This window comes from Chenopodium album, chromosome 22 (genome assembly GCF_948465745.1).
Source record: "Chenopodium album chromosome 22, dcCheAlbu1.1, whole genome shotgun sequence".
In the NCBI taxonomy this organism is placed as follows: Eukaryota; Viridiplantae; Streptophyta; class Magnoliopsida; order Caryophyllales; family Amaranthaceae; genus Chenopodium; species Chenopodium album.
The window spans coordinates 8251834-8315670 of NC_137855.1; the positions used below are offsets into that span (position 1 = coordinate 8251834).

At 32.6% G+C, this 63837-nt stretch overlaps 8 protein-coding genes across 8 annotated transcripts; 3 read left to right on the forward strand and 5 right to left on the reverse strand.

The window, feature by feature from the left end:
• Nucleotides 1-10351: 10351 nt before the first annotated feature.
• LOC145605816 (uncharacterized) lies at nt 10352-12891 on the reverse strand. Its single transcript, XM_081661879.1, has 2 exons — nt 12751-12891; nt 10352-11445 (listed from the first exon to the last, which is right to left on the reverse strand). Exon 2 carries the CDS (start codon nt 11238-11240, stop codon nt 10521-10523), a length of 720 nt encoding a protein of 239 aa, XP_081518005.1. The 5' UTR covers nt 11241-11445; nt 12751-12891; the 3' UTR covers nt 10352-10520.
• Nucleotides 12892-19966: 7075 nt separating this feature from the next.
• On the forward strand, nt 19967-21418 carry LOC145604900 (E3 ubiquitin-protein ligase ATL6-like). Its single transcript, XM_081660888.1, has one exon. It carries the CDS (start codon nt 20066-20068, stop codon nt 21248-21250), a length of 1185 nt encoding a protein of 394 aa, XP_081517014.1. The 5' UTR covers nt 19967-20065; the 3' UTR covers nt 21251-21418.
• A 6009-nt stretch (nt 21419-27427) lies between these two features.
• LOC145603865 (E3 ubiquitin-protein ligase ATL31-like) lies at nt 27428-27976 on the forward strand. Its single transcript, XM_081659839.1, has one exon. The coding sequence runs from the start codon at nt 27428-27430 to the stop codon at nt 27974-27976; it is 549 nt and encodes a 182-aa protein (XP_081515965.1).
• Nucleotides 27977-31852: 3876 nt separating this feature from the next.
• Nucleotides 31853-33896, reverse strand: LOC145603866 (cytokinin dehydrogenase 1-like). Its single transcript, XM_081659840.1, has 5 exons — nt 33272-33896; nt 32949-33076; nt 32626-32874; nt 32266-32528; nt 31853-32174 (listed from the first exon to the last, which is right to left on the reverse strand). Exons 1-5 carry the CDS (start codon nt 33894-33896, stop codon nt 31853-31855), a joined length of 1587 nt encoding a protein of 528 aa, XP_081515966.1.
• A 1081-nt stretch (nt 33897-34977) lies between these two features.
• Nucleotides 34978-36054, forward strand: LOC145603867 (E3 ubiquitin-protein ligase ATL6-like). The gene has a single exon (XM_081659841.1). The coding sequence runs from the start codon at nt 34978-34980 to the stop codon at nt 36052-36054; it is 1077 nt and encodes a 358-aa protein (XP_081515967.1).
• Nucleotides 36055-40986: 4932 nt separating this feature from the next.
• Nucleotides 40987-41493, reverse strand: LOC145603868 (RING-H2 finger protein ATL39-like). Its single transcript, XM_081659842.1, has one exon. The coding sequence runs from the start codon at nt 41491-41493 to the stop codon at nt 40987-40989; it is 507 nt and encodes a 168-aa protein (XP_081515968.1).
• Nucleotides 41494-43740: 2247 nt separating this feature from the next.
• On the reverse strand, nt 43741-44247 carry LOC145603869 (RING-H2 finger protein ATL39-like). Its single transcript, XM_081659843.1, has one exon. It carries the CDS (start codon nt 44245-44247, stop codon nt 43741-43743), a length of 507 nt encoding a protein of 168 aa, XP_081515969.1.
• A 13497-nt stretch (nt 44248-57744) lies between these two features.
• Nucleotides 57745-60659, reverse strand: LOC145605979 (uncharacterized). Its single transcript, XM_081662049.1, has 3 exons — nt 60505-60659; nt 58347-58561; nt 57745-58266 (listed from the first exon to the last, which is right to left on the reverse strand). Exons 1-3 carry the CDS (start codon nt 60589-60591, stop codon nt 57975-57977), a joined length of 594 nt encoding a protein of 197 aa, XP_081518175.1. The 5' UTR covers nt 60592-60659; the 3' UTR covers nt 57745-57974.
• Nucleotides 60660-63837: the final 3178 nt, after the last annotated feature.

Genomic DNA, 63837 nt, shown 5'->3' on the forward strand with positions numbered 1-63837 from the left:
GTTGCAACACACCTTTTATCACGCTTTTCAAGGAGGTGATTAGGTTAGGTAAACGAATTAATTATGCTATGAAATTTTAACCGTAGCAACTTATCCATTTCTTCTTATCAGTGGTAAAAATTTGTGATTTAATTTATCCGTTTACCAAGTCTAATATCTCCCTTAAAATGCGTGCCAAAGAGGTGTGTTGCAAGTAAATAAAAACGGAGGAAGTATTTGATTGTATTTAACTGGTATATATATATGCAACTAGGATCATATCATGTTACCCTATATCTCATCTCCCTGCTGCTTAATGTAAGGACTTGCTTATTTCAACTTATTGTCTTATTTTTATATTGAAACTCAGTAATTTCTTATTAAATCTTATCACTTTACTATGATACATGTTATGTAGTTTTTGAAGTCCGAAATCAATTAGTGCGAGTTCACAAATTTAGAAAATTTTACAACATGACATATACAGGATTACCCTTACGTCTATCCCATGAATCGGACCCCCTTACGTCCATTTTTTATAAATGATCATTAATTAGAAAACTATGTTGCAATAATGACCGAACTTTTTATATTTGGAAGAACTTGTTAATTAACGGCAAAGAATCCTCAATGTTGTACAAAAATCTGGTTATCAACCATTCAAAAGCTTATTACCAACCTTAAGTTACCCCACAAAAACATGCACTTTTATATTAATAATTTCTTGTAGTTAGTCAATCAAACCACCAACAGGAATGAAAAGCATATTCATACGAGAATTGTGTTGAGGGATGAGCCCACGACCGTTGTTTTGAAAGGTCTTTGATTAATACTCACTAGGGGGGCTACTTAACCTTCCGGATTTGGCTTGACTAATAATTCTTCGATTGGGATGGATGTTAATTATTGAATCATAGAATTGAAATCCATGTCAATTTTAGTCATAAGATGTTGAATAATAATACTCCTCTAGTTGTTTGTACACTTTTTCATTAATGGGCGAGTTGTGCGTACATAGATTGATTACATTTCTTGATGGTTGAATTAATCTTTTTTTCCCGATCAAGATATATGTATATATGCCACACTCCGCAGGACCACAGACGAACACATTTAATCCTGCAAATGGCATAATAGGTTGTTATTGATTAAAATTAGGTATGTTATGATTTCTAAACCGAATTAGGGTTATTAAATTAGGCCATCTTATGTATACCCTAGCCTTGTGGATCGATCTCCATTAAGTGGTATTGAGTATGCAATTATAGAACACTAAGCTGATTTTTATTTTTTTTTGTAAACCCTAAAACTAAAATCAAATTAGATATTAGATCAGGGCTCTTTGAAAACTCCTTTGGCACCAGGTTTGCTCTTTGTGCAAGTGCCCGATCATCGTGATTTCCCCATATCAGCATTCTAACTACATGTATATCACACGGTCACAACAATTACTGTATAGTTTGAGCCACTTGTTTCAGATGTAAGTTTACTCAAAACATATACTCGGTAATTATGCAAGACAATTACAAAGTCTCATGTTACTACTTGTATAGTTGTATGTATACTTTCTTTTACGATCAATAGTGTTTTAATTTTTTTTTTTTTTAAATTTGATTATGTATTTTGACCACATAAAACGTGTGACTAATTGTAACAGTAAGAAATTAAATTGAGCTGGAAGCCAGTTGGCAACTAATGTAAGTACACGTGGCAAAAAGATAAAGAAAGAAAGATTTGATGGGGGCACAATAGTACGGCTGCCCCTCGTGCAGGTACATAAATACACTATTAAAATGGTAGGTGGGATCGAACATATTTTTGGTATCACGTATTAGTCCATTATCTTTTTTGTTTTTTGTTTTTCGTCGTCAAAAATCAAAAAACAGCGGCGGCATTCCGAAACCGCTTATGTGTTGTGTCACATTAGCTGTTGTTGCTTCCTTTTACGGTGATAACACGGCAATTACTATCTAATGTGCGTGATTAACATGCGCTCCAACGGTTAATTCCACCAAATACAGTAGCTTTTTATAAATTTAACATTGATCATGTACTAATAAGGTGTTGATTTGGATGTTAATTTCTAACATACGAAGTATGTAGTAGTGTAGACGTGTAGTACTATATAAGTATGATAAGTTACAAGTTCAAATTCGATACTATAAAATATATAGAAATATAGATTATAGGAGCTTAGCTTGGACTTTAATTTGTTCTGATTGCTTTATCTATCATACTACAGAAGCTTGATCTCCTTCAAGCCATTCAATGTAAAGAAAATTCAATAATCAAGCTATGGGTTTGAATCTTTTCAATATCATGCTTGATTTCTAATCATTTTTTTATAAAAATGCAAAAGAGGGGCTCATTCGAATGTTTAAATGTTGTTTGCCTATTGGAAGAGTAATTACATGATTGAATGTGGTCAAAGTATACATTTTTAGATATACTTACGAAAGTGGAAGAAAAATAAAATATAGCTCACATAATTAATAAGTGTACAAGTTGCTACCGTCCCACCAATAAAAACATTAATAAAGTTTGATTTTGGAAAAGGGATAGTAGATTAGTAGTTACATATATATTGAAAAAATGCATATTAAATAAAAGACAATTACAAGAGTATTTAAAATTGAAGGATGTATATAACACATGAAGTAATATGATAATATATTAAGTATAAATTCAATTAGGAAGATTGTATGTCACTAAAGTAAAATGTTATGTCATGTCGCGTCATGCTTATTAGTGCAATTTGTAGTTTAGATACTATCCACAACCCAACATGTTAGATGCTAACTTGATGCCGGTTTTGACTTGCTTTTGGCTAGCAAACCCTAATAAAATCTACATACGCCACCACTAATATCACCCTTGCCCACTTCCAACAACCAACATGGTCACATTGTCTTTAACACCACCATAGCTAGTAGAGCAGAGATCCACAACTCTCGCTCCATCATCTCCAAACCACCTTCATCATATCATATATGCATGCATATATGTCCTTTGAACCTCTCTGCCCTCAATCCCTAGATCCGCCATTGCATGATTGCAACCACCATTAATTGGGTGTACGCCATTGCACTCGAGAGTTGAGAATACTCACCTTTAACTTCTATAAACCACATTTATCATGTGTTTGCCCTTAAAAAACATTGGAATATCTGGCCAGGATTATTACTATAAAGCACTTTAACTTAATCAAACACTTGGAAACTTTTTATTACATGTATATTTACAACTTGCACTTAACAAATTATTAAGAAGCTAGTTTTATTAAGTACTTTATACAATCTATCATTGTCATAATCATTTGAACTCATTTCTTTAGATAAACTATAAATAGCCAGGAAGGAATACCACGCCAAAGCATAACCTATTACACCTCTACAAAAACCCTTTAATTTGCTCATAATGGTTTAGTATATAAAATGTGTGGTTATAGAAAATTATACACATATTTGTCGGAAAGATCAATGTTCATTCCCATATTAATATGTTAGTCTACCCCAAATCATCTGCTTCACATATTTTCATAATCATAAATTCATAGATTATGATATTAGGTGGTAATGAACATGGATGAGGAAAACACAAGCTTGGGGGTTATATTGCATTGGGATTATAATGCATACTTTGCATTGGATCACTAGGATGCTACTTTGCTTGCCAGCTTACACTTCAATTCATTCTCATTATCACTATTTATAACTACGTATATACTATACTCCCTCCGGCCCTAAGTTACATTCCTACTTCTAGCATTTATTCCTCACATAATAGAGAAAAGTAGGAATGTAATTTATTCCTATCACGCACAATACTATACCAGGTCATACCTGGCATGCCCGTGCCATACTTCTTGATGAAGATATGGTGACCTTACTAACATTATAGCTACCAATATTGAATAGCGAGGTAATTTATCATTTGTTGCACCTTCACTTGTTGTCAAATTACTATAGAATATATATGTAAATAAATGTATGCTAGTTCTAATTTAGAAGAATCATCATTCAATCTTGTGCCACCTACATACAAGCATAAAAACAATCTCTATATGGAGCAAGAAAACCATAGTCATGTCATTTAAATTGATGTGATTCTAGAATAATAAACAGAATATCATTGTCACAATTTTCCACTACCTAACATATATAATCCATTTAAAATACAATAGTAAAATTAATTGTTAGGTTTAAATGAAGAAATAGGATTCGACAGACGGTGCAACATAAGTAGACTTTCTAATGTGTAAGATTAATATGAACACACATTAATTAGTAAAATTAGGTTTAATATACATTCATTGAACTAAGATATTTAGAATGCATAATTATGTCTAAGAGTAATATGTTAATTGTAGTTTAGTAAGAAATATAAATCTTATAGTTGTACTGCATTAACGATTAAGGACACGAGGAAGATACTAATCAATATAATTAAGGACACAAAACGGTCCGTAATTATTTATGGAGAGACTAGGTCTAATCATATCTCATACTGTTTGACAATGAATCACAAAGAACATGCCTTAACTCATAGGGTATGTTAAGCTAATTAGCTGGTAAACAATATGCACATCGAATTTAACTGTTAAGTCAATGGTATAATTCATCCCCCCTCCTCAATTAAGACAATGTTGTTAGTTGAAGGTTATATAATTAATTAGATTCTGGATTATTACAGCTAATTTAGTGAAGCAAATTAGTAGGGAGCTAGTAGACCACATTAATTGCGTGAGTACATTATCATTGACTATGAGGCAGTCTCCTAGGTATTGTGTAGGTAACTATATGGTTATGGTGTATAGTTTGTGGCTTGTGGGAAATTAAAATTGCATGCTTCTGCAAATACATGCATGGTGTATTTGGGTGCAACGGTGCATATGCATATTACACGTTTTTTATCAAACAAGAACTAATAACTGACCTATCTAGTGGAAAAGTTTGTATCTTACAAATCATAAGGTTGTGGAATCGAATCTCACAAGAGGCCTTTAGGGGTTGTGATATCTCCCACCCCTGCCCCTATGACATGAGTAATGTTATATTATGTGCTTATTATGCACATATTGACATATTATGTGGTTTACAAACCTGTTAGCTCCCATAATAGATTTAAGGCATATTGTAATACTTCGTAGTTCAACTATCTACACTTTATATAAAACAATATAAGGTTATTCTTATTGCAAAAATTTTAAATAAGAGATTGGACTAGGACATCAATTATCATATCAAACTATTACAGTCTTACAGACAGTAACACTTAACATTTTTATTGACAATCTCTTAAACATTTTAACACTTCCATCTTATCTCATATTCGGCAAAGGAAAAATACACTTTAATAATCCCAACTATGGGCGATTTCCCTACAATTATCCCAACTATTGTTTATTCTACAATAATCCTAACTATTAGGTGAGTTTTCCTCCGGCAGTCCCAAAAACCGGTTACCTGCTGAAAGGGTAAACTTTTTTTTTTGTTTCTTAAATGACACATGTCATTACATGAGTGGCCTAAAATTTAAAAAAAAAAGAAAAAAAAAACAAAAACCATCCCAGCCACCCCTAGCCCACCGGAAACCGCCACCAACCCTTAGCCAAATCTCCAGACCACCGGAAAATGGTCGGCGAACCCGCAGAGCACCGGAAAACAGACGGCGGGCCCTCCCAATCCCCAACAGCACCAACCACGATCCACCCCAACCCCAATTGCTCCTCCCGCACGGCCAGCGACGCCAATTACTCCGACCCTCCCGCACGACCAGCGACGCCTACGCAACCACGACCCCTCCTCACCGCCTGCTCGCTGCCAGATCGCCGCTAGCTTGCCGCAACAGCAGGCGAACAAACCCAGTCACGACCAATCGCAAAACCAAATCTACCGCCACCGCGCTATCCTCCGCCTCCAAAACTTACCTTAATAGCCACCTTCTCCACCCCAAACGCCACCTCCACCTCTTGCCTCAAGCCCCAAACCCCACCTTCTTCGATTTCAGACGAATTTATGTCGATTATTTAGGTGCGATTTCGGGCAACGCTGGTGGTTTCTCGGGCAAGGGTTAGGTGATTTTGCCGGTTTCGGGGGTGCGGTTGGTCGTGGGAGTCATTTCCGGCTTGGGTGGCTGGTGAAGGTGGTGTTTTAGGGTTGTGGCAGGAGGTGGAGGTGGTGGTTATGGCTGGAATGGTGGCTGCCATAATTTCTTTTTTGGTTTTCTTTTTTTTTTTTGTTTTTTTTTTAAATTTTTTTTGGAACCACTCACACACTGACACGTGTCTAACAACCTACAATAATAGGTTGTTGACTTTTGTTGACCGGTTTGGGACTGCTTGAGGAAAACTGACCTAATAGTTGGGATTATTGTAGAATAAATGATAGTTGGGATTATTGTAGGTAAATCGCCCATAGTTGGGATTATTAAAGTGTATTTTTCCTTCGGCAAACTCCTTGACTATTTCCCCTCTCTTATCCCACAAATTTTGATCATTTTCACTTATTTTATCTTACTGTATATAATTTTTCTTATAACTCTTTTTACGCCTTTTCTTTTACTTTTATCATATTTTTCTTACACACTCAACATATTAATTTAAAATCATATTTTCAAATTCCATAATTTGTGTGCAAATAGTATATAATGTACGTTAATATCTTTCGAAAACAGGTGGTAGCACTAACTTAATTACACTTAACTCATACATCGCAATATCGCATGAGAAGATATTATTTATATCAGTAACACTCTAGCACATTTATATCAGTAACACTCTAGCACATACGCTCTGATTTACAATACTAGCTTTGATAGTTGTTATACGCAAGCAACAATTATTATTCGTAGTATGCATGGCTGCATGGGGATCTGAGCACCAAACTATAACAGCAAGAATGTACCTTAGATAACTTAAAGTATAACAATAGATTAGATAATAATCATACTTCCACTAATTGCAACAAAGTTGATTAAACCTAGAAGTTATGACTACGTGCTTTTTTATGAACCAAAAAGTGCAAGAAAGATTCGCCGATGATTATGTTTTAGTTTTACCAATTAAGCAATATAATTATTATCATATATATGCTAACGTTTCATACACTATCAATGTGACATGATTGCCATTAAATTACGATTTTATAGGCCCTAGTAATAACGAGATGTTACTATAAAGATTAATGTGCCACATTTTTCAAAGGTCTAATTATCTTTTTACATGGACCCTCGATCAAATTGAAGTTGACATTACAAAGAGAAGGGGGCCTTATTTTTACCACTATGATCTCATAAAGTGAAAAAATGATAAAGATGTAACTATTTATTATTGTTTTTATTGGCTAGGCTTCCCCTATATATTTATTTATTAATAAATTATATTAAATAATTAATAACGGTATGTTATATAGAAGAAATTTTACATTCGTATTCACATTCGAGTATATAATGTCTTATCAAAACAAATTCAAATGGACAATATAATTGTTGCGACGAAATTAAAAACAGTATCTTCTTATACATCAATCAAACCTTTACATTTCACTCAAAACTAGCACCTAACAAGGCTAATAATAGTAATTAGAATCTTTGAAACCAACACATCGTATCGATCTCAACTCCATTCACATAACATACGTCTAAGCAAAGAAAACTATAAATACCTCAGACTTAACTACACTTAGTAATCATTGTGTTAATAGATGCAATGCCTTTATAGATATAATTAGTACTTCAATTGTTAAGACATCAATCACCGCTCCAAAGATTTGTGTGCACAAAGTTTTAGCTTACCATACACATGATTGTACCTAACTATCTACATTGAAGGTTTTTTGTTTTAATTTGCTTATATGTGGAGATCAAATAAGTAGAAAATAGCATTCCATATTAGGGATGAGAAATCTATTACAAATTCTAATATTGATTTGGAATTGGATATCCGATCCACAAATTTTAAGTGCCAGTTACCAGTTTGAGCATATCTCATCAGTTTTGCGTATGTTTGAGATATCAGATAAGAAATATCTAACCAAATATATTTGATTTTATGTTTTTTAAAAACATATTTAAAAACTGAGGGTTTGTATGACATTGTTTTTTGTTTTCAGTTTCCAGTTTTTTTGTTTAAACAAAAAACCAAAAACATGAAACAAGAAAAAGGTGTTTTCACTTTTCAGTTGTCAGTTTTCATATTTATCATGGTTTTAATAAGTTTGACTATTTTTTGATTCATTATGTGACATAAATCAAATGATTTTAAAAACCAAAAAACAAAAAACCATAATGATATCAAACGAATCCTAAAATATTTAAAATCTCTATGTTAAAGTGTTGAGAGGTGTTAGACCTAGGATAAATTCACGTCTACATGACGAAAAAAAAATCTACTCTTCAGAAAAATGTGTATAAAGATTATACATGTATGTATTTTTATGTTAACGTAGACAATATTTAAAAATTTAATTAAAAAAATACACTACTATAATCTTACAATTTAATACAAAAATTGTAAATATCCAAACATTATAATCGAATATCCAAAGTTTTTCGAATCGAATATATATTGCTAATTTTGATTATTTGACCAAAAATAAGTTTCATCATTTAGGATATTTGATGTGTTTACCCCAAAGATATGTTAGCCATCTTAGAATCTGTTCACTTCAGCTTAATTTCAGTTCAATTCAATTTAGCTCCAATCAGTTCAGTTCAGTTCAACTCCAATCAGTTCATTTCATTTTAACTTCAATTAGTTCAGTTCAGCTCAGATCAACTCCTAATTTCCTTCTCTCATAACATATTCATTTCAACTCTATTAAATTCAGTTCAGTTCAGCTCTAATTAGTTAAGTTCACTTCAGTTTAGCTCCAATCAGTTCAGTTCAATTCAGCTTAGTTTAGTTCAGTAAATGTGAACGGATTTTTAGTATATATATATACACAAATAAAAATTTAAATGCTTTATGTGCATTGTTAGCCTTCATAATAGCTTTGTATTCCATATGAAAATATGGTCATCCTTAAAAAGTCAATGGTATCAAGTTTCTAACTTATCCTTCAAACCTTAATTTCCTCCTCTCAATCGGCAATCTCTCTCACCGACGACAAGGACATCCTTCGCTAAGACCACCTCCTCTCCTCACCGCATTAGCTGTCTCCACCGTGTTTCACCTTGCTTTAAATGTGTTGCTTCTTCAGCTACTACTGTTGTGCCTCTAAGTAGAAGTTGAGTAAGAAATTAAAGTGGAAGCGACTTTACGATGGAGATTGACTTGGGCTATGTTACTACAAACATTTTCTACAATTTGACTTTTACACTTGCTAAAGCATCAGTTTAAACATGAAATCATCAATATCCTTTTATTTGCAATTCATGAGAATTATAATATGCTTATTGAGAATTTATATTGTAATGAATTTAACATGACCCCATTTGGCTACGACTTTCATTATGTACAAGTATATTATTTGCAACGATTAAACATTTTCCCTCTCTACTTTATGTCAAATCGTTGCAAATAATATGTAACGGAGGTAATATAAATAATGTAAAAGTATAAAACATGTGTGTAGATTAAAAAAGAACAATGGTTATATGGATTAGTAACTAAAACCGGATGGAGAAAATAAATTATTGTTAGAGACTATTATGATTTTAAGACTTTAAGTTTTGGTCATGAAATTTCCTCAAAAAAAAAAAAAAAAAAAAAAAACAACGAAAGTTTTGATCATGAAATTGCTTAATGAGTCCATATCATAATCAAAAAAATTATACTCCATAAACAGGGAAGGGGGGGTGGCCAACCTTTAGCAATATATGATCAATAAAGCATTAAAGCACAAAGATTATAATTAGTATGTACCAATATAAAGCATGAAATGTTCATGGATCGATCAGGCATCTTCACCTTAAGGCATTTTCTGGAAATAGCTTTTTTAGATAATGATTAGCATATTGACCTTGCCAAATTTCAACTAAACTTTGAAAAAAATCAGATTATCAGCTTTGTCCAATAAGGTAGTAATGTTTTAAGGTTGCAAAGTTAATAGTATTTTAAAACTAGCTTTACTTTATAAATAGCATTTTCTGTCCCCATTTAATTCATATCTACATCCTTATTGTCATTAAATTATAGGATATCAAAATAAAAGGGTTGAAATTTATAAGACTAGATAAGCATCTGAAAAAGCTGCCCATTAAATAAGGTATACGCCAACTACAACATAAAACCAACTTTATTAATCCACAAAGTTCAATGTACATATGATGAACAAAAACATGGTAAAATCTGAAAAAATGAAAAAAAATATTTGTATAAACATGAGAAATAACAAAATTTCAGAATATGAAGCAAAGAAAAGGCTGGATCTCAGTTCAATATATATGCAAATTTCTAGGCCATCAATAAATACTCAAGATTGGGATGGGGGGTAATATACAAGTTCTTTCATGTACATAGCTAAATTTCATACAAGAAGAATAAACTGAGAGTTGAAATACAAATTGAAACAATCAGCATAGCATACTTAATAATGCGATCAATATTTTGTAGAATTTGTAATCCGCACAACAATTCTAGTCGTTTTTGATCCAGTGAATGTCAAATTATCCGCACCAACTAACACTCCTCTCTTAAACAACCTTTCTATTTGTCTTAGCTCTTCATTGGTACATTCCTCCACAAGCAAAAGACAAAAACCCCCAACCCTAACTGTCCTTTCCATCTCAGCAATAAACCGGGAGGGAAACAGAGCAACATCAAATTGTGCAGAGAATGCAAAATCAAAAGCATCATCAAAGAAAGGCAAATAGTAAGGGTCAGCACGACTAACAAGTGGAGGGGAGTCAACAAGATCAATGGCTGTAACATCAGACACTCCGATTTGTTGAAGAGCCATTACTTCCTGTCCAGCACCAGCTAAGAGGCAGAGGGCCTTGGAAGAGTTGGAGAGGATAGAAAATTTGTGAGAAGGGTTATTTTTCTGGGCATCAATGAACACACGAGAAAATGACTTAACTTTGTTCAGCCATGCAGAAGTGGACCAGAGGCGATGGTTCTTCTTCTCAAGGGTGGAGAAAGGGCGGGGATGATGATGAGAATCACAAGTGGAGCGAGGAAATTTGAGAGGGTTGTGAGGAGACAAATGGGGATTACAAGTTTCTGGTGGATGGAAGAGAATGGAAAAAAGGATGACGGTGGCAATAGTAGAAACAATCAGAGATATTTTGTTTAGGAAGGCTTGGATATGGAGCTCCATCTGGATTTCTCCTGATTTTCCCTCAAGTCTGGAAAATTTCTGAATGAAGAAACTTTTGCGTATCTATCAGAAATATGTCATTACTTTCTCATCTGATCATATCTTCCAGGGATATCCATTGCTCAGCAGCCAATTGTTTTGTCTTTCATACTGTAATCTTGTGTCTTTCTTTCCAATTGCAAGATTCCTTCGGATATAGAAGCACCTGCATGTACACTCAAAATCTTAACTTCAAAATTGAATACGAGTATAAACAAATTCCTGCCTGAAAATGGTCACATTTTACTAAAAGATCCGTAAAAATACTTCCCATCACTCAATTTTAGAGGCATCTTAGGCAGCTCAAGCATAAACCATGACCATTTAATATAAAGTAACAAAACATTCAAGACATCCTAAAACAGTTTGCGACTATTATTTCCATATAGAGCGAGTTTATAAAATCAATTAAAAACCCAATATATCTGATACAGATTATATTCCCCTGATTTAATCAATCTTCAGAGAAGTAACAGTTTGCATGATGAGCTTTTAACATCAAGACAATCCTTCCCCCTTCAACTTGTGGATAAGCTCAAACTACATTCAGTGATCAAAGCTCGACTAAGAAGTTGATTCTAAACATCTAACAAACAGTCTCTCTAAACAGCCTCTTAACAAATGAAAAAATAGTACGGAGTAACTTTCATCTTTAATAGTAGTAGTTTTAAACTCTAAACACTCTCAATACTTTTGTAGTTGATAGAGATATGTTTACAACAAAAATAATGCAACAACGCCAATAATGCATCCCATTAAAGGCAATGTCTTGGTGGATAGAATATTTTGCTTATAAATCTCAAAATACTGATTCTAACCACCCAAAAAAAGGTTACTTTGAAACATACAGAAATCACATAGTTGGTATTTCTCCTTAATATCAGTCCATCAGTTTCTTGATTGAATTACTACTCAGTAACCTTATATAACTTGTAAACCAATGCAAGTATAAGTTATACTAGTATCAAATTATCATTTATAGCCACCCTGAAGAGTACATTTCTTCCAAATTCACGCGATCACGGCATCACGCCTTGCATTTTATTGGCAAGCCCCAATTCAATCCAATGATTCATATAAATGGAGCAATAGATTTCCATCCAAATAATACTGAAACTAACAGAATTATGATCAAAATTTTATGAAAAAATACAGAAACATGATATTGATCCATTGTTCATCATCCATTCATCCCCAAGTAAGGGCAAATTCAGCGTAATCTACTGCAATTACAATCATCCTCAATTACTCTTTCTACACTCAAATTAATCCCAAAATATTCCAACTTTTAGCTTAAACCCTAATCCAACATCAAACTAATAAATAATGTGCGCAAATCTAAATTAATCAATGATTAACAATTCATAATTAAAATTTAACAGATGATATAGGATTAAAACAAAACCCTAAAATAATAAAATTTGCGAATCCAATTAAATAAATAAACTCAGAAAAGACAAATTAGCATTACCTGGATTCGGAAAGAACACAGCACGGCGGCGATGACGGTGGTGATGGCCGTAGGTGGGCCCTTCAACACGGCTAAGATCCAAGCTAGCGAAATTATCTAATTTTTTTTTAAAATTTTTATTTTTGGAAAATCGGATGGCATAAATTTGATGAGTGTAGAAATGGATTTCAATATTAGACCCATGAAATGATGATTTGATGGACCAATTGTATTGGAAATCCGGCCCATTTTAGAATCGTATAAGTGGGCCGTTGGTAGTTAAATAATTTGTGTTTTGTTGGAAAAGACTTATACTACCTCCGGTCCAATTTACTCACAACAAAGGGGTATTATTTGTGAGATATAAAATATTCCTTTGTTACGAGTAAATTGGACCGGAGGTAGTATATACTTTACAAATACGAAGTATCTAATTAGTAATTTTTTTTTTGAAAGATCTAATTAGTAATTACTTATGGACTAATTCACTAAATTTAGAAAACTTTAGTATATGGAGTAAATATGAGTTTTATTATTGTTTGGTCCAGTGAAATACTTTAAGCCTAAATGAAATTTGTAAGAAATTGAATTCAAATTTTGGATTGAATTGAATTAATTTGAACCTATTTGAGGTCAATTGAGCTATATCTAGTACTTTGTACATAACACATCCAATACCTCTTAAATGTTTGATTCCATATGAAATAGCTCAAAAATGTTGATCGAGCTTGATTGGACTATATCTAATACTTCGTACTCATAAATTATGTCCAAGATACGTATGACCCTAATCTTATACATTCATAATCCAAATACTCTGAGCCGGAATTAGAGAAATTAACCACAAGGATCATAATTGACTATGTGTAATTTTTATTTTCAATTTATATATTTTAGTTTCTTTTCAATTCATTGGTAGGTTAGATTGATGATGTCACTAACTATACATCAATTGAATGCATTTTTTTTCCTTGTGCTAGATACTTTGATGGACGTCCAATCAAAGGGTATGTATGATTTTACCACATTTTTTTTTCTATTTTGAGAAAAATAATATATTAATTTAAGACCATCTAGTCTATATGATGTGTGCGTTTCACTAAAAATGAAATTTGATGACACCTCTATATTGTTTCACCAACCTTATACTGTGAACAAATTTGCAACATAACTAACCATTGAATACAAGTGAGAAAGGGAGACAAGGAAAGACCGAAAGACAATAGACGACCTTAAATATTGTAACCGAAATACTACGCAATAAGTAATTGAAAATCATAACATCTTATTTACATGGTGCTACACCAGGATATCCACATAGGCAAACACGAGCAGAATCAACACTCCAAATGTCAATAACCAAGCTAAGCTTTATTGTAGGGTGCTAAATATCATCTTTAGGTACACCATAACCATACGGATGGCTTAGTTAAACCTTTAAACATCAAAACTATAATAGCACTAATTTAACGGTATTTAATTGGAAAGGTACACTAATCTAGCTAGTAGTTCCCCTATCTTAGACTACTATAACCCGTTATTAAACGTTTCTTACCATTGTAACGCAAGTATTGAAATCGAACTCGTAATCATTACCAGCCACATTAGTCCCCTTAAGTTTATCTTGCCTTGTCTAGCTATATGAAAATTTTGTCCTTTTTTTTAAAAAAAATAAAAAATTAATAAATAGTGGATAAAGTATGAGTGAAAAGTTATAAATAACACAAAGTCTTATATATAGCTGGCCACACGGTATGGCCATCCATTATAAGGGTTACTTTATTAGTGTTATAGAGGTTACTCATTCAGTTTTTCAGGGGTTAATTCATCAGTGTTATAGGGGTTACTTGGTCTATATTATAAGGGTTACTGGATCAGTGTTAGAGGAGTTACTGTATTTTTTTTAATAAGTGGTCACATGGTGTGGCCAACTGCACACAAAAACACACTGAAATGTAATCAGATGAGTAAGATGGATCGAACATTTTAAAACATCCCAAAACGAAATTTAAGTCAAACGCTGATTAAAAACAGGTTACTTAGAATATGCTCTATGGACAAAACCCAAATAAAACCAATGTCTAGATCAGAACATATACGAAAGTTTTACAATTTGGTCACTCGATTATTATTATAATACCTTTTCACCTTAGTTTGCTGTAGTTTGTTTGACGTTGAATATCAAATCCCGGATATGTCTTCCTTGCCCATTATTATAAAGAAATCTTAGGTTATCAGCTTATCACTTTCGAATAATAATTAGTGTTGCCATTATTAATTTGGTAGGGCTAAGTCTTCCATTGTGGCATAATGGCATATGTCATAGAATTAAAATAACCAGATTCTTTATTTCGCTTCTAATATTTGACTTGAATAATTGATGAGCAAGAAGATATAGAAGATTCATTCTTTGGTAGCAACACTATTAAATTTGTGTGCTTATTAAATAGGTTAGAAACCATAAGATATACTAATTTAGATTAAAACTTATTCAATGTTTGACTGCGATCCCAAATGAGATACTTGAATTGATGGATAACAAATTCATATATAAATGTTACGAGTATCTTTTAAAGACGATTTCACTCCTCAAATTATTTGAAAGAGTGAACCCTAACTAAATGAACAATATTATTAGATGGTATGTATGTCAAGATAGGATCATGTAATTTCAGATTATACTAGATAAGACCCGGTCTTAATACTAACTCCATACTAATTATAGGTCCCTTAAATTTCAACCATGGACACAAATAAAGATTAATTATGAGTTTATGACCCATTCAAAATCTTGAAATTTAAATTATTTGTTTAATCATCTAATTCAAGTCAACTTGAAAGCCGTACCTATCACTAAGGGAGAGTTTATTTCATAAATTCAAAGGTGGTTCTACTCAAAATCATATGGCGATGAGGGAGTAGCCATTAGTTTTATAAAGTGGAAACAACTTTCTTGTTTTTTTAGTGTAGGATACATTTCCTAACATTTTTATACTCTTTCAATTCTATGTGGGACACTTTCACTCATATGTGGGTTTCTTTATAAGCTCAACATATTTTTTTTTAGTGTCTTTTATCTTTCACTTCTTAAATTTACCAATTTATTAGTGAAGAACAAACAATTCAAACGCTCTTTACTTGTAACTATCATTTCGCAATTATTTAATAATGTAATGAACTCCTCTAAACATTATTATCTAAATTTATTACAATTTAGTAAAATTAACTAGTACTTTAAAACTGTGATTTTGGGTTCAGTTCACATGATTTAATGTGATCTGAAAATTTTCTAATCTAATATCTAGATCTGACCAAAGAATTTAAACTTTTTTTAAGACAAAATTTAACCTAATTCTTTGTACACTATCTGTAAGACTGTAAGACAAATAATTAGTTGTCAAATGAGATGTCATTTGATTAATATGCACTTTTCATGGAGAATGAGGTATAGTTTAAGTGGTTAAATTAAAATTTCTTCTTGATTTCAGGTGATCGTGGGATCGATTTTCATCACTTGTATTTGTGGCTCTCTAAACACCATTAAAATAAAGAAATAAAAAAAAGTACTTATGATCAATATCTTATAAGTTAGAACCGAACTCATAAATAGTAAATTTACAAGACTACAACATTATGCTGAACTCACCTGCTTAAACAAGAGCGTGACAAATAGTATGAACCAAAAAGGAGCAGTAATAAGTTGTTGATGCCTAAATCTTTGCCGCCTAAACTTATCCATTAAATGAAGAAGATAACTAGATATTAATCTCTCACTCTCACCAACCTACAAATTAAAATCTTAACATCAACATCTCGATGAGTTTTCAGAAAATTGTACGTAATATTGAATTATACTCCGTATTATTTTGTACACATATATATAGCTTAATTTGACAAATTGAATTTAGAAAATGGTCCTTATCATACGGTAGTGGTCCTTGACTGCAACCATACTGAATACCAAGAAATCGGAACAAAGTATATTATATGATATTATAATATATGGTTCAAAAATTAAAAGTAACGCTACAATAAACTGATAAAGTCATGTGAATACAATACATAAAATACAAATTAAAGTAGCTTAGAATTTGTAGTGTAAGATTCTATTATCAACAATATCTCTTTTGGTAAGTCATTCAATTATTTAAGACTAAAGTTTTTTGCAATTATTCGAGTATGGACATTTGAAAAAGAGAATGAGGTTCTTCTAGAAATTCTTCAAGCTAAGCTACGCGGAACATATTGCACGATATTCTTTGCTAATAAGTTCCTGAAATAATTGTTACACCCAACTACTTTTAATCTATTTTTAGCATTATTTTATGGAATAATTATTTTCACGTTTTCTTTTACTAGTAAAAGGTGACTTTGATCATTTACCGTCCCAAACTCCTAATATTTATTACAACTACACTTGTTTTAAGCTCAAATTTTTCAACTTTCTAGCCTACTTTATTGCCTTCTAGTAGTACTTATTAGAGCTCTTTTCACTTAGCTCTAATTTATTCATCTGTCGAATTTATGCATAAAATTTTACTTCGTATGTATATATGTAGTATTCATGTCATTCATATAAGTTTCGTCATGTATACATAGTTTTAATTAACTAATTAATCTATCTACTTTTGTTTTGAATCATATAAGACATATGACTATGTTTATTATTATATTCTAGTCACATAAACAGTTTTTATAAGAATATTGACAAATTACATTTTTATCATTTTGAAAAATTTATACATTAAATATATGAATTGAATATGTTAATGAAGTGAGATTTTTTTCTATCGTAAAAACTCCATATTAAACAGTAAAATAAAGTGGACATTAGTGTATAAATGACTCCATATCTTACAAATAAAACTACAATAAAGCTCATTCCGGATGAACTACTTGTAGATAGAAAATAAGTCTTTCAAAAATAGTCAATTATTGAAGAGTTTAGTATAATTTGTTTATGAATTTCCTACCACTTAGCTTACTTAAATTATGAGCAAGAAAGCAATTATTTTTTGTAGCAAGATTCCATAAATCAATTAATAATTAATTGAAGTTGTTTCATAGGAATGAAGTAATATAGATCATAGCACAAGGACAACGTGAAAGATTGATTAATTTTTTTATTTTATTGTTTTGACAACCAAAGATTGATTTAATTTATTATGGAGTTGTTTCATAGGAAGCAAATTGCCAACAAGTAAGAAGCCGTCTCTTAAAAGAAAGGCAAATAGATACAGCAGCCACAACACGCCACGTGGCACACCAATTATGACCACTCTTTTTTCCTAACTCTTGTCCAATCATAATTTTGTGCTTCTATTTCACTAATGATTGATTTTTTCATCATGATAATTTATTTTGGCAAAAGAAGAAAAAGGTGCATAAATTCCGTTCATAAACTTTTGAAAGGTTTATGCCAAGAATTTCATTGATTGCATGAAAGTTCATGTAAAAGCATAGAGTGGTACGATATTTGTAAGACCATCTCCAATGGTAAGACTAAACTTTGAGTATTAAACTACAAAATGAGTTGTTTTTTACCTCCAATGGTAATACCCAACCCATTTCTCAAATTAGTAACTCATATGAAGTCTAATTTCCCAATGGTGAGACTTTAAAGTATACTAATGCCACTTTCAATTTATAGCCCACCAAATCATATTATAAGTTTTTTTTACAAAAATTAAAATTAAAACTTAGATAATTACAAAACATATTATAAATTGAAAAGGGTCCACACTTTTTGTCAAATGAGACTCAAAGTTGAGTATCAAACTTAGCAACTTTCTTTTGGAGTTGCTAAGTTTCGATACCAACTTATTGGTATCCTTTGCAAAAAATACTCTCTCTTTTTAAGAAACTTTCTCAAGTCTCACCATTGGAGAGGGTCTAAAAGCCAAAAAATTTCAAAATTGATAACACTAGTAAAAAAAATTAATTAAAATATTACCAAAATATATTGTTTAATTTATGGTGCTTTAAAAATAACGAGAAAGAAATTGTTATCGAATTTAAGCCTTTTTCTTTGATCATTGATATGGTGATGGTGCTAAAAGAGTTCTAGTGAGTAAGTGAAAGTAATTAAAGAAAGATGATGATTTTTTTCTGTCGTTGATGAGGTTGTTCTTATTAGGCTAGGTACTAGAAAATTGTACTGTGGCCCTATCTCGTTTTGATTTTTTGCATAATTGATCTTCAATTATTCACTTATTCTAGAATGGTTTGTTAATATATGTAAGTTTTCCATGGAAAATATAGCAATCAAAAGAAATTTCAATAACATGCACCTACATTTCCTAATTTGATTAATACATCACATATCACGTTCAACATATTAATCTACTTTAACAAATGGCAAAAAGTCAATTCATATCACCTTCAATCTATTGATTGGAAAAAAATTAAAATTTGGAATTTTAGTACTATGTTGGTAAATCAGAATAGTCATTACAACCTATTGTAATTCTAATTTTATAAATCTTTAATTTAAGTGTGTATGTAGAGCAATATTAATAATAAGACAATATCAAGGATTATAGCAGCATTGCATTAAATATAACACGGTCGAAGTAATGCTTTCAGATCATCTTATTTGAAGGGTGTGGATGGTTAGAGATTTAGAGTTATCAAATGTTTGAATCAATCCATGGAAAATGATTTCTGGGCGAGTGACAATGTGTTCATCATCTAATCAAGTTAAATTTTAGCAATCACATTGTAAAGAAGGGGTCTTCAAAAAAAAAAAAAAAAAAAAAAAAAAAAAAAAAAAAAAAAATTGTAAAGAAGGGTTAAAAAGAAGACGTAATACCAATGAATGGTACTCATACAGTCATACTCGTCAATCGGGCAATTTTGTTTCCAAGTAGCACATAAGGAGTATAAATGTATAATGCATTCTAGAAATAGTTATTAAAAAAATAAAACTATCAAACAAATATATGCACTAGTTAGTAAAAAGAGGTAAAGTGGATATTTAATTTAAAATACCACTAATGACATAAAAAATTGACATTAACAAAATTCAAAAGACAGAGCAAAAAGTCTCAAATGGACTGCATACAAAAATCCACAATAACCAACAAAAAAAGTCACAACTTTGACTAATTCCCATCTAAACTCAACTACACGACACTATACCATTCATTCTCTCTCTTTCCTCTCTCTCACCTTCTTCCACTTATATATAACCTTCTTCATTCTACTCTCTTTTATTTCCTTTTCTTCTTCTCTTTATTCTCTCTTCTCAAATGCCATTTCCGGCGCTTTTAAATTTTAACCCACTACACTATCTCAAATATTTAAATTTTTACTGTTTTGATCAGTAATTTTTATAATGATAAACTACAATTACTCAATCATACCCATCCTTTTGTTACTCCTTACGAGTAATCTCGCCGTTGCGCAACAGAGCCCACCCGGGTCGGTCCCGGATGGGCTCTACAACGACGGGAAATTCAGCCCGTCTATGGGGGTTATCATTATTGTCCTAATAGCCGCTCTCTTTTTTATGGGTTTTTTCTCTATCTATATTCGCCACTGCTCCGACAGCTCCTCCACACACGGTACCGTTGTGGGTCGGGGGATAGGCTCGATACGACGATCGCGTCGAGCCCCACGCGGGCTCGACCCGGAAGTCATCGAGAGCTTCCCCACTTTCGACTACGCGGCTGTTAAGTCCGCGAAGTTCGGAAAAGGCGCGCTTGAATGCGCGGTTTGTCTTACTGAGTTCGAGGATGATGATGTTTTGCGACTCATACCTAAGTGTGACCACGTGTTTCATCCTGATTGCATAGATGCTTGGCTTGTGGGCCATACTACTTGCCCCGTTTGTCGTTGCAACCTAGCTGATGTGACCGACATTAGAGATGATCAAGTTCAGGAAAACCCGAACGACGTCGTTGTAGAGGTAGTAGACGAAGTAATAAGGGATGAAGATCACAATGAAAACAATAATAACGAAGGAAATGAATCAATGGAGCAGCCCTTACATGGGAGAATTGGTAGGAGCCGTACGATGAGGAACGTCTCATTTGGACGGCCAAGATGGTTGGGAAGATTTGCGCGGTCATTCTCAACAGGACACGTGGCGGTAAAACAGTGGGAGGATATGGAGAGGTTTACGCTAAGATTACCGGCAGAAGTACGGAAGCAAATAGTGAGTGGTAAGCTAGAGAGGACCACTAGTTTGTTAGTCCTCCCTAGAGAAACAAGCTCTAGACGAGGGTACCGAACCGGGTTCGGTGAAGGGAGTAGTAGGGGCCGGTTCGGTAGTGTCCGTTCAGACCGACCAGTACTTGGTCGGTCTGACCGGTGGGTATTTACTTTAGCGCCGCCCTTTTTTACTAGGGCGGCGTCCGTAAAATCTCCTAGAGGTGTGGGTACTACACCTACAAGTCGAGGTGGTTCTTTGCGTGGTTCTGTTCGAGAGAATGTAACAACAACAACTACTACTACTACAAGTCGAGAAGGCTCTTTGCGTGGTGCTATGCAAGCTGAGTTGACTCAATTACCCGTCTAAGTTAACAATATTTTACCTGTAAATTATAATATTATCTACTTAATAGTTAATTAGTGTTACATGCTTTTTAATTTATTTATTTTTACTACTTTGGTGGAGTTAACAATATTATTCACCATATTTGAAACTTAATTGGGGGAAAATGTGAGCAATTTTTGTTTTGGTTGATTTTGGTAGAGATGTAAATTATTCTATTATACACTTGGTTTATGTAAGAATTATGTACTAAGATGATGGTGAAGTGCGTGAGTGAAACATTTGCACGCCACACATTGTCTACACGTATGTATGTTTGGATGTATAATTGGTAAAAAATATGTTGGCCAAATTCCTATGAAAAAGATCAATATTGTACAAAGGTAAAAGGTTGGATGAATAGATTGACAAGTCAAAATTAGAAACAAGTTGGATGCTTCTTCTTCAAGAGTCTGCTCTTGTGCTTGATTATTTTTTTGTACGATTGCAAATATAGTTGTTTGCTCTTTCTTTACACATAGTGATAAATTGGTCATTTGGTAATTGTAAGGATGAGGCCATTGATATTTAATTCATATGTTTTAGCTTTAACAATAAGTTACATCTACTAATTTATAATCAAACTGTACAATAAATTATATGAAGGAAGTGGTGTTGGTTTAAAGGTGGTCTAGTGATGATTTTGCCTTTTATCTCCAAGGTCAGAGATACAACTATAAACACAGTAGTATCTCTACATGTTATAAAATGTTTATAGTTTTGAATGCATTGTAACAATTGATGTTTACTTGTATTAAAATTCAATTTTGTATTTTTGTCATTCAAATTGAATAGCATGGGGTTGTTATTATATTGTATCATTGTCAAAGTAGATCATTGAATTGCCTAGTTCACATTGACAATTCAAATAAACATGGCGGACAACATGATCAAATTGTTTATAAAATTCTTTGGTTACCTATAATTGGTCAGATCATAGATGGCCTTAATTAATCGCAGAAAGAGGAATATAGCCGGTCCAAATCAATCCATCTTTTTCACTTTGCAAATTCCTTTTTGATTCGTTGTTCATTTGTTCTAATGCTACGACCGTTGGCCAAGCATCATACTTTACTTTTAAGAATAATGAAATTTTATGTGTATGTCACATGGGCGGTCTAGAATGAGACTTAATAATTTGAAGATTATGAACAAAGTAATTAGGGATTACTGGCAAATAATCTATATCTATACTTATATATTAAAAAGCGTTCCTAAAAGCGTTCATGTGTCACAATAATCAGCACCACATTGCGCCACATCATCTTTTAGCTATCATTATGCCATGTCACGTAACTAGTATTGCAACATTTATTCCATGTCATTATTAATAAGAAAAAAAAATCCCTCAAGGTTTGAACATTGTATCTCATGGTTACAAGATCACACACCTTACCATCTTAGCCAAGGCCAATTTATGCTCTTTATATACACATAAATAAATATATGTATAAGTAAGCACAAAAAAAAAAAAAATATGTAGCTAGCCTGGAAAAAATTAAATAAATATGTAGTCTGAAAAAAAAATATATATAAAGAGGAATAGCCTCAATAATTCCTAAACAATGGAAATATAATATCTTCAACAATGGGATTTTGGGTAACATTTTGTTTGAAAGTAACCCGGTGCAACGCCCGGGATACACACTAGTTGTAGTAATGATAAATAATGCAAAATATCAATCATTAACATAATACTAAAACAGACACCAAGAACGACACGTGTCACTTTTTGGTGCTGTTTTTTCTCTTCAAAACTGTTTTTATTCCTTATTCACTTCTTAAAAAAATTCACTTTTTATATAATTGTGATTGTGATTCAATTCCTTAAAAAAATATTCATCAAATCATATAATTGTAATATTCACTTCCTTTAAAAATATTTACACATTTTCCATATTTTTTTATTTTATAAAAAACTATTTTAGATTTTTTTACTTTTATATTCGAAACTCAATTTTGGATATAAATTAAGATTCAGGCTTTTTCAATTTCATTTATTTAAAAATACGAGGATTATATTTTGGTAGATTTTGAATAAACATTATAATTCGTTATAAAATTTTGTAAAAATCGTACGTGCACGGGACTTAATCTAGTTTCTGCATATAATACGAAGAGTGTGAACAACTAAATTAGGGATTAGCAAATTGGAAAATAATTGTAGTAATGATAGATAATGCTAAATATTCCTGCATATGATAAATGATGTTAAATAATACTACTAAATATCAACATGGTATGGATCTAACTCAAACAAAACAACAAAACCCGAAGCTCAATTCTCTCCCGGCCTTTTTCATTTTCTATGACAAAATGTAAATTATTCTAACTCAAAAAGTAGTACGATTTTAGTTGAATATAGATTTACAAACATTTTCTCTTGAGCAATTGGAGCAGATTTTAGCATAGTAGACAAGGAGTAAGCAAATTATTAAAAGTTAGTAGAGCAGAGTAGATTTTAGCAATCAGAAAAGACCACAACAGCTCAAAAAAATAACAGGCTTTATCTTAGAGGTGATCAAAGTTAGCCTGCGCCGGTTTTGGACAGAATTTTTTGGCCCGAAACCAGGTCAAGCCCGGCTCGATTTTTTTGGACGGATTTAGAAATGCGTTTTTATACATATTTAGTTGATTTTTAGGCCGGCCTGAAAATGGCCCAAAAGCCCTCCCGGCCCAACCATTTCGGAGGGTTTGTGCCTAGAAATGGGCTTATTTTTTTTTTGCCTTTGGCCTGACCCGGCCAATGATCACCTCTAGCTTATCTGTAATTAAGAAGCCACATAACCCAATTAGTCTAAGGTGCACCCTTGTGCACCTTAGATAGGTGTAACAGCAGCCCATAAATCAAAAAAAGCCCAGAAGCCAAAAAAAAGCCCTAAAACTAACTTTAAAACACGGTAACTACAATACACCCACCCACACCCAATGTAACGTCACTTCCAAACTCAGAAATTACTATTCTTCTTCTTATGATTTTCTCTCTCCTCTATTTCACTTTCTCTTTCCTCCATTTCATTTTCTCTCACTAAAAAGTGCAAAAACATCAATGGACATTAGAAAAGAGATGCTAAATCAACAGGATCCTTCCTAAAAAAAGGCAATTTTATGTAAATTTCACTTAATTTTGTTTGAATTTATATGATTATCACTTAATTTTGTTTGAATATTGTTCGAAATTATTTATTGGAATTGTCAAAAAAAATTAGTGAAATCAAACAGATACCTTATGTTCACATTCCGAAATTCATACGTTCATATTTTGAATTCTTATGTTCATATTTTGAATCCTTTTGAAAACTTTCTAAAATGCTTATATTCACTTTCTAAATTCACTTGTTCATATTTTTTATGCATTTGTTCACCTTCTAAAATGGTTAATTATGTTCATACACATTCAGAAATGAACCAATGCATATGTGCATATTTTGAATGCATATGTTCATATTATTAATACTTATGATGCATATGTTTCATAATCATATTATTTTTTATTTCTTCAATTTTTTATGTTCATAATTACATGCCTTATATTCATAATAATATTTTATATGTTCATAATGTAAATATTCATAGTAAATATTTGTTGTTCATAAATATTCTCATTAAGTCTTTTTATGCATATGTTCTCTTTGTTAAATGCATATGTTCACATTTTTTACGCATATGTTCATCTTTTAAATGGTTATATTCACTTTAAGGAAACCAATGCTTACGTTCATATTTTGAATTGTTATGTTTACTTTCTGAAATGCATATGTTCATATGTTTTATGCCTATGTTCACTTTCTGAAAAGCTAATGTTCATATTTAAGGGAACCTATGCATATGTTCATATTTTGCATGATTATGTTCATTGATAAAAAAAAATGCAGAAAAGTAGATGAAATTCATACTTAGATGAAATTGATTGAAGCTAAAAAAAATCAATTCATATGAATTCAAAACATCAGATAAACAACCAATTCCACATTGTAAGGAACAAATTCAATCGTTAAATAAAAAAAAACGAGAAAAATAGAAAAAAAAAAAAATAAAAGAGGAAAAGGGAATAAAAGAAGGAAGGATAAAAACAGAGTATAATTTGTGAATTCAAAGATTCATATAAATCTTAATCAATCGAAATTAAAGCACAAAAAATCATACTTAATAACTAATTTTATGTTGTAAGAAACAAATTCAATCAAAAAAGTATAAAAAAGGGGGAAAAATAATATAAAAAAAAATAGAGGAGAGAGAAAATAAAAAAACGAAGGAGAATAATAGAGGAGAAGAAAGCTAATGTTCATTTTCTGAAAAAGCTAATGTTCATATTGTGATATTGTTACACCTATTTCTAGGTGCATGAGTGTGCACCTAAGAATATGTGCACATAACCAACCCATCTGCGTCAAAACCATTGAAGTGTAATTTGGACCAGAGGCCCAATTCTCAAATGGGAAACCCATTTATATAACTCGAGTGGGCTGGAAACACATTGCTTAACACATGGCCTTTATTCTTAGTATCCAGTTGTGACCCAACCTTAAGACCAAGCCCAAATTTATAGGCTAATGAGCCATAAAAAATACCAATTATAGGCCAGGTGACTCAAGTGCACAACCATAAAGTCGAGTAATACACTTGCATAGTTGCATTGGTGCAAATTTTTCTAGCATAATATGACATCCGGTGGTCAATTTTTATTAGATTTGAGTTATTAAATCATTATTTTTTTAATCATTTACCTTAATTTCAAGAGTATTAATGATAAAGGTAGTCCTTAGAATTACATCTAAGCATTTTATACCGTTTGTAAATTGTTACTAATTTGAAATTGTATTATAAATCACATGTCGTCGGACATTGCAATTGTTTGTAATATTCACTTAATGTTTCTACATTCGGCTCCTTGAATAAATCTCTAACGACTTAAATAGAGGTACAAAATTAATAAAATAAAATAAAAACTTTATAAGTCCAATGGAAATTTCGATCACTGGTTTTTTTAATTTGCATCATTGGTTCACTTATAGTTTATAGTTGGTGTTGCTAATTAACGCATCCGACCTATAGTTGGTGTTCTTCCAACAACTGATTTTGCCCCCTCTTTGTTATTTTAGTGATCCGACCTTATAAGGTTGTGCTCTACTTTGACTTAGAGCTTAATTAAACCTTCAGAATTATTCTAATCAGAGTATTCTGACTTTATTTGTATTGTATCTTTTGGTTGTTGCATTGTGGCCTGTGGGTGGGCAGCCTGCTCTTTTCATTGTCCTCATCCTTATATTTTATTACTAACTATGTGTTTAATAATGGAACCCCATTCATGCCAAAATATTTTGCAATTTCTAAAAGCAACTAGGATGTTGATGTTTTTTAAAAGTAAGGAAAAGACCTTCGGATCGTGTGTGTATGTATATATTTTGAAGGTAAAACCTCCACAGAGCCTAACCTCCTAACTCAGATTGTGTTGACTTATACGACTTATGTCTGATGGCCTGGTGGGACCCTTCTTCTTATCTACAATTATAAAAAAAAAATAATAATAATACCAAAAAAAAAAAAAAAAAAAAAATGAAGCTATACTTTGTATAGTATTGTATTATTATCACCCAAACTCGATCAAGTTCCAAAGTCAAGCTACAATAATCGTTTCTTACACCTAAATTTCCCATTTTATTCTCTGATCATAAGAACTATAACTTAAATGCTTTCATCCAAATGTTTCCTTTCTCCTATTTATGCGATTTCCCTCAAATATAAGCCGTTGACTATCAATCATGAAAAAAAACCTTCACCATTTTCATCTTCTTCATCCTCATCCTCCTCCTAAGTCCACGTGTTCGAGCCCAGTCTAGTCCGCCTGGGCTCGAACTAGACTCACACAATCACGAAAACTCTAGGCACCCCAAGGGGATCATCATCGTCGCTGTTGTCTCCATCATCTTGTTTATCGCGTTTTATTGCATTTATCTTTGTTGTTGCATAGATGACCATTTAGTCAACATTGGCAATTGGAGTCGATGGACACCTATAAACTTCGTAGAATCGTTTAGGCATTCGGCTAAGGTCTCGTATAGACTCGATCCCGACTTTGTCAAGAGCTTCCCAACGTTCGAGTACGAGGCAGTAAAGTCGAAATTGATCGGAAAAAACACGCTAGAATGCGCAGTTTGCCTAATGGAATACAACGATATAGACGTGTTACGTTTAATTCCTAAATGTGACCATGTTTTTCATGCCGAATGTGTTGATGATTGGCTAGTAAGTCACGCCACTTGCCCCATTTGCCGGTTCAACCTCACAAATGCCGACTTGTGGGATCGTGATATGTCACAATACGACACGATTGTAGAAGTTGGAGATCGAGATCGTGACAATGACAATGACAACAACCAAGGGGTGATCAAGAACGTATCGTTGTCGAGGTCGTTATCGACAGGACATATGGATAGGTTTACGTTACGGTTGCCTAGGGAGGTATGGAAGCAAATTATGATGAATGGTAATAAATTCGAAGGGAATAATAATTTGTGGGTTAAAAGTGGAGAAAGTAGCACAAAGGCTGGTTATAGAGAAGGGATTATTGTTGAAGGAAGTAGTAGAAGTAAATCTGAGAGATTCGTAAGAAATAATGCTAAGGTTTTTTCGTTTCGAAAACATTTTATGAGCAAAGAAAGTTCTTCTCTTAGTGTTGTTCCGATTGAAGCTAATCAATTGCCCGTTTGAGTCTTTGAGGTTGTGCATAACTTGTAAATACTCTATCATTGACATTTTTTTTTTTTTTTGGTCTAGTTAATTTTGTTCTTCATTCATTCTTATATTTTTCTTTTCATTTTGATCTTGTTTATTTTGTCAAGTTTGAATGAATAGTTTGTACAAATCATTGGCTGCTAGACTGCTAGTGCTTGTATTTAATTTGTATATGAATTGTGTGCCCACATTATGGGATGATGTAACATTAATTAAGTACGTGGTCTACATATGTACTATCCGCTCAGGGCAGCCGCCCCAGCTGCTCTACTGCCCTTGCTACGGGCCTGGTGCTATGCTTTAATTTGATGCTCCTATGTCCTAATTTATCCGTTCTTGTAATCTCAGCTCTTTTGATATGGTATATTGGTGGCCGAAAAAGGGGGGTACAGTCGTACAGAGAGATATAATAGGGGTTGAGGAAATAGATTGGGTTGGCATACATGATAGATTAGAGGTTGGTGATTTGTCTAACAAATGAAATAATTAAGGATGTCAAGTGATTTAGTAAAGTTTAAGTTGGAGTATCTAATTTTTTGAATTGAGATCCTACCCGCACATTAATTCTCTAAAGTAACATTGCATTTATTACGGATTTAAACTTAAAATGCGTGACACAAAGTATACACAATAAAAAAATTAATTTTTGTAATTAAATATTCTCTCTCCTACCCTACACTACAACCATCATATCACCACCGCCTTTTTAATCTAATCTAACACGGAGTACAAAATGTTCAAAATATTCCTTGTAGGAATTGAAATTTCACCGTTCCCCAATCTGCTAAACTATAGGTTACAAAATCAATCGAGAAATTAAAAATTTCTCTACACCACGACCATCACCAATATTGTCTTATCAATCAAATCTACTAAAAAACAATACAATTTGTTCATTGTACGAATTGAAATTGCCCCGATTCCCAATCTGCTTAACACGCCATGATCAATCAAGAATATCAACTACAAGAAATTAATTTTTTTAACACGCACATTCATATATATTCATTAAACCCTAACCAATTCAATGAAATAACTCACATTCTAGAATGGTGCCGTTATCATCCCCAACCTCGGATTTTCGCGAATATTGATTGAAACTTGAGCCCTAGTAGGCATTTCTTGTGGACGACCATCGCCGGTGGCCATCAAATTAGCCCGGCAGAAGGGACACGTACCACGAAACCGCAACCAAGTATCAATACAATCCGCGTGAAATACGTGGCCACACTTAGGCAACAATCGCAATATTTCATTCTTCTCAAACACCCCAAGGCACACCACACACTCACCCGTCATCCTAACTTTTGCATCTATATCTGTATCTATATCCATGTTGTCGCTACTTGTATAGGAAAACTTTGGGAAGGTCTCTATGACCGAATCCTCGAGGCCACGAGATATCGAGGGGCTCATAGAAATATTGGAATTTCGATTGAAAATCCAATAACAACGACACATAATGGTGTAAATTAATATAATTGAGATGACACACACTATAACATACATACTGATGAACATGACTAAAGCAACAGTTGATGATGCATCCATCATTTTTTGGTGTTGCTGTACTAACGAATTTTTTTATTTTTTCTTTTTTCTTTTTTTGTTGGTGCTAACTATCTCAAGTATTCTCAAAATCTCAATTTTTGGAAACTTTATATTATGTTTTAATTATTGTTCTAGTATTTTCTGTAAAATAATGTTGAGATCATCATGTCATTTATGTTTGATATACTCCGTATATAAGATTCTGATTATTAAGGAAATACGAGTAACATTGAAATGAATATCATGCTTGATATTAGCTGGAATTCTTCTCTCTAATAACACATTGGCTAATATATATAGTAACATGATGTATGTGTTGGCCCTCTTCGTCCTCTTATTCTTAAATTCTTGATTTTATTCTTGGGGGTGTTACAAAAGCAAGAGCCTTAAGTAAGCGCGTTATAGGATTATATACTAACGCGTTACACATCATCCATTTTTTAAATGTTGCAACAATTATCTTAAAAGGAATCGGAGTGAAGGATACCTCAAGTGGTTAGAGCTTCCTTCCCAGTTCCAAGGAATTCCGAGATCGATTCTCATCACTTGTCCTTGTTGCTCTCTAAACACCAAATAAAAAAAATTTATCTTAAATGAAGCTTTTTAAAAATTGTTACGGAGTATATATGTCGTTTCTCTTTAATGAAATCAAACTAATTCATCATTTACACAGAAAATTAAATACTCAATATACATTAATTGGCATTTAATTATGCTCTTAATTATATATTCACATGAGTTTTGCTGGCAATATAAATAATTTATATAGTCCTTTACTTCACATTTAAGTCACTTTTGTTATTTATGTGTCTCCCTTATGTTACATTATATTTACAAAATACTTTATTTGTTTAATTTTAGTTGACACATTTATTTATACATGTTTGGCTTGTTTGCCTACACAAACTTTTAAATATATTCATCTAAATAGACTTACATATAAGCAATATTATAAAATTTTGATATCAGGAAAATAGACGACGTTAATATAATTTTAACATGACTTCATCAAATGGCTATGTTATATTTCTTATGTTAAAAAAATGAGTCAAAATTACTTAGGTAACTAGTGCGAAAAGTCCATAAACAAGTGTTACAACGTTAGCTAAAAAGAACTAGAAGTATGACGTTTTTATAAAAAGCAGAGGAAGGTTAAAAAAAATAATAGTTTCATCATGATTTGGGCGATCTATTGGACAATTTGTTAAGGCATTCCTAAAGGCTCACATGGAGGAAATTTTAATTTTATTATTATTATTATTATTATTATTATTATTATTATTTTTATTTTTAATATTTGGTGCAAATGAGGGTCATAGCCCATTTATTAAAAACAATCACAAAATCAAGCTACAAACCGTGGCCAAGCCACCCCGATAACATCCTCCCTTACAAGTGCCCAAGTGAGCAGCAAGTAGTTGATCATATCATTCACACAAAATAGAGAGAAAGTGAGGGTTTGAAGAAGCACATCCAACTTCGGAGTTTACTGGACAGCTTCTGGTAAACTGGCTGTTTCTGGAGTTTCCACTGTTGGATCGTACTCAAATTTTGACAGCTTACTCTTGACATCAAGGGCTTCATTTTGGATGGTTGGATCGTCGTTTTGAGGTCTGTTTTGGTCAGAATCTGCTTCGGACAGAAGTGTTGTTTTTGGGTGAATTCTACTCTTTTGCTCTCTAATTTCGACCTCTTATTGTTTGTTGTTGTTGGTGGGTTGTTGAGCCTTTTTTAGACTGATTTGGGTTTATTTTACCCTCAATTATCAATAAGAGAAGCTAGGGTGGACTCCTTAAACGGTCCCGTGGTTTTTATCCTTCACATCGAAGGGGTTTTCCATGTATAATCCGTGTGTGTTGATAATTGTTGTTTCTTCCGATTATTGTTGGTGTTATTATTGATTTTGCTACTGCCCTATTGCTTTCTTAATTGTGTTATATTGGTTGTGTGAGAAATTGGTTTGTTTGGATTGAATTTGTGTTAATTGTCTTGGTTGTGTGACAATGTGACATTGTGGGTGTCGTAGTGACCCCTTCCAATCCCTACACAGAGTAAGGCTTTCCTCCTCAAAATACTTTAACTTTTTTATTTGTCTTAGAAACTTGGATTTTGCTTTAGCATGAGTATTGTTAGTGATGTTTGGCTAAATAAAGTTACATTTCTTAATAACAAAAATGTTTTGAAAAAGATTCAATAGTGCACATCAATGAATTATACTCCATGAACTTGTAGGTTGTAGATATTACTGTGTTGACTTGTCCTTGAATCAAGTTCTTAAGGTGATGTACTTGGCAACCTATATCATGAAGAAACTGGTCCTCTGCTGAAGATTCGTTGCCCTGGTGCGAGTATTGATAGAGGGTCGAAGGTGGATTTCCTCTGTGCAAAAACTTCCCATCTATCTCCAAAATGAACGCGCCATTCATCCTGAGTTTCATAATACGGAAGATATTGCTTTACCCCAAGCTTGGCCGTCTCACAGAAATCTAGTATTCTTTTATTGATTGTTAAAATATTATCAAGTCCTTCTGGTCCCGAAGAAGATGAGGGTGCAGATGTTAGAAATGCTGCTAGGTAGATTATATCTTCGGCTGGTGTGACCATAGATGTGTTGTGCTTCCAACTGTTATGTATAACACATACATTTACTTTAGTTCTTTTGTTTGAGATGGGATTTACTATTTTACGGAAGAACAAATTAGATAAGTAAATACCTTGACTGGTTGAATGGATATATAAGGATTGGATTATAACTTGTGTTGGCGAGGATGTTTCCAAAAACTTCTTTTGCAAAGCTCTGTATGTTACTCTTGAGAACGAGAAGAGTGAACCAAGGTTGTGTTACATTCGCTAAATCTTTCTCTTTGAGTTTTAAATCTGATAGGTGGATTCGGTCGAGGAAATCCACATATGGTACATCTGTTAGAAAAATTGTGTGTGGGATGTAGTTCAAGGATGACAATAGATTTTCTACAAACTGCATTTAAAACAAAACATATTCAGTTTTAATGAATTATTTGCATATGTATCATCAATTCATCGTATGAAATGAGCTGCTTTTTCGAAATTCTAACCTGGTTTGTTGTGTTTGTGTCCTCAGGATTGAAGTACTTCGCGACTTCTAGACAGTAAAGAATTTCGCCTTCAGATCTTGAAGGAACCCGAGGACTAGCCTGCAGAGGTTGTTTAAGACTAGAGTTTGAACTCAAACCTGTCATGACGAATCCTTGTATAAAATCAAATGTATTATTTAACGATATAAGTTGCTCTTGATCCTTGGTGAATAATTTGAAATTCGAGTAGAGCACTCTAATCCATTTTACCTGTGACAGTGTAAGATTAGTCCTGAGACGATCCTTAATAGAATGATGAATCGGATAAGTTATAGGATGCTTACCAATTTGGGAGCCGGTTCAAGTGATATACTAGCCTTAGTGATGATGCCAAGTTGTCCTAGTCCCCCAAGAACACCATAAAAGAGATCGGCGTTCTCTTTCTCAGAACAATTCACTATATCTCCCTTTCCTGCACCAATAAAAAAAAAATACAATATATAATCTCCTAACATGCACATGACATTTTTATCCTCCATTAGATTGCATGATGTTAATGAATCCTATATTCTTACACTTGAATAGTTGAATATTAGGATGTTTAAACTTAACTATTCGATATTCTAGTATTTAATCCTTGAATGTTCGAAGAGTTTATAAGTCTAACCTGTAACAACTTCCAATTGATAGACATTATTTATTTGAGGTCCATATTTGAATGCTTGACCACTAATCCCAGCATTCGATAGGGTTCCTCCGACAGATAAATAAAGGTAGTCGGTCCATGACTTAGGCGTTAATCCTTGTTTCACCGTCTCATGTAGAATATTTATCCATAATTCACCACCCGAAACATCAACGTAGGGTGAATCCCCTGCTTGAATATCAATCTTTTGTTCTTCTACTGCTTCCATGTTGATGACTATGCCACCATTATTTTGTGATTGACCTTGAAGTGAATGACCGTGGCCTCTTGCAGTAACGGTGAGCTCTGATTTATTGGCTAAGTTGAAAACATATCTGATTGTCGTGGATATATCAGCGGCTGTTTTTGGTAATAGAACTGCCAAGGGTAGAAAATGAAATCTATTACCAAAGTCATATGCTACAACGCCAGTATTACTGAAATCGAACGAACCGTTTAGTTTGAGTCCCTTCAATGGTGATGCAAGATCATGTGAGCTTGAGTTTGCGGAATTTGGATTTGCATGAGAATGATACGACCAAAGATTGATGTTCAATAAGAGAACTACGAAAACGTTTAGACATGACTTAAAATTATGTGCCACCATTTTTGCAATGTGCTTTTATGAGTGGATTTATGTTGTTTAAGCTATAAAATCTATAGAAGAAATTAAAAAGCTGAGGAAGTGTAATTTGTGGAAATGTTGGGTTTATATTTGTGAAACAACATAAAAGAAGATGTTTAGAAGAAAAGAGTGAAGGTGGGAATTTACAGGGAAGGTCTTGAGCTATGTATGTTACTAAGTTGAGTTGATGAAGTTAAAGTTTAATAACATAATTTACATTTCCAAAAAATTATAGGTCAAGTTGAATTAATATTGTAACCTACGTCATTAGTACTTCGTAATTGTTAATTTTTTTTTGACGCATTGTAATTGTTACATAAAGTAAACAAAAATTGATTTTAAGAAAAAGTTATACTCTAGGTACAATGACGTTAAATTACCGCGTTAATGCAAACAATATACATAGCAATTTGTTAATTGTAACCTCCAACCTTAAATCCTTAGTAATGATATAAGAATTTCGTAATTTACATCAACATATAATACGTGTAATGTCGTTTGTATTAAGTAATTTTGGAAAATAAGGGGAATTTTGGAAATTTAATTACTTAAACAATATTTTTTTAATAAAATTGTTTAATTTTTTTTTTTTTTTTGAAAACCATTGGTTGGTTATTGCAAAATTTAATAAAATTGTTTAATTAATTTATAGGTAATTGCTTGGTTGCATCATATAGCAGTTAAATATATATATTATGATATTTTCTAATTTCTATATGGTTATGTACACATGTACTAGTAATATTCATGTAGTCAATTCTTGACAATATCAATTCATGTTTTAAGAGAATCAAATTATTTACTAATTCTCAATTATACTTAGGCCGACCATACTAAAATGACAGGATTACTCATATTCTATGTTGGCACGATCAAAATTATGATACCTTAGCTTTCTCTTGACTAAGTAATCTTGTTTCACTATCTCTAATTATTATAACACCAAAATTACTCGTATTAGCTTACCCCTTGCTAAATTCCTACCTCTATTTCCTCCTCTTTGTCTTCATTTTCTCTTCTTAGATGTAAATTCTCCTAAATTTCTGAAGTTCTCTACTTCGGAATGACTATCATTACTCTTTCCTCCATCCTTTTGTTACTCCTCTTGAGTCATCAACCTACTCGAGCTCAGATGGGCGAGCCCGATTCTAACTCGGACTCGCCCTATGATGGACATAATTCCCATCCATCCATTTTCTCCATTATTATTAACCTTGTGGCTGTTTTCTTTTTTATTGCAATTTTCGGGTTTTTAATCCGATATTGTACCACCGACACGTCCACGGACAACAATGTGGTCACACGGTCTAGCTCGTTGAGGCGATCGCGTGGGCTAGACGTGGAAGTCATCGAGGGCTTCCCGGTTTTAGACTACGCGGCTGTTAAGGCCGCGAAGATAGGGAAAGAGGCGCTTGAATGCGCCGTATGTCTTATGGAGTTTGAGGACGACGACACTTTACGTTTGATACCTAGGTGTGACCATGTGTTTCATCCTGAATGTATTGATGCATGGCTTGTAGGTCACACTACATGTCCCGTTTGTCGTTGTAACCTTGCTGAAAAAGTTGATAACGACGTCGTTCTAGAACAATCTCTAGTAAACGACGTCGTTTTACAGGTGGATGAAGTAAGAGAGAGTAGCAACCATCAGAATAATGAAGAGAATAATTCGATGGAGCGGCCGCCTTTACATGGACGAATAAGGAGGAGCCGTACGATGATGAGGAGCCTATCATTTGGACGGCCAAGATGGTTTAGTAAATTGGTAAGATCGTTATCGACTGGACACGTGGAGGTAAAACAGTTGGAGAATACGGAAAGATTTACCCTAAGGTTACCGGATGAAGTAAGGAAACAAATTATGAGTGGAAAGTTGCAAAAGAGAAATAGTACAAGAGGGTTGTTTGGTAGTCTTCGAGGTCGAGCTAGCCGGTCCGGTCAGTGGGGGTTTCCGTTGACACCGCATTTTTTAACTCCAGCCCGGTCTTTGAAGTCTGTTGATGGTGAGGCCAGTAGACCAACTCGAAGCCAAGGTAGCTCTTTGGGTGGTTGTTCTAGTCTAGTAGAGAATGTAAGTACAAGTCGTGAAGTTTCTTTGTGTAATGATATACAAGCCGAGTTGAATCAATTGCCTGTCTAAGCTAACAAATAATTTTGAGCTAGATGGATCTTAATTGGTTTTATCTTGGCTTAAAGGGTACTCCATTAGTCCATATACATTGTTGGTATGCCATGTAAATTCTAATTCTTGCTTACCAAAAAAAAAGAAGTACACTTCTTTGTTTATATGTATGATGTATACGGAGTATGTTAATTTTGATATTCTGGTGGTTGAATTATTCAAAAAAACATTATGAAAACTATCTTAAAAAATAAAAGAGAGAATCAAAATTTTCATCTTTGTTTGTATGGAATAGAACTAACAAGACCAAAGAATAGAGTATACAAGTATATAGAGTATATAAGTTGTTGGAAAATTTGCGAGGAAGATCCTTTTAAGTGGTCGACCTTGTGAGAAAGGCCCTTTTATAAAAAAAAAAAAAGTGGCACAAAAGGTCCTTATATTATGTTTGGGTTGTGAGGAGTGTCTTTTGACCATTTTCTGGCGTTGACTTTTTTATTTTCCGGCCAAAAAAAGCCACATCTAGGTTCTCTTTTTTCTCCCTCCTCTTAACCCTTGTTTTCCCCTATTAAACCCTAATTTCTGAAAACAATTAACACAAAAACTTCAATTGTAATCCCATAAATTAAAATTGAAGGTTATTCAAAGTAATTCAAGGCTAATCCTCCCCACAATGAGAGAAAATAGGGAAAAAAGGGAACTTAATAAGTCACATGCTTTACACGTGGCTTTTTTTGGCCGGAAAATAGAAAAGTCAACGCCGGAAAATGGTCAAAGGACCCTCCTCACAACCCAAACATGATATAAGGACCTTTTATGCCATCTTTTTTACAAAAGGACCTTTCTCACAAGGTCGACCACTTAAAAGGACCTTCCTCGCAAATTTTCCTAAGTTCTTCAACAATTAGATGTTTATTTTATGTATGTCCATGTTATGTCTCATCGAAGTCATTCGTCAAATCATTGTATAAAAATTGAACCGATAATTCTTCATGTTTTATATAACGAAGGAACAAAGTTAGGAAGTCTAGCAATTTGATGTACTTGTCATTTCATTGTACGAGGGATCACAAGTCACAAACAATGCCGTTTAGAAGTTGGAGAAGACAATGGGAAGCAGTCGCAGAATGATAAGATCGAAACCGTCTTTGTTTGGGTGGCAAAGATTGATGAGGATTGGAGGTTATTATCAATGTCGTTCTCTATAAGCAGGTGATGATCCATTCCAACCTTGGAAGGATATGAAATTATGCAAAAGGCTTACATTTAGGCCAGAAAAATTCTTGATGGACAAATGTAATTTATCATCTCGTGTCATACCTATGATTCTATGCGAATTGGGATTTTCACTATAACACAGCAACAACAAAAACAATAAAGCCTTAGTCCCAAAATGATTTGGACTTAGTTAACATAATCATCATAAGGAATGTTGGGATTTTATCTAACCAAACAAAAAAAAATTAAGAAAGTCATTTTTCATAAAAACATTTGGTTACATCAAATCAGACAAGGTCTAACTCTCTCTTAATAGATATTCAAATTTTTTTTCTTAATTTAAATAACTCGCGATCTACTAGCTTATTTAATATATACTGAATAATAATAATTAAAAAAGATAAAAGGAAGAATTAATTAAAAGGACTTTATGCCGTCACATAGAATATTTATCTTACTTTATATGTGCTTAGATGTAGTATCCACACATATGGTAATTAAGATTAACCTTGCTAGCTACACTATTATAGAGATATGATCTTATCAATCAATTTGCTCTTGATGATAACTTTCAATGTATTCATCAAACCTTCAATGAATTACTAAATGATCAAATTGAGTCTTAACAAATAACAAGCATACTCAATCCCTAAAGCAAGCTAAGGCTTATACCTGATTTTTTGAAGAAGCACACATGTTAGAACCATGGTGCAATTGGTGTTATTGCCACCATACCCAATCTTCTTTGGTGATAATTGCCATCAATTGAAACTACTTCAGCTCTAGTAGGCATATCTCGGGGAGGACCATCGCCGGCCACGACTAGATTAGCTCGACAAAAGGGACAAGTGCGATGGGAACGCAACCAAGTATCAATGCAATCTACATGGAACACATGGCCACACTTGGGCAACAAACGCAACATTTCATTTTCCTCAAACAACCCCAAACATACTACACACTCTCCTGTCATTCTCATTTTCGTACTCATATCTATATCTATATCTATATTTATATCTATATCCACGGACCTATTCAAATAGGCGAACTTTGGGAAGTTATCATCAATGACAGAAGCCTCAAGGCCTCGTTGTGGTTCATGGGAGATAGTGGGCCTCGTAGAAAGGTTGGGATGACCATGGTAAATTCGATAATAACGATACATAATGGCGTAAATTAGTAGGGCTGAGAGGATACACAAGAAAACGTAGAAGATGATAAAGAAGGAAAAAACCATTTCAGATGATTTATTCATTTTCTTGATAGAAGTAAAATGAATTATCTTCTATAGGTTATGGTGATATTTGGTTGTTGTTCAACTGATGCAAAATAATTTTGACAGCAGGTCAATATATGTGATATGATTATTTGATATAAAAAAATGTTCATTTATGGAAAAATATCATGGTATAGCATGGTAGGATATTGTAATAGTAGATTAGTATCACATTGATGTCATAATATCATATCACTAGCTAATAAAGTCCCACATCCAGGTCATAGAACATAGACACATGACATTATATGTTTTCACCTAGTGTCGCGTCATACAGGCAACAACAATTTTTGCATTATTAAATTTGTATATAAAAACGTTTTAATATAAGATCCATTTGTCATATGTTTTTACCATTTATGAGCATTTTATTTCAATTTAAAAAATATGAAAACAAAATATATATCTAAAAAATAAATTACAAGTATAATTTCTAGATTTCTAAGAATTTTAATTTAATATATACGTACATACCTTATGTATATTTAAAATATACGTACATACTTTATTTGTAATAATAATCTTAAATCTTAAACATAATAAGATACTAATACATGAAAATTTAAATTCTAAATACTTCGTATAATAGAATAATATTGATACATGCACAGTTCTCAACCTTAAATATATGAGGCATAATTACTACGCATGTCCTTGTACTCCTTTCGTCCCCTTCTTGTTGCTCCATAGGTGTATGTTCACACTTTATTAATTTTTGGTTGTATTAAAGTTCATGAGAGAATAAAGGTAGGTCCAAAATATTTGTGAGAGGAAAATAGTAGTCTCTAGAGCTATGTACTTGTATGATGGACCAAAATAGAAGTGATACACTAAAAAGAAAGTACAGCAAAAATAATTAAGGCACGTTTGGGGACAATGGGGTAATGTCCAAAAAATACCACGAGCATTACCAGCTTAACACCCATCATAATTTAAGTTAGCACAACAATAAATAATTATAATAGTTACAATAAATAATTACATTATGTATTGTACTGTATTTGATTTAATCATAATTTTTTTTGTGAAAACTACCTTTTAAACTTTGAATTTTGCGAAAAACTACCCTAAAAACAAAATGTTGTAATTAACTACCTTATAAAGTATAAAATGTTGTAATTGACTACCTCCCACCGGAATTACACATTTGAATTTTATTTTTCGCCGTTGACCATGTCACGTGAAGGTCTTGTGACCCTATAATGACTTAATTTCCCCCTTTCCCCCACATTTTCCCGTTTTACACCAACTATTTTCTTTAACAATACGATTAATCATATTTTATACTACTTATTTGCAACCCCTTTGAAAATTATATGGGTTGAATTGGTGTGAAGTGGAAAATTTTGGAGGGAAAAGGGGGAATTAAGTCATTAAAGGGTCACGTGACATGGTCAACGTCGGGAAATAAAGGTCGGATGTGTCATTCTGGTGGAAGGTAGTCAATTACAACATTTTATGCTTTATAAGGTAGTTAATTACAACATTTTGTTTTTAGGGTAGTTTTTCACAAAATCTGGAATTTAATAGGTAGTTTTTCACAAAATATCCTTAATTATATATAGTTACTTGCTAATCTTTCTAATTTCTAATAAAACTACAAATAGTATAATATTATATTAATCAATTATATTATATCTAAATACCTTACATACATCATCAAAAGCAGTAGTTGAGTCAGGATTTTTACGTTAGTAGGGCACCACCGGCCACATACTAACCGACAATTGAATAATCTAATGTAAACACATTCAAATAAAAAAATAACACAACCAATTAGCATAGACTACCATTCAGAAAGAAATATCATTAATAAATTTACCATCATTCATAGAGAAGTTATAAACCACCTAACATTTATTAAAGCATTAAAAAAAACATTTATTAAAGCATTAAAATCAAATAAAAAAAACCATAGAACCTATTACCTTTTTTTTTTTTTTTTTTTTTTTTTTTTTTTTTTTTGAATGTAGATTGTTTTACAATATATCAAAAAAAATTTCTTTTGACAAATACAATATGTCAAATTAATCACATATTCTCATCTATAAGTTTTATATTTTCACGCTAGATTCAATTATTGTACACCAAAAAATAAACGATTAACATTTAGGGAAAATAATAAGTAAAAGAGCCAAATTGGTTTCTGGACCCTACTCAAACGGTCAAACCTATAGGGTCCGGGTAAGGGTTTAAAAATTTTAGACCCTAATAATTAAGGGTATTGATAGGGAACGAGTATGGATAAAAAAAATTCCGCTTTAGATTCGGGTATAGCTAGACACTTCCCAGATCCTACCCACTACCATTCCTAATTTGAATACAAAATATCTACAAATAGTAAAACTCAAATTCGTACCTCAAATCTACCTAATTTACACATACCAATATACCATGTACTTAGTTTTGGCTATAACCTCAGTAGTTATTGCATTTCTTAGTAATGGCACAGCCAATTATCGTCCTCTACCATCGTTGGCATTGATCACAACTTCCACCTGCGTGTTCCCAACACCGATAAGAGGGTGGTCCGGCAAGAGAATAGCCCGACAAAAAGGACACGTAACGTGCATTCGTAGCCAAGTATCAACACAATCAGCATGAAAAACATGTCCACACTTAGGCAACAAACGTATCATTTCCTTCTCCTCAAATGTACCTAAACACATTGCACATTCACCCGTTGTCTTCATCATCAGCGACTTCAATCCTTCATCTTGATCAAACCTCGCCGAGTAGGAGAACTTAGGGAAGGTATCAATGATTGAGTTCTCGAGGCCTCGAGGCAGCTCATGAGAGCTTGTTTGGGACACAACAATGGATTGTCGTACGACTTGTCTAAGGAAATTCGTCTCTCTATAACGCCGGCATATAACGGAGAATGCCCAAACGATTATTAATGAACACAAAATAATGTAGAAGATAACACTCATAATAAAACTTACAATTGGTGGTCTGTCCATTTTGCAACTTTATCTTTAGCCTTACTTTTCTCAACAACATTGGTTTTTAGTTGATCACTTAAATTTATTGCTATAAATGGTGGTTAGTTGATCATCTTAGAATGTTTCGTTGTATTCCCTTAATTATTTCTTCAATACCCTTGTAAATTGTTAATTGAACTTATAATATAGTCTAGTTGGAAATTTTGACGGACTCATAATATAGTTATTATGTGCATATATTGTGTACTTTTTCTGGTTGCCTATTTCTTTCTGGTTTTTACGTGCAAAAGTCTATGTAGTACTTTATTAAGATTGGATTCATTCAATGATAAAAATAATTCTAGTGGAAATTTAGAGAAAGAGTAAACGAAGTATATATAATTATCAATTTGATCGTTATAAGGGTTTGAAACATATAAATACGAAATGAGGTTGACTTTTTTGTTGTAAGGAAGAATTAATTAAGATTGAACCACCACCAGATATCATGTAGTTTAGCCTTGGGGTCAATTCAAGAACACTTCTGATGCCTAAAGTAGGGTTAATGAATTGAAGGAAAAAGATGAGATTTTTCTAGGCTTGAGTACACAACTATAATATAAGATGAGCATAATTTGGGCTTCAACACGACTCCATTTGTCAAAGCTCTTGTTTATTTGTCCCATATTACATCACGGAATTTTGGGTTGTCCCTTAAAAATTGTTTTATTTCTGATTTTTATATCGTAACATTGTCATCATCACTCTACCACCATTTACCCACTTGTATACTTCCAACCACTTGCAAAGCTTTGTTATAAACCTTAATTAGTTTATACTCCCTATGGTTATTATTAAGTGTTATACATTAACCAACGCATTTGTCAATTTAAAACTCTAACCAATATAATTATAAAAATCAGTTAGAATAATAACACTTTAAAAAACCAGAGGGAGTAAAGCACATATTGCTTGGACTATGAAGCAAACAAATAAGGACGATTGAGTATTTGTAAGCAATTATCCGTTGATGGATGTAAGTTTTTCCATATAGGCTAAAGCCAAATCTCCTTTCGACTAGGTGATCCTTGATGGGCTTATTTATCAACAAGCCAATATAATAAATATGGCTAGTTCTGTATCAGTTAACAACATTAATAAAATATGGAGTATTTGTTCTACAAGTAATTGATTATTATTGCAATAGTTTGATCAGTATAATTGACAGTTAATATTTGAAATTATAGTTTACTAAGAATTATACAAAGTTAATTTAATCAAAAATTTACATTGAGATTAATCTTGAAACAATATTTACATAATTTTAATTTTTTTTATATATATATACATTGAGACGCACGAAAATTCATGCGTGTGCATATAAGTAATCTATCAAGATAAATTAGATGAATCCCGTGCAATACACGGTTTGTTTGAATTTTTTAAACTAACTTTTTTTTTATATATATAATTTATGTGCTAAAATTGGTTATATATTTAAATAAAATTTCTATTATCAAAAGATAATATTTTATATTTAATTAATTTAAATTTAAAAATCTCATTCACCAATTTTACTTACGTGGTATTTGAATTATTTAATTATAAAATATTTAATTATCTTTTATTTAATTGGCTACTACTAAAATTAATAATTCTACATGGCAAAAAAATCTCATTTATATATATATATATATATATATATATATATATATATATATATATATATATATATATATATATTCTTTGTTTTTTTTTTTTCAGATGGATTTTTTTGTTAAATGGTGGTTTATTTTTTCTTTTTTTTTAAAGGATGGTAGTTTTTCTTCAAATACAAAAATGAGAGGGGTAGCTATTAATTATGATAGGATATTTTTTTTTTTTTTTTTTTTATTTTTTGGATTATTTTAAAAAAAGCAAAAATTATCAACCAAAAGGTTTTTTCTCTTTATATAGTACTATAGATTATGGTATAAAATGTAATCAAGTTAAAGATGATAAAATTGACACATTATGTAAAAATATAAGTATTTTACGATTATATTTACAAAAAACATTTCTGAAAGTTCCTACATCAAAATTACCTCATCAAAATAAAAATCATATGGTCTTAAAATCAAATTATCTATTTGATCCTCGAACCTATTGTACTACACCTGCCACGCAGTTTTAGACCTGTAGTTAATAAAATACAATGACCGTGGGCTGTAATTTACCACGGTAAATAACAATTTACAAAATTAACCTCATTATAATAAATTGATCTTCTTACTAAAAGTCAACCCATTATCGTCCTCTACCATCGTTGACATTGATCACAACTTCTACCGGCGTAGGCTCCATGCCAGCCTGAGGGTTTTCCGGCGAGAGAACAGCCCGGCAAGACGGACACGTAGCGTGCATCCGCAACCAAGTATCGACACAATCAGCATGGAAAACATGTTCACACTTAGGCAACAAACGTAGCATCTCCTCCTCCTCAAACGCACCTAAACAAACCGCACATTCACTAGTCACCTTCAACTCTCTCTTCACCCCTAGACCGTGATTACCCGAGCTCGCCGAGTAGGAGAATTTAGGAAAGGTATCGATGACCGTGCTCTCTAGACCACGAGGCAGCTCATACGTTGTTGTTGGTGGCGCGACAATTGTTGGACCGACGACTTGTCTATTGCGAGCCGACGCTCTATAGCGACGGCAAACAATAGACAGCATCCAGAGGATTATTAGGACAATCAATACAATGTAGAAGATTATGTTCATAACATAAGATACGATCGGTGTATTCATCATTTTTTGAAGGTTTTCTTTGGCCTCACTTTTCTGATTTCTTTACAATATTTTCTTACTTTTTAATATGTTGTTGTGATTATTGACGGTTTAGGTGATTCCACTAGATTTTTCTTTTGCCTCTCTTAGCTAAATCTTCAATTATTTTATTTATTGACCGTTATTTTTTTAATTTATATAGTATATAAATTTATAGAGTACATGTACCTGGTTGTTTGCTGTTTCTTTCATTCATTATTTTAAATTATTTGGATGCAAAGTCTACTTATTATTTACTCTCATTTTTTTAAATAGTTTTGCCATTTTTTTTAAACATATTTGTCAACACATAACTTTATTTATAAAATTGCTTATTTCAATCTAGATCTGTCTAATCGAGTATACAATATGGACTTAGGTCAGTTTTATGGGATTAAATCATATACGGAGTAGAATTTAGATCATGGTAGGTTATTATCCATGTGGATTATATTCAGATTTGTGGTTTTTCGAATCACTTTAGATTTTGTTGGATTTTCTTTTACTGGTTTGATTTTTACAGCATTTATATATCTATGAATATAATTCTTGTCCTCACTCATAGGATTAATTATCCACGATCAGCACGCAGTTGCAGGGTTGCTCTGATACCATTTGTAACACCATGACCTCAAACAAATTAGGGAGGGGCTTATTGTCACGAAATGTGCATCGAGGGCCAATAACTATCCCCACAAACCAACACAAGTCCTTCCGGCGCATTTGGTCCTCACTCATGCGCATCCCGAGAAAACTTCCCTTGAGGTTAACCATCCCAAGACTACTCCCAGCCAAGCACGCTTAACTATGGAGTATCTTAACATATGAACTCCCTAAAAGTAAGATGCATCTTTTTGATATAAAGAGTATATCAAATCCTTTAAAGCAATCATGGGGGTATTACAGAGTATTCTTTAAGCATTCTAAACAAATAAACAACCCATTTGTAAAAGGGTTAAAAAAGGTCCCAAAACTCACAAGTCACAAATGCATGTTGCTCTCTTACAAAGCCCAAATATTTGATAAGCCTTTTCCAATTAGTCTAAGGTGCACCCTTGTGCACTTTAGATAGGTGCAACAATGTAAAAAAAATTAACACTATGCTCTACAAAATGAACATTTAGTAAACAAATATGAACTTTTAGTAAAAAAGTATGAACATGAAAAAAAATGAACATTTAATAATAAAAAATGAACACATAAAAAAAATGAACATTTAATACTTATAATGCATATGTTTCATAATCATATTATTTTTTATTTCTTTAAATTTTATGTTCATAATTAAATGCATTATATTCATGATAATATTTTATATGTTCATATATAATTTCAAATATTCATAATGTAAATATGTAGTGTTGTTCATGATATATTAATTAAATCTGTTTATGCATATGTTTTCTTTCTTAAATGTTTATGTTCATATTTTTTTACGTATATGTTCACCTTTGGAATGCTTATATTACATTAAAAAAACTAATGCTTACGTTCATATTTTGAAATGTTATGTTCACTTTCTGAAATGCATAAGTTCATATTTTTTATGCCTATGTTCACTTTCTGAAAAGCTAATGTTCACATTTATGGGAACCTATGCATATGTTTATATTTTGCATGATTATGTTCAAATAAAAAAATGTAGAAAATTAGATAAAATTCAATTCGTTAGAATTAAGAAAATCATATACTACCTCCGTTAACATTTAGTTGCAACTTTGGAATATTTTTATGTCTCTCAAATAATACCCCAAAGTCGCAACTAAATGTTAACGAAGGTAGTATAACCTAATCAATCGAAGTTAATCACAAAGCACCACATAAGAAATCGAAAATCACACATTTTTATGCCTATGTTCACTTTCTGAAAAGCTAATGTTCATATTTTTTATACCTATGTTCAGTTTCTGAAAAACTAATGTTCATATTGTGCTGTTGTTACACCTATTTCTAGGTGCATGAGTGTGCACCTAAGAATATGCGAGCCTTTTCTAGCGGTTTGAGTGAAGCCGGATCCAATAGTTTAAAACACCAAAAAAGATTATTTGTCCTCTTCATCTAAAATTACTGATGAACCAAATGTAATGGTTAGTAAAATATTAAAATAAATAAATAAGTAAATAAATAAATAAATTGTTCATATATGTGAGATCCTGCTATATTATTCTCGATATATATTTTAATTAATATTATATTAATTTTTATTAGTTTTAATAGTGGCAAGTACAAGTTTATCTGATAAACGATTTTTTGCTAATCTGATGGAAATATTGTAAATATATTGAAAAAGTGTGGTCATTTATTCTGTACTTTTGATGAGCTGACCAATTACTGTTTGCAACTTGCATTTACTGTTTGGTGAGGAAATTACACATGTACCCATCAACTAGTAAATAAAAAGACACATGTACCCCTCCAATAGTACTTGAAAAGATGATTATACCCGTAGATAAACAATTTTATTTGGAGAATTAAATGGGCACAATTCTTTTGATAGTTATATTATCTATGTAATATAAGATTAATTTTTAAACCATGTTAGGTTGTGTTCTATTCACTCGACTTTCATTTATTTGAACTTGTCTAAACTTACTAGACCTTCCATATAAAAAGTCATTTTAGTTGTAATTTGTACTTATATAGCCCTTATCAGAACTTATTTTTCCAGAACTGAACTTATACGTACTTAGGGCTCGTTTTCATTGACTGAACTGAACTGAACTGAAATGAATATTTTATAAGAGAAGGAAATTAGGAGCTGAACTGAGCTGAGCTGAACTGAACTGAATTTCAACGTAAGAGAACATGCCCTTATTACACTTGAAATAAGTGAAAATAAGTTGAACAGAGCAGACTCTTACAATATTATAAGAATTGATAAAGTAATAAGTAATAGCGTTAGCATTTCCTTTTTTTTAAAAAAAAATAATAAAGAATAATAAAAAATAAAAAATCTCCGTATAAGAGCAGATGAAGTATACAAATATGTAATCTGTTTTTTTATATGCATCAGTTTGACCGGCACATTTGCCGAGACGCTACTTTAACCATAAATATCTTTAATTGTGTATTAGTAAAAATTATAACAAAATTATATTATGAAACTAGACATTATGACGAATCTAATGATATATAATATAATAACATTTATTCATTTTTCAGAGGTAAAAAAATTGAGTCAACCATGGTGTGTAAATAGTGCAATTGTCAAAGTGATCACTGATGCATATAATAAAAACGGAGGGAGTAATACATACGAAATAGGGAAGGTAACAAAAGATTAATTATTAAAAAAATATTTAAGAACAAATTATTTTAAAAAAAAATGAAACTGCGATATTCTTAATAAATCAGTAGAAAGTTGGAACAACAATAATTCAATAATGGGTTGAGTTAATATCAAAGAGTATAAAAAGAAGATCTGATATTGATGAGGTGATGGTAACCTGTTACCAAACACCCAAAAGAATATACGAGCATGACATGGGGAACACAGCAAATGACAGAATGCTTAGAAAACGAGTGATTTGAATTGACATTGTATTTGACTTCACAATGCTGTCATTGTTAATCTCCTCATCATTGCATTGTAAACTCCCTTTTGATTATCGACTTCGTGGGCTTATTCTTCAACCATCTTTAACACTTTGTTTGGACAGAGGGAATTGGAAGGAAGAGAAGGGAAGAGAAAGGGAGGGGGACAAACTCTCTTGTATGGGAAAAGGAATGGGGGAAGGAAGGGAAAGGAGAGGAAGGGATCCATTTTCTCTCTCCCTTTAGTAAGCATAATAATCCCTCCAAATTTGGAGAGATTTGGAGGGAAAATGTAGCTCACTCCCCCTCCCTTTCTTTCCCTTCCCTTCCTCCTCTTTCCCTCCCCTTCCTTTCCTTCCTTATTTCCTATCCAAACAAAGCGTAAGGGATTGGAAACCAATACAAATACGTCTTAGTTTTATAGTTTGATTTTATTTTTTAGTCCTTCCATTTGGTCTATTACTCCGTCATATTTGCCCCGTATACGTTGAGTAGAAAGTTAATTAGAGAATGAACGTAAGAACTATGTTAATTACTGATCTTGAACTCACAATAGACTTTAATGCCATTTTTTGTGTACTTAAATAAATTTAATTAAAATTTTTTATTAATTAATCAGAGGTCAAACTTGTACATTAACATGTATTAGCCAACTCTAAGGGCCTATTCACATTTACTTAATTTCAGTTCAGTTCAGTTCAGCTCCAATCAGTTCAGTTCAGCTCCCAATTTCCCTCTCTTATAAAATATTCATTTTAGCTCTGTTTAGCTCAGCTTCAATCAGTTCAGTTCAATAAATGAGAACAAACCCTAAGAAGTATTGAAGTAGTGAAAAACGCTTAGGAAAACAGAGGTGATACTAATAGTGTCTATAATCATACACTAAATAATGGTATGATTGAAAATTAACTAGCTAGACTCAAATAAAACATTAACTCAATTGCTTCTTAGTCAAATTTAAATAAATCTAGAAATGATACCATCTTATTAAAGCGTTCCAAGACTCCAAGTCCTAGAGCTAATGCTCAACTAATAAAATTAAAATAAGTTTGAGTTGAAAATAACAATGTCTTTGCAAGTAGAAAACAAAACATCACCATATTTGACATGCAATAAACGTCTCTATTACTCTAGTTTCATTTTTTGACGTGTAAGATCCTTATGTATAGTTACACCTTCTATCAAAATTGGTACATTCATAAATAATTTGATGTCGACTATCCATTAGCATGTATCTTGCACACTTTACAACTATACTTAATTTTTGTGTGCATATTTAGAACTCTCCTAAATGAAAAATAACCACATGTTTTGTAAGAACTACGAAGTATGCATTTGGATGTATGATGATAGTTACTTCATTTCAAGTTACACTTAAATTATATACTACTCGTATAATAAAATAAATACTTTGAACAAATGAAAATTAGTAAATTACACATTGTTATAATGAATTGGAGTATCATTTTTCATCTTATTAAATTTTCTTTCGAAATACTCCATAAATAAATAAAAATAAAATGGCCCCTCTAGAAAAGCAGACAATCAAACCTTGACCAGCCATATTATTCCTGTAAAAAATATTAAAAACTTAACTTAATTCTAATTACCAATCAATTATCCCATTAAATAAAAAGGGACAAAAACAAAAATAAACACTTATTTTGGACCGTAATATACATTCCCTAAAACTTCCATTATTATAATTCATGAAATATATATACACAAACAAACCTTATGAATTAGGCCAGAAAAGCCTGGAGAAAAACCAACCCGACCCATTAGGCCCATTAACAAGACAAGCCCGACAACAAGGACACGTGGAATGCGTCTTAAGCCACGAATCAACACAAGCAGAATGAAACACGTGTCGACACCTAGGCATAAAACGCAGCGTTTCACCTCCCTTAAACACCGCTAAACAAATAACGCAAACATTCATTCCTCGGCAAACCTTCTTCCCTTCCGCCGGAGTCGAGTAAGTAAACGTCGGAAAACTCTCGATTACCGACGGATCAACGCCACGTGGACCGCCGGAAAAGGGATCCTCTTGCACGGCCGTGTCGACGCCGACGCCGACACCGACACGGCGCTTGAAACAACACCGTGTGAGAAGGAAGAAAAAGAGGAGAGCGAGAATTGAGGTTGCCATTGCAAGGAGGAGAGAGAAAGTGATCCAGTATAAAAATGGTGAAGATTGCATAATTTGAATTGATTTGATTTATGATTTATTTGTTGAGATTTGAATTATTGGATTGATTGATGATAGTGGGTTTAGGTGGAGGTGTATTAATTTTGGGAAAATGAAGTTGAGATTTAGAGGTGAGTTATACCAGATTTTTGGGGTTTTTTTTTTTTTTTTTTTTTTTTTGATTGATTTTGATTGATAAATAATTGGGTTATTTTTGGGGTGATATAAATCAAATAATTGTAGTTTTCGTGTCGTAATCGTAATTGTGGTGATGAAAGAAAGGTCTGTTTGAAACAGCCTAAGTCATCGTGTAACTGACACCTGATTTTTAACTTGTTTTTAAATTAATTTTTTTAACGTGTTTATCAATTTTTTTTTTAGGTGTCAACTTTAAGTAGTCTACTACATACGACTATACGAGTATTATTTTACAACTGTGGTGGCAAAAAAATTTTATACATAAAAAAATTAATCATTGCATTTTTTAAAAAATTATTTATTAGAGTAAATCGTAGATTATATAAATAACTTATTTATCCTTTAATCATTGGCAATTTGGTTGCTTTTGTTGTACAAAATACATGCATATTTCTCTGGCATCCCATCAGCATGTATATTTGAGGTTTGACTGTTTGAGCCCTGAAGATTGATTCCTTACATTTCAACTCCGCTAATACCACTCATAGAAACTTCATTCAGGTTTGTTGGTCACCCCGTCATACTACGCTACCATGCATGATATGATGGCCTGTGGATTTAATTGCAAATAGATCTGTTTTGTGTCCAAATAAGCTTTATTTGGGCTGGTCCATTTTATGCTCCAAAGTCCAATTTAGCCACAAAGGGCAAAGGCCTCAACCCAATGCTTTCAAAGGACCCTCTCCATGCCTAAGTGTTCATTCGGTTTACCATATTTTCCCTTATTTCAGATCTAATAAGTTTAGTTTAGGGAAAATAAGTTCAGATAAGAGTTACCAATTTAAATTACAACAAAACTAAGTTTTATAAGTTCAGATTAATTTAAGTAAGTTAAGAACTTAATATAAGTTCAATCAAATTCAGATAAGTTCAATTAAATTCATATAAGACCATTCTCACTAGTGAGCAAAAAAAATTCTCCTCATTCTCTCTCTACCCACTTTCTCTCTCTTCCCAACTAAATTTGCTCATGAGCATTTTTAGTGAGCAAAATCTATCCCACTAGTGAGCAAAAAAAAAATGCTCATCAATCTCTCTCCTACTTTTTCACATACCCCACCAATATCTCTCTCTCTTACACATCACCCTATTAATATTTAATATGTTTTGGTTAAATTAATATTTATGGGTACTAATTACAATTATACTTTTATTTAATCGCTAATTAATTATTGAAATTTAATCGCTAATTATACCAATATTGAAATTTAATCGCTAATTAATTATAAATGTAATACAACATAAAATTTAATTAGCGTACGAATACATTTTATACTACAAACCAATAACGAACCTAGATTTTAAACGTACGATTAATACTCTATTAAATTGTAATCTTACGACAAATTTATTTTTTTTACTCATTAATAGAGCCATATGTGTCTCCAAACTCTTCAAAGGTCTTGGCGGGAGAATATGCGGTTTCTCAGCTTGTAGTTTACAGTAAGCTGCATGAACTTTTCGCCATAGTTCGGATGCCTTTTGGCTCGTACCACGAAGCGCATCATCACTTAGTGCTAGATAGAACCCAATTAGAGCTTCATCCTCAGCAACCGACCAAATGCGACTCGCTTTGGCAAGTGGTTGATTGGTCGGAATCCTTGGAGGTGGTGGAGGGTACTGTGGTGTCTCCGGAACAGCTTCTTCTTGGCTGAGATCGTACTCAGAGTTGCTCCCTTCGGTAACGGGAGGAGTTTGTTGCTCAAAAAAAGTGTTTTCATTGTTGGGAATCTGAGGAGGTGTTGGTTGATGAACGGAATTTTGAGAAGAAGGGTTGCCTAATCTTCCTAGGAATAATTGAAAATTTGGACTACTAATGAAATCATCACCTAAATCAGAAAAATGTTGAGCAAGTTGATTGTAATTAGGGTTGTTTGGATCCATTATATTGTATAACAAAAAACAATAATTACTTAAGAGGCAAACCTAAATTAAAATGGAATAACGTTAATAACGTTTTAAATAATTTCTAGTGCTACAAAAAGTAATTAAATAATTTTTTTTTTTTTTGTTGAGAAAAAAAGTAGTTATACTAAAAAATAAACAGTAATATTAGAAAATGAAAATTGAATCAAACTAAACTTGGGAGTGAAAATAATAAAGAGTTTTTTGGATTTTTTAAACAAAAAAAAATATTGCTACTTAAAATATCATTAATAACGTTTTGAAAAAAATTAAAGTACTAAAAACTGTAATTAAAAATAATAAACCAAAAAAAAAAAATAACCTTTCTCAACTTTATATTAGAAATTATAACATAAATATCACTAGAAATGTGATTAAGTGTAATATTGGGTGTTTTTGTGATTTTTGAAATTATACCAAAATATGTCAAAATGGATCTCTATTTGTAGGGGAAAAAAAAATATAACCGTTGGTGAATTTTTTTTTTTTTTTTTAATAATTATAAAACGGCCAAATTACCGTTTTGATTTAATTACCGTTGCTAAACGGTTGAATTTTTTGATTGGAGGAACAGGCTGACAGGGACGCGTGTCAGCTTTCTATTGGCTGGACTGACGCGCCCTGTCAGCCGATAAATGTAATTTTTTTTTTGCTTTGCTGCCTTCAAAACGACGCGTTTTGGAGGATGGTTGTTCAGACCAAACCCCAAAACTCGTCGTTTTGAGGGTGCGAAAAGTAAAAAAAAATTGACGTTTAGTGCTTGCTGTGGGCCCCACGCTATCACTGTTCACTATCAGTTTTGCTCATAGGATGAGCAAATTTCAATATGCTCATGAGCATATTTTGTAATGCTCATTGGTGGGAAAGCAAATAATGCAATTTTGCTCATGAATTTTGCTCATGAGCAAAATTCTCCTCACTAATGGGAATGCTCTAAGTTCAATTTAAATTAGTGAAAATCAAGTGAATTGAACACACCCTAAATCTAAGTCCAATCAACTGCCAAGTCCACTTGAAATCCCATTTGCCCCATACCATCCTAGTTAGCACATGAATAGGGCCCAAGTCCCTAAAAGTATAAATACCTTAAATTGGTACCTCACAAGGTATCTACAAACACTCTTACATTGGTTTCCTTGGACACATCCCCAAGAGGCCGAGACCAGTTACCATGCTCTCTTGTACGAGTGACTTCAGCCCAATCACCCAAGGTAAATTTCAGTCTCCAATTTACGGATAAAAGTCAAAGTATTGACTATAATTAGACCTGTTCAATGAGCCAGATCCGGGCTGATCTGGGCTTAAATAAAATCGGCCAGGCTGGGCTGGACCAAGGCTATTTTTATATGGGCCAAGCTGGATTAAGGATTTTAAAGCCCAGCTCTGTCCAGCCCGGCCCATTCAAAATTTGAAAACAAAAAACGGCCTATCAAGAAAACGAATCTGAACCCACTAATGGCCTTATAAAGTATTTATAATTTCAATGCTTGGATTTATTGAATAAATTTAATCGTTTTCATTGTCTAGCTTCTCTATAAAGTCTATTTTCTATAATATTGTTTCACACGAAAACAGATCCTACCATCATGGCTTCACTTGTTCTCTATAAGGCCATATCAATCCGAAATGATCTGTTATTGACCTTGGAACATACTCCGTAAGATACATTCCTTTTTAGATAGAAAACATTTTTTTATAATTGGACGAACTTCTTTCCACCTACCTCCTTGAACATTATTTTCTGTCCCTTTACTGCCCAAATAATAAAGACCTTTCCAAAAAAATAAAAATTAAAATAAAAAATTAAAAAAAATTTAAAAAAAAAACCCAAATAATAATGAAAATTGAGAAAATCATTTCTTATGAAAATGTTTTCTAGTCAATATAAATGGAGCCATAATATGTACTTCGTATATTGGAGATATACAATATAATAGATACATAACACCTCCTTAATTTGTTGTGATTCAAACCAAATAGCACACTAACATTACAAGTATTGAAGATGCTTGGAAATTTGGTTTTGAAGAGTTCAAGCATATGTAATGCAACAAACTTATTCGAATTAAACGGCTTGAAATGGTCATCTAATACTATAGTAGCTAGGAAAAGTCCAATATTATGTGGACTTTAGTTTAAAAAATCTAGTAATTCGATAAGAGGTTAGATTGACAAATTAAACCACAATTACAACATCAAGCTCGCGAGTGCATATAATTGTGTACTTGTGCAGTTGTGCTCACTATTAGCCCAACACCAAGGGTACATGTTGATTTTTGAACTTGATATATATGTTGTTTTGTAAGAGCTATATATTTTGTATTTCATGAATTTAAGAAGAGGTGCAATCACTTAATAGACTACGCACCATTATAAAATCATTATTGTGACTTTGCGAGTCATTCCTTGTTTTTGTAGTATAGTTCCTAACTGATCTTGCATGTGCCATAGTTGTGTACTTTTGTACAATAAGAAAAATTATTTTCTTGTTATATATATGGTGCAACACCGTCCGTACCAATCTTAAAGCATGTTGAGCTTGGTATGTAGTTTCTAAGAAATAGCTCTTGGCTATCAATCTATCATTATATACAATATTACTTCGCATGTTCCTTATATTAAGCTGATCATTAATTAATTGATATGCTAATATTATTTACCCCACATACTTCGTTTATAGCATGAAATTACTGTTAAGTTTAATAATTTTCTAATAAAGTAATTTCAAATTGAATGCTTTTCAGTTATATATTACGGAGTAGCATAAAAGCATATATCATTAATTATATTAGTAACAAATAATAATGTAACATGACTAAAGAATTTTCAGGTGATAATTTGCATGCATTTTGCAAGCACACCTCAGAATATGTACAAATTATTGTGTTTTTAGCTTAAGAATTGAGCCGGTGAACAAAGTTTCCCTGTTGGTAATACCAACTTTGCATGAAGTATCATTTTCTTGGTTACTTCTTCCGACAACCTCATCATTTTCTCCTCTACCACCTTTATTTCCAACACCTCATCGCCTACACCACCTTCGAGTTTTGCGTCAGGCCCATCCGACTTGGGTTGGACCTGACAAAATGGGCACGAAGGCGAGCAAGGATCCACCAAACACATGGTATGGTACACGTGACCACAAGTGGGAATCAAACGCAGCGTTTCATCTTCGTCCTTTATTACTCTAAGACAATTTGTACATGTCAAACTCATCACGGTCGATTTCCCTAGAAAGGTTTTAACGGCGGAGTAAGGGACAAACACCAAAATGTTCTTGGTGCCACAAGTGTGACCATTGGACCCGACGTTGTTCGGATCATCGGTGTTTGCTCGTCGCTTACATTGTTCCCGACTCCGGCGAATGTAGACACAACCAAAATAGATTAAGAAGCAGATAATGATTTCTACGGCAACGAGAATCAAAGCTAAGAATTGCATGCTTAAGGGATAAAGCTAGAGGAAGCTAAAAAAAATTAGAAGTTTGCAACTAAATATTGTGGTCGTTATTTTTCTGTTGAAGTGTTTTGAATTAATCTACAAGCATGAATATTGAAGGTTTATATATAGTTTGCTATGTTGGTTTCACACGTAAATATATACACACAAAAATGTTGACTATTGACTAATTAAAATAATTTACGTATAGTACAACAATTAATAATGTCAAGTGGGAACGTAATAAGTGGAGTATAAGAATCAAATCCAGGAGATTTCGAAGAGAATTCGTAATTGTACATTTGTACTTGTATATGACTGTAATATAATTATGGCTGATAGAATTAAATTCAGGAGATTTAGAAGAGAGTTCATAGTTGCACTTGTATAGTTGTATGAATGCGATATAATTATGGTTAATAATATGTTTTGCTAATTATTAAAAAAAATATGTTTTGCTTATTTCAAAAAGAGTAGAGCAAAATACACGATATTATGAATCTATTAATATCTCATATTCTTATGTGATATTATATAACGGGGTATCCTAGTATGTAGACTTGATGTCTGACCTGAAATATGTCGGGTTGGAGAGATTTTTGGGCCCAAATTTTAGTTTTGAACCAATTTTTCTAAAATGATTTTAGGTTTTAGACAGTCCAAAACATTTTTATTTAAAGATTAGTTAGTCCAAAAATCTCATCATTTTTAGTCCGAAATAACAGGTTTGGATATGATTCGTAATCATGTACTAATATGTATACATATAAAGTTAAAATTTTGGTTAAATATCAAAATCTGATCAATAAAATTTGGGTTAGATCAAGCGAATTTTTTTTTTGACGGGGATCAAGCGAATTTAACGAAGCCTATACTATTAAATAATTTAAACTGTTGGCAATATAAAATTAACTAAACTTTGAAAGATTAAATATTTGCTTTGACTAGTCTAATTTGATGGTTAGATCTATTTGAGCTTTATTTATTCGCTTAAGCTATGCAATGGCAGCGCAATTAGTGCACGTGTCTACCGCAGCCGATGTCCCACCGTAATCATGCATGATGATGAACAATTTTTTGTACCGCTTTAATATTGGCAACCGCAGCCACTTAGCCCATTTTGGTTGATTCAATATACCAGACGAATAATTTTTAAGTTAACATTGTTGTGGATCCAATAATACCAAACGAATAATCCTCAATCTTATATAATGGAGATTCAGACATTCGGTACATAAAATGACTATTCGAGTCTACACTAAATTGGATGAACGTTCATTCAACCAGATTAAATTTTGACAGTTACATGAACGGATAAGAATGAGCAGTTATAATAATGCTAACTGTTCGATTAATATTTAATTAACTATTAAATAATATTTAATTAAATAATCAAAGTTATAAATATATATAAGTCATTTTGCCTACTTGTGCAAAACAACACTTAGCCCATGTGAAATTTGTGTTTAGGTTAGGGTTTGAATCTGCCATTGAGATCTTTGGATGATAGATTTTGGAATTTGAGGAAGAAGGGGTTTAACCTAACATAGTATATATATTAGTATATTTATAGGCACATAGCACACTTCTTTTTGTTACCTAAATACGTGCATTATTGAGATGTATCTAGATACTAGAGGTATAAAAAAATAGATACTAGAGGCCAATCGATGCAATTTAAAATTACCCCAAAGAAACCAAATTCAGATTTTAATTTGTATGGATAAACTAATCTAGCATGGTGAAAATTTAAAATGAGCTGGCCAATTTTATATCACCAAACCTAATTCAGACATTCGAATTAACACCTCGGTATCTCCTTATTGTATAACTGGCCCTAGCTGTTATTTAAAAAAATATATTATTATATAAATATTAAATAAGCATGTATATATTAAATAAATTAGGCTAGGTGTCGTGCCATGCACGGTAATTTTCACACACTTTCCTTTGACTATGTTTTGTGCTTTACACGTAATATAAAATATACTCATCTGCAATCTGGTTAGGTTCGTCACAATAAATATTAATTAAAGATATTAATTCAACTTTTAAAATATCAACTTTTCATAATTTTTGCTTATTGGTAATTAAAGATATTAATGGTTGAATTTGTGCATTTTCAAATAAACATAACTAAGGAAACGTGTTAACAATAAAGAAACTGAAAAAGTATTAGTAAAACTATACAAGATTGTCAGGATTGAGATCTCACATTAGATCGGTGAAGGGAGTATGATTGGATTGGTAGAAACGTAAGATCCTATGAAACTTATAAAATAGCAAGATTCCGAACAAATTAATTACATCGTAATAAAAAGGTTGCTACATAACTAGATACACATTTTAAGCCATGAAAATTCTAAAATTTATAGTTTAAGTAGTTGGATAGTAATTTGGTCACCCCTAATGTCAAAAGGCATCTAAAACCACTACTCCTCAATTCTCATAAAATATGGACACTCTGACTTACTATATCTAGCGTTGTCTTACCTTTCTCCAGCGCTATCTTACCTATCTCCACCGCGGCCTGGTTAGTGCTTTCCTGCTCAGAATAGTTGGACATATAGCGATATGACCAGATACCTAAGACACAAGCCTTAAGCAACAAAACGATACCCGAAATGTAGTAACCGTTCCTCAACACTTCGCAATTAAACGGCGAATCTGTATTCGTTTGGTTTCGGCTAAATATAGCACCTGCAACTAGTACACTGAACCCGGAATATGATGCCAACCTATTTATTAGTAGACAACAAGACGAGATTTAGACAACTAAATTAAAGAAACGAGAATCTAGCATAGTATTAAAGATTACCCGGAAAAAACGAAACGGGTGATAGCAGTGACGGGAACTTTGGCAGTTCTACTGATATAATTATTGTATGCAATTGTGTTTATAATAGATATAAACTTCATGTTGAAAAACGCGAGCGTTGCTGCTGCTGCTGCGAATTGCCAATCTCGATGCCTCGGATACTCACAATGAGTAACTTCCCCATAATTATTTGTCTCTAGGATCACTTCTTTTGACTGCATAACATTAATCAAATTAAGTGATTGATTGGCCACGGCCAGATTCCGAACAAATTATATCTAGGTGTAAATATGAATATATTTTTTTTTTTTTTTTACATATAACTCATCACTAAAGCCGATCAAAACAAAGAAAATAAGACACCAAAGTATGCCAATGAGGCAACAACGGTGTAGTATGAGGGTTCAATATAACATGTAACAGTCTCAAGTTGCACATATCAATAATAACTCTAAAAAAGAGACACCAGCAATTACACGTGTCATTTATAGTGTGTCTTTAGTTTTTTTTATTTTATAAAAAAAAAAAAGAATTTTGGAAACAAATCTTATACAATTTTTTTTTTTTTTTTTTTTTTTTTTTGAAGAAAGCTTATACAATACATGAATAAAAGATAACAAATTTATACACATGTAAAAGATTATAAAATGCTTTGTGTATATTTCCACAATATATTGTCAACTATGTAAACATAAGTAAAAAAAAAAAAAAATAGAATTTTTAAAGAATTTGTGTCAAACATTTTTTATTTTTTACTATTTTTATTTAATTATATATTAGAAGCTCCAAGAAAGTAATTCGGATATCAAATATTAAAAAAATTACTTAAAATAAAAGATTTGATGTATCCTTCAAAAAAAAAAAAAAAAAAAAAGTAGCATCTTTAAATTAAAGAAAAAAAAAACAGCTTCTTAACTTAATTTGTAATGTTCCACATTTTAAGAAATTCACTAGTGTGTGACCCCGGGCTTTGCCCCGGGTGATACTTTGAATAATTTCATTTTTATATTAGAAGCTTTAAAAGACTTATTAATTTATTTAACATGAGTAAATTAGAATACAATGACAATAATAATTTATTTTGGATTTTTTGGTTTTTATTCAACATTCTAATACATGTATGTATTTATATATAAATTTTGATTAATAAAGCATGAATTAATTCTAGCTTAGATGGTAAAGCATTTGGTTTCCATTCAATGAGGTTTGGGGTTCAAATCTCTTTGTATGCATTTTTAATTAACATTGTTGGATGATGATGTGGCATGATGCTAAAGGTTGTTGAATGATGACGTGGCATTATACGGGTGTAAGAAAGGAAACACGTGGCACATACACAATTTTATAAACGCCTTATAATATATAGTATAGATTTGGTCAACTAATAAATGATACCAAAGCAATATGTTAGTGAAATCAAATATATACAAAATATATGCATATTAACAAATGCGTATTTAAAATCATGTCTTGTCAATGACCAATAATCACCTTTTATAATTTATATAGATTATAGACCTGGGTGTACGTAGAGAAAGTTATATTTTTTTTTTAAAAAAAAAATCATATCTTGCCCGTAGCTAGTAATATGAAACAATTTAAAAATTACTGTGCATGGCACGGGACCTAACCTAGTAAGGTAATAATCGAAAATCACAAATTTTTGGATGCAGCTGACCACATGGTGCGGCAGGGTCTACTTGTAGGGTGTTACCAGTTTTATTAGGGGTTACTTATAAGTGTTACTTGTATTCTGGGGATACTTGTATGGGTGTTACTGGTTTTGGTCAGGGATTACTGATAGGGTTACTTAAAGGGGTTACTCAGAATACAAATAACATATACAAGTAATCCATACGACAAGTAACCCTAGAATACTAGTAACATCCTACAAGTAACACTTACAAGTAACCTCAGAATACAAGTACGGAGTAACACCCTACAAATAGGCTCTAATTCCATTCAAATCCATTTTTATTAGTTCGAAGTATAAATATGAAGAACATAAATGAAATGTTTGATTATCTAGATACACGTTTGATAAATTTTACTTGGCTATTATTGTTATATCAATTGACAACCAAGGACTCTTGATAAATAATTTACTAACTGATGTTTTTATCATTTTACCGACTGAGGATGAGGAAAACGAACTAACCTTAACCTTTGTCCACTGGGCCGCAATCGCAAAACCAACGGCTAACAAGCCGATAAAAAGCACTGTATAAACCTCACAATTGCCCATAATTTGCTCTTTCTAATTTCTCAAACTTTTCACAATCACAAACTTTTCACAATTGCCCAACATTTAAGATTTAATTAAGGATTACGTTCTAAATACAAAAGGTCCAGCAAAACTAAATAGTCAAGTACCAAGTGGGTATTTTGTCTCCATGCTTTTAGAGTAGACTTCATTTGACTTGACTTAGCTTATTTTTGTTTGAAATAATAGATCCAACAAAACTATGGTTGACTTTGTCAAAAAAAAAAAATATATGGTTGATAATATAATCAAGGACCAAGTGGCCTGGGTTTTTGTTGTCTTTATGCTTTTAGATCGAGTAGACTTCACTTGATTTAATTTAATTTTATAAAATAAACCATTTGTACGAACCAATAAAATCACTGAACTTAACGACATAACATGAATTTTCGAAGAATGTCCTAAGATTATTATTATTATTTTTTTTTTTTTTGGGTATGGCGTACATGTTGCACTAATCAGGGTGTTTTAAGGTGTTTTTGCATATTTTATTAAAAAAAAAAATGCATGTTTAGTGAAAAAATTATGCATGTTAAATCCTTTTCATCTTTCTCATTTTAAGGAACTTCTCATTTGACCCCAAAACTATATATATATCAGCAAAGTGATGGCTCATTTGGTAAGTTTTCTACCTCTGATTGTATAGGTTTGGAATTTGAATCTTATCAAGTGATGAGAGTGTTTGGAACTAGGGACTCTCTTATATCATCCCCTCTACTCCCAAAGTCCCAAGTGCCTGACGTACATTTGTACGTACTTACTTCAAAAATCTATACTAGTCAGTTTCTTCCAAATCAATGGTGAGCAAGTTCACTTTTCTTGGCACCTCTGAATAAGGTTGGTGAAAGTTGACTCTACCTAATAACTTGTCATTAGATAAGTGGATTCGGATTGAGGTATTAAGAAACCCATTTAAGTACATGAGTTAATCCAATCATCAATTGAATAGTGAAGCAGACCCATCAGTTACCTTCTCTATAGTTAAGCGCTCATTAGACCTATGGCGATGATCCTTTTACAAATGGCCACATGGTAGAAAACACTTGGAAAAAAAAAATGAAAAATAAATAAATGTAGCAATATATACAATGTCAATATAATTATGGATTTTTTTGACATTTGCTACCACTAAAAATGCCTCTCTTCAGATTCGGTACCAATTTTTTTAAAAATTTTACTTTGCTACCACCAAAATCAGATTTTGTTAAAAACAACTACCACTTAACGGAATCCGTTAGGATTTCCGTTAAGTTTATTAAAAAAAAAAAGAAAAATTAAGAAAAATATTAAAAAAAAAAAAAACCCAGCCACCCCATTGCCACCCCCTCCCCTAAATTGCCACCCACCCCTCCCCCTCCCACCTGCCGACGGCCGGCGCCAAAAGAGTCGGTCGGCGCCGGCGACCTCACCCACGACCCACCACGACACCACCCTAACCCCCAAACCCAGACCACCACCACCGACAACCCTAGACCCAAAACCCACGAACCCAGATCTCACCACCACCACGACACCACCCTAACCCCAAACCTCAGTAGTAGAAAAAAGTAAAAAGACACCGCTCAATAGCCACCGGTTTTTAAGAACCGGTGGCAAAAAACAGGAGAAAAATGGGCGGGGATATTATTGCCACCGGTTCAAACCGAACCCGTGGCAAAAATATTATTCCCACCGGTTCAAACCGGTGGCTTACTAATATAAAAAAAACCGGGTTTTTTTTTTTTTTTTTGGGAAGACAAAATCAATCCTTTAAATACCCCAAACCCTACAACTTAACCCATCAGCCGTTCAATCTCATTCTCATTCTCTCTCCTCAATCTGATTCTCTTTCTCTCTCCTCAATCTCATTCTCTTCGATCTGTGAAGCTTCCTCTCTCCCCTCTTCTCCTTCATCCTCTCCTCCTTCTCTTCCTCTCTCCTCTCTCCCCTCTCCTCCTTCTCTTTCTCATCTTCTTCGATCTCCACCACCACCAATTTTTCCACCACCTCGAAGACCACCACCGCAACAATTCGAAGGCCACCACCGCAACAATTCGTAGGCCACCACCGCAACAAGAACACCACCACCGCAACAAGAACACATGCAACGAACACATGCATGAGTGTAGACACCCATTTGTGTCTCCCCAAAACCAAACCCAGTGATGAGTGCCTTGCGCGTTGTGTTGTTATCGAATTAGGTGAAAGTGATTCGAAAGCCAAGTGTTGCGGTTTAGTTTTAATTAAATTCTTCTCTCTCTGTTTTTGAAAATGACCTTATTTATTTGAAAACGTCCATTTCAGTTTATTTTGGTCCATGATAAGGGTCCAATAATGGTGCAGATGGATGGGGCTCGAAGAGACCTTTCCAACGATATATTATAAGCCCGATTCCGATGAATAATGAGGAAATTATGGCCAAAATACTAAACTGGGCCCAGTTATTTATTTTAATACGGCCCAATGATCTAGAGGAGGGCCCAATATTAATTATTATTCCTAAAATTATTAGGATTAATTATAGTTATCTAGAAGTTTCTAGAAAGTTCCTTTTAATTCTAATATTGTTAGATTTAATAATTAATTATCTTTAAAAGATTTTTATTTGGAATAAAATATTGTTTTGTTATCTTAAAAATACGTATTTTATCTTCTGTACGGATTCCGTAGATCAAGTTGATTAAAGATCGGATTCCGCGTGAAGAAAAACGCGCTAATACAAGCTGTCGCCGCGCGACAGACCCTGTCGCCTCGCGACAGACATTGTCGCGTCGCGACAGAGTTAATTCCTGGCGACAGCGTGGAGTTTTATTCCTTATCAAATTCTATGTTTTTCCGGATTATTTTCATTATAAATAGCGTCCGAATCCCTGTTTTCAGAAATCATTCACAATTATCAATTCTCTCATCAAACTCTCATCATCAATTCTCTCTATTCTCTCTCTAAGCAATATATGCTTTCTTTCTCCCTCTCTTTCTAAACTAGCTTTTTAAACACAATATTCCGCATACACAAGACTTAGAGTCATCTAGCCAAGTTCGAAGTTGTCTTCGCCCTAGACGTGCAAGGTTGATAATTTCTGAGGGTTTGGTCCAAAACTAGTCAAAACTTTATTTAACTTGATTTCAATTTAATTCTTTAATTATTCTTTATTATTTTCATTGAAGTTTACTAACTTGTGTATTTTGTTATTAGAAAGAGGTACGAGGCTTCAAAGTATGTAATCTTATTACTCTCTTTCAATGTAG

What these genes read in the sequence shown, in the direction of transcription:
- LOC145605816 (XM_081661879.1), bottom strand. Translation starts at nt 11,240, where the DNA reads ATGGAGCTCCATATCCAAGCCTTCCTAAACAAAATATCTCTGATTGTT.
- LOC145604900 (XM_081660888.1), top strand. Translation starts at nt 20,066, where the DNA reads ATGATAAACTACAATTACTCAATCATACCCATCCTTTTGTTACTCCTT.
- LOC145603865 (XM_081659839.1), top strand. Translation starts at nt 27,428, where the DNA reads ATGGAATACAACGATATAGACGTGTTACGTTTAATTCCTAAATGTGAC.
- LOC145603866 (XM_081659840.1), bottom strand. Translation starts at nt 33,896, where the DNA reads ATGGTGGCACATAATTTTAAGTCATGTCTAAACGTTTTCGTAGTTCTC. An exon ending in ACACAAACACAACAAACCAG is followed by an intron (nt 32,529 to 32,625) that starts GTTAGAATTTCG and finishes TTTTAAATGCAG; the next exon opens with TTTGTAGAAAATCTATTGTC. An exon ending in TATCCATTCAACCAGTCAAG is followed by an intron (nt 32,175 to 32,265) that starts GTATTTACTTAT and finishes TATACATAACAG; the next exon opens with TTGGAAGCACAACACATCTA.
- LOC145603867 (XM_081659841.1), top strand. Translation starts at nt 34,978, where the DNA reads ATGACTATCATTACTCTTTCCTCCATCCTTTTGTTACTCCTCTTGAGT.
- LOC145603868 (XM_081659842.1), bottom strand. Translation starts at nt 41,493, where the DNA reads ATGGACAGACCACCAATTGTAAGTTTTATTATGAGTGTTATCTTCTAC.
- LOC145603869 (XM_081659843.1), bottom strand. Translation starts at nt 44,247, where the DNA reads ATGATGAATACACCGATCGTATCTTATGTTATGAACATAATCTTCTAC.
- LOC145605979 (XM_081662049.1), bottom strand. Translation starts at nt 60,591, where the DNA reads ATGGGCAATTGTGAGGTTTATACAGTGCTTTTTATCGGCTTGTTAGCC. An exon ending in CCCAGTGGACAAAGGTTAAG is followed by an intron (nt 58,562 to 60,504) that starts GTTAGTTCGTTT and finishes AATGTTATGCAG; the next exon opens with TCAAAAGAAGTGATCCTAGA. An exon ending in ACCCGTTTCGTTTTTTCCGG is followed by an intron (nt 58,267 to 58,346) that starts GTAATCTTTAAT and finishes ACTAATAAATAG; the next exon opens with GTTGGCATCATATTCCGGGT.